Below are 72,089 nucleotides of genomic sequence, written 5' to 3'. Positions count from 1 at the left end.
AAAGAAGACGACGGCATCGTCTCTGACTCCCGTCTAACCCATTTGGTCATTTTCGACGACATGTTAGGAGAAGACGAAGAAGAAATTAAACTGTGGTTCACGCGCAAAGGGCATCACCGTAATGCCAGTGTCGTTTACATCACCCAAAATTTGTTTCAACAAAGTAAAGCCCATCGCACCATCAGTCTCAATGCGCATTACGTGGTCTTGTTTAAAAGCCCTCGAGATAAATCGCAAGTGCAAGTCTTAGCCAAACAGTTAGGGACACCTTGGCTGACTCAGGCGTACGACGATGCCACTCAAACTCCACACGCCTATTTACTCATCGATTTGAAACCTACGACCCCCGATGATTTGCGATTTCGTACCCACTTGTTTCACCACTGGTGCCAAGACGGAGGGCCTGTCCTGTACACGTCTCCGTCATCGACTTAATTTCACTCCACAAAAAAGTCTATAAAAACCTCAGACCTTTTTCGTCTGTCTCACACACATTTTGAACATGACGTCCCTTCAGTCGCATCTTCCCGTCAAATTGATTCGTGCCTTGTATGGCATCAGTCGAGAAAAAATCCACAAATACGAGCTCGTGTCTTAGAAGCTAGTCTCAAAGAAGTCTTACGATGGTTCACGGTGACGGCACGTCAATTACTCCAAGGAATCATTCAGATTCCTCATCAAACCAAACGCTTTTCTGATCGAAACAAAGTCGCTTTGACCCAACTGGCCGATCCCTGCATCGACACTCAAACCAAAAAACAAATCATTTTGAAACCTGGAGGGAGCGGTACTCTAGGAGGGGTCATCATTCGCTCTCTCTTAAGATGGGATCCTAATGCCCCCAAACTTCTCCCCAAGAAAAAAGTAAAACGAAGCTTCAAGAAGAAGAAAAAGACCAGGTCCCCAAGGAGAACTTCTCCAGTGGCGGCACCCTACTCTTACTAGACACCACCCCGGAAAAAGAAAAGAAGCGCACAGAAAAAGAAACAGAGAAAATGTCCCCAAGAAAAGCCCACAGAAGAAAACTAGTCGCAAGAGAGGCACTTCGGCCAAGACGCAACCTTACACTCGCAAACCACGACCTGCCACTGCGGTGACCGCGTCTCCGGCAGCCTCACGTTCATCCACTTCTCCGTTGATGACACCAAGAACTTCCCCAGTGGCAGGACCCTCCAATTTAGTGGCAGTGGCTGCTGCTCACAAAGTACCTGCTCCCAAAATCAAAGTTCAAGAAAGATCGGGCATGTTACAAAGTTTACTGGATTTGTCCAAGCAAGAACTGGCTCGATTTAGTCCGTTGCGTACCCCTGCACGACGTGTCATGCCTGTCCTGAAGTTGATACGACGTAAAGACAATCAGTGGCGACGCGTTCCAGTATAAAAAAAGGTGTGTGACCAAGTAGGGTATCAGTGTTTTTGGTGCTCCTGAAGATGTCACCCTCCAGAAAACATCCCTCTTCTAAACAACCCCAAGCAAAGAAAAGGAAAGGACTGCCTCCTCGTTTAGTCAAATATGGGGACATGTCATCTGTCCTGTCCAAAGCTTCTCCACCCCTACGAAAAACTCATTCAATCGGCCTCCAAAGAGGTCATCGATACCGTGTGCGAATGTTGTTTGAACGTCTTGAAAGGCACGATCCCTTTGTCTAAACACCAGAAACAATTCTTAGGCAAACATCGTCACGTTCTTCTCCAAATGGTTCAAAAGAAAATTCCCATTCGTCAAAAGAAGAAGATGTTGGTCCAACGTGGAGGCATTTTACCCCTCTTGTTAGGCCCCTTACTGAAAGGAGTCTTGGGAACCATGTTGAGAGGACTGGTGGGAGCAAGATAAAAAGGCCCTCGGAAGTCCCAAGATCTCAGAATCGACCCTTGACAACCCCATGGAAGGACGAAAACTAGCTTTAGTGCCTTACAAACGATGGATGGAATAGCATCGTTGGCAAGAACAACACACCCCGCATTTACCTCCCAATCCCCATTTGAGCGAGATGTCCCAGTTACAACACGAATTGCAGTCCTTTATGGATCGCCAAGATTTGTCCGAAACAGAAAAATCGCAAAAGTACGGCCAACTCTTGCAACGACTGCAACTCTTTCACCAGAAAGCTTTAGACGAAACAACTCTACCCACTCTGAAAGATTTTAAGACCTTGATGAAAAGTCCAGCACCATCACTGCCACCACCACCACCACCACCACCACCACTACTACTGCCAGTGCCCAAGACAGAAAAAAGAGAAGAAGAAGAGGAAGGGTTTCAAACTCCACCAGAAAAAGTACGCAAGTTAACAACACCACCTACCTCCAGAATTGAATGTATTAAAAAGATGATGACCACCACTTCTTCATCAGAAGAGAAAAAGAAGGTGAAGACAGAAGTGAAACAAGAAAAAATATCCCCTGTTCAGACATTCTCCTCCTCCTCGACACCTATTGCCGGTCGCACACGCAAAGCATTGCAATCCCAAAAAATACCCCAACAGAAAAAGAGTAGCATCTTCCAAGAGTGGATGCCTTATTAACATAAAAAACAAACACAAAAAGATGGAAAAAGTCTTAGCCAGCATTTACTACGATCCCTCCCATCCTGCAGGTTACGCAGGAGTTCAAAAATTGTATCGTGCTGCCAAAACGCGACTGAAAAGTCTCCGTTTTCCTCAAGTGCAACGATGGTTACAAGAACAAGCTACTTACACTTTACACAAACCCATTCGACGCAAGTTTGCCAGAAGTCTCACCCGAGTGGAAGGCATCGATCATCAATGGCAAGCCGATTTAGCCGATGTCTCTCATTTGGCCAGCTACAATCGTGGCTACAAATATTTGTTTTGTGTCATCGACGTCTTTTCCAAATTTGCCTGGGTCGTGCCCTTGACTTCCAAATCGAGCAGCGAGTTAGTGCGAGCCCTGCAACGGGTGTGGAAACAAAGCGGTCGTCACCCTCTTCGATGGCAAACGGACAAAGGTACCGAATTTCTGTCCCAAGCTTTCCAAAAAGAATTAAAGAAACGTGACATTCATTTTTTTACCACCGAGAATCCTGAAACCAAAGCCAGCATCGTGGAACGTTTTCAACGCACTTTGAAAGAACGCATGTGGAAATATTTTACGCATCACCACACTCTGAAGTACATCGACATCTTACCGCACCTGGTGCAAGCGTACAACCAATCTTACCATCGAAGCATCGGACGTGCCCCGCAAGAAGTGACTCCCGACAACGAAGTGCTGGTGTTTGAGCGCCTGTTTGGTACGTCCCCGACGAGGGCTGTCCCCAAGAAAAGTGGAGAGTTGACCGTAGGAGATTGGGTGCGCATTGGCAAAACCAAACGCACTTTCGACAAAGGTTACTTACCTAACTGGACGACCGAATTGTTTCGTGTCACTGGACGAGTGCATGGCCGTCATCCTGCCGTCTATAAATTGGAAGACATGAACGGAGAAGTGCTCAAAGGAACGTTTTATTTGCCCGAGTTACAACGTGTCACCAAAAAAGAAGACGACGTGTACGACATCGAAAGCATTCTCGAACGCAGAACCCGTAAAGTGGGCAAACGACGTGTCAAACAAGTCAAAGTACGTTGGAAAGGATATCCACCCAGTTTTGATTCTTGGATCGACGCTTCGCAAGTCATCGACTATAAAAAGAAGTGACCATCATGCCCTTTCACACAGACGCAACTACGTCGACCACTCCTTCACCCAGTTCTTCTGTGCAAGATTTACAAAAACAACCTTTGTGGGTGTGGTGTGGAGAACGTGTGCCTAAAACGCAGATCGTCTTTTTCTGCCAAATCTTCGTGGTGTATTGTGTCATCGGGGCAGCCATTGCCAATCTGAGTTTGCAACAAGGAGACAAACAATTGTGGACCATTTTATTGATCAGTTGCATCGGTTACCTGCTTCCCAATCCCTCCCTGAAATTCACTTCGAACGGGAACCACGGAAACCTTGTGTCCAGTGCCAGTGCCAGTCACCACTCCAACAACAACCACAACCAGAACCCCATTTTGAGCAGAGACACGCCTCTGACTTTCAGTAACCCCTCGGACAGCCACAGAACTCTGGAATTATGAGTCACCAAAACCAATTTTACTTAATCTTACCCAGTGACAGTTCCATGGAGGTGTTTCCCCACAACACGTTGAGCTGTTACACGGCCAAATTACCTCAGGCCATCCCATTAGATCACGAAGCCCATTGGGAAGTGGCTTTGGTAGAAATGATTTATCCAACACAAATCAAAAACATCACTGAAACTCAAAACACTTTTGACGTCTAAATTCTGGACCCAATAGTGCAGCAAACCATGACGACCACTTCTCAACATAAATCACTTCCCAAGACCCCAATACCCCGCAGCAGCAGTGACACTTCTCCTGCTTTTTACGTTTATCACTTTAAAATTAACTCAGGCCATTATTTTAGTGGTCAACGTATGGTGGAGGCCATCGCTGACAAATTCTATGCAACATTTGACAAAGTTCTGACCGGACTAAAAAAACGTGTCACCGTTGAGTACCACAAACTGTCTCATCGTCTACTCATCAAATTTGAAAGTGAGGAAAAAAGTATACGTATTAAATTTTGCCCTGAATTGTATGACATTTTGGGTGGAGACCTCAATTTGGTCACGGATAAGCACTCCAAAAAGATTGAGAAAGCACAGATTGACAACAACGGGCATTTTGCGAGGTATTTTCGTTTCCCGGTAGAACTGAACCAGGGACTGAATTTGATGTTTGTGTACTCCGATGTGGTGGAGTACAACGTGGTGGGACACACCTCCGTGCCGTTACTGCGTGTCATTCCTTTCAAAGTAAATTCTGCCACGGCCACTGACGAGGAAGGTGGAAACACGTACCACGTCCACCGCGAATTTGTACATCCTCATTATTTGCCTGTCAGCAAGTCGTATTTGGACACGGTCAACATTGCTATAAAAGGAGATTTGGGAGAAAATATTTCATTCACCAAAGGAAAAGTCACGGTGAAACTCCATTTTCGAAAACGGTTCTCTCACGACTCGTAAGTCATGTATCCAGTGTACAGAGGGATTGCTCGACAGCGAGGACACGGTTTATGAGATATGTTGAAATCGGCCTTTCGTTCGGTGGCTCCGGTGTTGAAACCGATGGTGACACGCGGATTGCACGCCTTGAAAGATGCGGCACTGACACAAGGCAAAGAATTTCTCCAAAATGTCATCATCGAGAAACAAAACCCCAAAGAAGCCTTCATGAGGGCAGGCAAAAATGTCTTGCTACAAACGGGTAAAGACCTTTTGGACCGACGAGACACACCTATAAATGCCCTGCACGCTACTGAGTCAAGCATTCAGCAAGGACAAGGCAGAAAGAGACGACGAAGAAAACACCCTTTCACCAGACTTCACACGTCTAAAGCTAGAAAGGCAAAGAAAAGAAGAACCGTTCGAGACTTAGACGTTTTCGATTATTGAGAAACAGCAACAAAAAAAAAATGATGCACCGAGAGTCTTGCGCCTGTTCCAAGTCGGAACTGGATCTGTTTGCCATGCCCCCCACCATGATGACCATGCAAGAATCCCAATGGGTGGAATTTCACCCCGTCTCCTCTTTGACAGATTCCGCTCCCCTCGAATTTGAAATCAAGGGACAGCCCGAAGATTACATCGATCTGAATAGCAGTTACTTGTACCTGAAAGTCAAAGTTCTAGATAAGGATGATGGTGGAGTAGAAGACACTGAGAATATAGCTCCCGTCAACAATTTCATGCATTCCTTGTTCAGCTCACTGGACTTGTACTTGCATAACAAACTGGTCAGCAGCAGCATGGATACTTACCCTTACCGTGCCTACCTGGAAAATCTCTTGACGTACGGAATAGATGCCAAGAATACTCATCTCAGTGCTTGTGTGCTATGAGAACCTGACGAAGCGGGCAAGTTTGACACAATAAATAAAGACAATGACGGCTTTGAGGAAAGACGAAACAAAATCAAAGATGGACACAGTTTACAACTGATGGATCGTTTGCATTTGGACATGTGGTTGCAAGAGAAATATTTGCTGAACGGGGTAAATGTTCGCTTGAGACTGAATCGCAGCAGTGCCGCTTTCCATTTGTTGGCTGATACTGCTGCTAGCAAACCTAAAAGCAAAATCGAGGAGGTCAAACTATACGTACGACGCGTGGAAGTGTTACCCAAAGTGGGAAACGACATTAGTCAGACATTGAGCAGAACGACCGCCAAATATCCCATCCGACGCGTGGAAGTGAAAACCTTCACCATTCCCACTGGACATCATTCCATGATCGAAGATCATCTGTTTCAAGGACAGTTACCCAAATGTTTAATCCTTGGTATGGTCAAGAATTCAGCCTTCAACGGAGACTTCACTAAAAATCCTTTTAAGTTTAAACACTTCAACGTTAAGAAAATCGAAGTCAGTCGCGATGGCAAGACCTTATGTACCCGACCTTTCGAACCTAACTTTGATCCCACAAAGATGAATTACTTGAGATCGTACTTGTCCCTGTACGAAGCCACTGGACAGTTAGGGACCAACACCAGTCACGGTATTACGTACGAAGATTACGCAGGAGGCTATGCTATGTAGGCTTTCGATTTCATTCCAGACCAAGGCAGTGACGAGGGACATTTCCACCTTATAAAATCCGGCCAGATTCGTGTGGAACTTTAGTTTGCAGAAGACGTGAAAGAGACAGTGAACGTCATCCTGTATGCAGAATTCGATAATACGATAGAAATCAACAGTTTGAGAGAAGTCATTCTAGACTATTAGAAGCTATGGAAGACTGTTATCCCTCTTTACCTAGTTGAGAAACTTTAGACATGGAATGTGAGGAGACCGGGGAAGAAGAATCTCAAGGCAAAGATGAAGAAGTTATCATGATGAAGTCAAGATGGCCAGAACAAGAAGCCCATTTAGTCTCCTGTTTTGTCAAACACTTGGTCGAAAAAATGACGGAATTGATCAAGAAAGATTGCTATCGATGTCAAAACGATCATCCCAGTCAAATTCAACACGATAAATGCCTGATGCTGAGTCAAGAAGAAAAATTGGACGAGTATCTGGACGAAGCTTGGAGTCTCATCTCGGACGAAGTCGTGTTGCACCAGTGGTATAAAGACTTGCGTGAACATTCTTGTCCACCATTAACCACTCAAGAGATCGATCGTATCGAAGCTCTCCTGAATCAAAGTGAGGAGACGAAACGAAGAAACGGTTATTTGTCAGACATTTTCAAGCAAAAAGTCAGGATCGAATTGATGACTTATCATTACCTGTGAAGAAGTAAAAAAAACCACACAAAACATGGATACCTGGGAACTTTATTACCTTTTGAACCACAGTTCGTATATGGCTTCTTGGAATCCTGTCGTCTGTGCTAAAGATGAACTCCCTCATCGCAAACCTCAAGACCATCTAGCTTATGTGATCAACACGGACGACAGTCATCTCCCAGGAACCCACTGGGTAGCCGTTTACTATCCTCAAGAAGGATGTGTGGAATATTTCGATTCGTACGGATTGCCCCCTTTGGAAGACGATATCATTGACTTTATGAGAAGAAATGATCAGATCACCCGATTCAATAATGTGAAATTACAAGGCACATATTCCTTGGTGTGTGGACAATATTGCGTGTATTTTCTGCATCATCGCAGCCTGGGCTATTCCTTAGAACATTTAGTGACTCATTTTGATCCTCGTTCTTCTTCTAGAAACGATGTGAAAGTAGATCGATGATTTTGTGACCAGTATGCTTATCTTTTGTCTCAAGCTAGGAAACGTAGTGTCCATCAATGGACTAATGATTTCCAACAGTGGAAATCACAATTTCATTCACAACGTTGTCAGCCCTGTTTAAAGTAGAGTGTGAATTGAAAAAAAAATGTTTGTCATTTAAAAAAATGTTTGATGTTATATTGTTGGATTATTGTTAAAAATGTTAGAGTTGTTGTTGGTTAGTGTTAAGTGATTTTGAATAAAAAATGTTGTGTTTTGAAACAAAAAAAAATGCCTTTGTGGTTTATTTGGCTATAGGAACCTTGATTCATGCTCTTTGACTTCTTACTATCCCTCTCATGACACTCATTGAACGTTCCGGCTCGAAAACCGTGGAGGGATGTTTTCCTTCACGTCCGCGCTTTGACTTTAAAGCCGGGGGTAGCCTCCAGTCTAACCATCCATTGTCGACTCATCCTCCTACGAAGATGTGCTCCAAACTAGCTAAGCTAAACGAAGCCTACGTGAATTTGTATAGGGTCAGACACAGTCTGATACCGAAGCCAGAAGAGATAGAGAATGTGAGAATGTTAAAAGTCACTGAAGACCTGATAGAAGAGCTCTTCAGAGAAGAAGTGAACAGGGAGAAAGAAGAATGGACAGAGAAGTACAGACTTCAGAGACAGCAGCAACAGCAACAACAACAACAGCAGCAGCAGCAGCAGCAGCAGCAACCTGAACCTGACAAAGGCTTTGTCGATTGTCGTATCGACACCAAAGAGTTCTTCTTCTCTTTCCGAAGAAGCAGACCTATCGTCAGAAAGTCTATCCTCAGAGGACGTCGCATTCTTAGAAACTAAAAGATTGCCATAGCAAACAAAAAAAACCAGCCCTTTTCAGGGCTACCCAATACTCTAGAAAAGAAATAATAATCGATTTGCCAATGTGTGTGTAGGTAGAGTAGTGTGAATATAAACACTGACTCTTTTGTGATGTGAGTGTATGTGTTTGTGTATAGGATTGTGTGTTTGTAAGTGCTCAAGTACGTTGGTGTGGATAGTAGATTAAGGTCATGTTTTTGGCTGTTTGAGGTGTGGGGAGAGTAGATTTGGGGTTTGATTGGATTGTTTTGCGTATGTGAATAGTATATTATTTGTTTAATAAATTTTTTTAGAATAGTGATGGGCAGTATACAAAAGTGAGTGAGTGTTTCTTTTAGGTCCGCGCGTTGTTTGGTCATGATCTAGGTAAGATCAATTTTGTTTTAAGGGATGTTTTCCATCACGTCCGCGCTTTCAGTATAAATTGAAACTCGCTGGGCAGTCTAGCTACCCTGTTCATTCGTTAACAAGACAATGAATACCAGAATAAGCAAACTTCTTGAACTCCAGATACATCTGGAATATGTCAGGGGCCTGTTAAATGAACTGGCCGCGGAGGCCATAGTAGAAGAGGAAAGAATAAAGAAGGAAGAGGAGGAGAGAAGACAGAGGGAAGAGGAGGAAAAGAAAATAGGAGAGAGGATGGCTTACAAGATACCAGAGACAGAGGACTGGGGTGCTGAAGCCAATCATCCTCCCTCTGCGCTTTCAAGAAAAAAAGTAAAATGAGACTGGGGAAGATAATGTGTGTGTGGTGCCAGTCCTGGAAAGAGCTATCATTAACCAGGTGTCACTGGAGTTCAAAAACAAACAGCCCTTTTCAGGGCTATCCAATACTCTAGAAAAGAAATAACAATCGATTTGCCAATGTGTGTAGGTAGAGTAATGTGAATATAAACACTGACTCTTTTTCCTAGTGTGAGTGTATAAGTTAATGTATATGATTGTGTGTTAATAAGAGCTAGCATAGGTTAGTGTGAATAGTAGATTAGGGTTTCATTTTAATGCTTTGCGTGTGTGGATAGTAGATTAGGGGTTTGAATAGGATTTGAATTTGATGCTTGGTTTGTGTGAATGGTAGATTTTGGTTAGTTTATTGCTGCTTCACGTATGTGGATAGTAGATCATATGAAATGAGAAAAGTAGGGGATGTTTTCCTTCACGTCCGCGCGTTGTTTGGTCATGATCTAGGTAATATCAATTTTATGTCTTGGGGGATGTTTTCCTTCACGTCCGCGCTTTCACTATAAGAACCCACAGTATTCGTCGTTCAAACCATTCTACAAAGAATAAAAAAGAAGATGGCTTCGAACCAGCTTGATAAAATGAAAACATTGCAAGACGTCCTGGACAATTTGGGTATGATGGAGCAAATGTTAGTGAGGTTAAAAGAGGATCACTATTCTTATAGCCCCCATCGAGTGAAGATGGAGATTAACAACTTAAGAAAAGTAAAGGAAATAATAAGTGCTGTGATGAAAGAAATAAAGGAGGAGAAGGAGGATGAAGAGGAAAGGATAAGGATAAGAGCATGGAATGAAAAAATTGAAAAAGAAGAAGAAAATGAGAAGAGGAAGAAAGAAGAGGAGGAGAAGAAGAAAGAAGAGAAAAAAAGGAAGAAAAGAAAGAAAAGAAGAGAAAGAGTGTAGGACAGAAAATAAGAAGTTGGTGGAGAAATAGAAGAAATTAGAAGAAACCCAAAGGCCCTTTTCAGGGCCACTCATAGGTCTCGAAAAGAGATTGACTTTCCATTGCCTACACCATTTTTTTTTTATTTTTATTTATTTATTTTTTTTTTTAAAAATCCCATGTTAAATTTCCCTTGACGCTATACAGTCCCACCCTGTTTAAATTCCTTTGACGCTATACAGACCCAAAATCTATTCCCATGTTCAATTTCCCTTGAGGCTATACAGTCCCACCCATGTTAATTTCCCCTTGAGTCTATACAGTCCCAAAATCTATTCCCATGTTAATTTCCCATGAGGCTATATAGTCCCAGGGGTTTCCGTAATGTTAAATTTCCCATTGAGGCTATATGGTCACGGGGGGGGGGGTCTGTAATGCTAATTCCCATTGAGGCTATATCGTCCCATTTTACTACTGGCGTTATTGTTGTCGCTGTTTACGCCACCAACGGGTATATTGTATTTTTTTAAAGAAATTAAAAACAAAATATTAATTTATCTATCAGTTTACGCTAGCCGATTTTGCTACGCAAAATCTTTCACGCTAGTGTTAGATTTTTTTTACTACCTAATGTTTAGCTATGTTACGATCGGGTAAAATTAATCAAGCTATGGGGTGCATAGAAGGCTTGACAATCTCAGCTATCTAAATATCAAGCGCCTATTGTAACACATCTACTTATTACAATATTACATTTATTTTAACTAATTTCAATTTATAGTTGTGCATCAATTGTGATTTCTACCATGGCTCACGTACAAAAAAAATCTAAAATTAGATATATTTAATAACTATGCAACATAACAAAATTTACTATGTTGTTTATTAATTTCCCATGTTTGCCCTGTTTCTGCTGCATTTTATTTTACTGGTGGTTTGCTTAGTTTGTAGCACTTTGTAAACATATTTTGGGGTTTAATTCTGGTCAGTTTGGAGAGGTGACTAAGTTGGTCCCCCCCCCCCCTTTGCATGTATTTTTGCAATCAAATCTGTTTAAATCAAACTTGAAAGTGACCGTTTAATATTTTTTAAAAGGTCACACGGGTCATGTAGGTATTCAACACCGACTATTTCAAAAACGGGATTCATTGTTTAGAATTTGATTCCACATACCTTCATGTGGCAAATATTCACTTCATTTAGGTTTGTATACATCCATATTCCTTTGGAAGGTCAATATTTAGACGCCCCGAGAGATGCATACAACAAAATCAATGCTAAAGCACGTAGACATTTTTGTAGGAAATGAACCTCAAGGTGTTGTCCAATATAATCCGGATTGAATGTCACTTGTTTTTATGTCACATTGAAAGCTATGCATATTGATAAACAAATTCGTACTACCCTCGAAAGTGACGATTCCAATCCACGCGCTCTTATTTTGACAAACGTTTTCTACATGATCACCATTGTAAAAGTCCACTTTGATCGATACTTGTCGTCTGCCGTCTCTTGAAGACAGTTAAGGTGCAGAGCATTCAATAATCAGAAACCAATAAATTTTAAAAGAACAATTTATATTTAATTTAAAATGAGTAAATGTGCTTATAGCATCCGTGAATGTACTGGTAGCAATATCGCTGTCATTTCCGCTAAGTCGTAAATAACCATTCAATTTGCTGTAGGAATACATCATATTAACTTGATTTTGTTTGGTAATTCGTATTATGCGGAGAGCATCTCAAATGGTGGCGCTCTACCGTTTCGTATTTTGCATTAGAATTTCAAAGAAAACGATTTTCCCCATGCTTTCCTCACTGGTTATACTGGCTATTTAAAAAAGACATTTTATATCTTATGTATAGTTCAAAGAACCTTTTATTTCCTTTATTTTGGTGTATGACTGACTGGTGTAACATGGTTATAGATTATACAGCTTGGCCTTACTCTAGATGTGCATCTTTCAAAAACCTGCTAGCTCTACTTCGTCATTTTCACTTCCTGAACTTTAGAGGTAAATTGTATGAAAAAGAGCCGATAACTTTTTTGGTACATTTTATATATTTGGTAATTCATTAATTGCACTTTCAGAAGCTGGTATTGTCTAGTCTGGCAAAATTCATTTTCCCTATTTTAATAGCCGCTACGGATAATGTACTTTAGACTAATTCAGGCGTATTGTTTTTTAGTACAAGGGAGCAGTCATTTTAGTTACCAGTGTGCTTAGATCATGTACAATTTCCAAAAGTATAATATCCAAAGAACTGTCAGCCACAGTAAATTAAAGTAGCATAGAGGTATGCCAACATTCTTTCCACTGTGCATGTTTTAAATGCAAACAATTTCATCTTACATACGTCACTCTCTCAAAAGTACACAATAACTGGTGAGCGCCAGAAAGGGCTGAAAGAACTCCAGTTATAAGTTTATATTATTCTGTCCTCACATTGTGAATTTGGAATCAGGTCACAATTAGTACTTCCAGTTCAGTACCCATTGTAGTTCTAGTCTATTTTTAGACCATTAGCAGCAGAGGGGGAGAATCATACAAGTTATTTTTGTGAAAAAAACATTCTATCAATAATATTCACAAAAATAACTCTTATTTTGGAAAACAAACCCTTATTTTTAGTAAATATGACAATAAAGGTGTCTATTTACTAAAAATAAGGGTTTATCACATAAATCTCATCTTATTATTATTTATTGCTACGTTGGTTCCGCGCTAAAACCGCTAGGTATCCCCCCCCTGCTGCTCTCATGGGGGATATTTTTTAACTGAATAGTGTATCAAGTCCGATACGGTATCGTGTTCGAGGGTCATGTAAATTTATTGTTACAAATCCGTGTGGTTTTGCCTGAGCACGACTGAAGAAATTTTTTAATTTATTCATATCCATGTCTCCGCTACACCAAGTCTGATGAATATTTCGTAACGTGTGTACGTCAACTCCGTTGAACACTGCAAGAACGTTACAATTATCTCTGATCACTTTTGGAATTTGTGTATATCGTTGTGTTACATAAATTACATCTGTGTTTTTATGTCTGCCTCGGGAAAATATCCTGGCAAGATTTGTTTGTTTATCCAACATCACATCATCGTACACTACTAGATTATTAATTGATCCATCGGTGTCATCAATGCCTGGTGCATCATTGATATCAGTTATGAATTCAACTGTCTTCACCGGTTTCAGTGATCGCTTTTGCACTTTCGTTAAAATCTTTTATTACATCATATCATCGCTGATCGTCCACAGATGGAGCTATCAAATATAGTTTATCCCACTTCATCCACTTCATTATCAAATTTAACAGCAACTGTGTTTTACCTGATCCGGATGGTCCTATGATAATCATACGAATAGAATTTGGTAACACACTATTATGCTTGACTGGTTCTTTTTTCTTCGTCGCAGAAAAGTCAGTAATTTCCATTTGTATACAACTAAATAATATTATGGATTTATATTGTGTGAAGTGTAAGGCACGAACTTCCAAGGACGGTTTAACAACCATTACAACAAAGAATAACAGACAAGCACTTACTGGCAAGTGTGCGCGATGTGGCACAAAAAAATTTCGATTTCAAAAAAAAAGCTTGAAAATGAAGCTTTCCACAAAGTCAGCGGAGGTGACATCGCAACCCAACTTGGAAAACTCCCTGGAACTCCTTGGGCAAAGTATCCCGGAGAAAAACACCTTCCCGCATACAACTACTGCGGTCCTGGGACTAGATTAGATATCAGACTTGACAGCGACAATCAGCCCAAACCCGGCGAGTATCCGATAAACGCTATTGATAGTGCTTGTCACGCTCATGATGTGGCTTATCAAGTAAAGGATCTACAGCATCGACATATCGCAGACGTGAAATTAATTCATGCATTAAACGCCATAAAAAATAAATCCTTCAAAGAATCTCTCGCTAACTGGTTAATAAAATCTGCAATGAAATCTAAACTAGTATTAGGCGCTAGTAATTAAATAGCATGGAGGCGATTTATTATTCCCCAGTCGGATATTGGAGAGGTAACGCAACAATTAATAAACTTGCCGAGGCTGCGTCGGTGACAAAAGAGGTTGCGAAAAATTGGTTATCAAAACAGGCAATATGGCAAATTTATTTACCACCGCCTAAACAAATCAACTTTGCACATTTTGATGTCAGTGTGCCCAACGAAGTTCATCAGGCTGACATACTATTTCTTCCTCACGATGTTGTTCGTCAGAAAACATTCAAATACGCGTTAACAGTAGTTGATGTTGCAAGTAGATAAAAGGAAGCAACGCCGTTAACAACAAAGACATCATCTGAAGTTGCTTCTGCGTTTAAACGAATTTATCAGCGAGGACCTCTGCGATGGCCACGACTATTACAAGTTGATCCTGGTATCATCGCTGATGAAGCAACATAACGTTACCATACGACGAGGACATACTGAAATTCATCGTGATCAGGCAATCGTTGAGAGATTTAATCGAACACTCGCCGAAAGATTATTTGGATATCAATACGCGAAAGAATTTATTCAAGATGCGAGATCGCGCGAATGGGTTGCAAGATTACCAAGCGTAATAACTGCGCTAAATAATGAAATTACCCGAGCCACCAACATGAAACCTGCCATCGCGATCACAAAAAAATATATACCAATACAACGAAATAATGTTTCAACACAGCCAGTGTTGGGTAATGTCACTGTAAGATATTTATATGAACCTGGCGAGCTAGAAGGAGGAAAAAAAAGAGCTACCGACCCTGTCTGGAGTGTTACAACACACAGGATATCTAGCATAATCAGATCAACTGGAAGAAACGCAAGCGTTTCCAGACCAGCAATTTACAGATTAGATTCGACTGCTCCTCAACGTGGATTTACACGCGAGCAACTTCAGGTGATTCCTGATGATACACAATTACCACCCAGATCACTAAAGTGATCCACGTTTAAATAGCTGCAGCAGCACCTCTGAGTCTATTACACTCAAGACAGGTCAGCATGATATTTTCACGTGTGTGACCAAGTTTGCTATTTTTTCTATCTATGGTAAATTGTCTTGAGTCATTTTTCGGATATCGCCATAACATTACACAATTGCAAATCACGCAATGATTACTTTGTTGTTGTCGCAGCGTAATAATAAATTCAACATCCAAACCCTGATCAAATTCCCGATTATTTTTTTTTGTCGCTGTGTTTGCAATCGGTTAATTTTTTTTCTTATCGTGTCATTCGTCGTTGACTTATCAACGGCATCAGTCGTCGACGTATCTAATACAATTCTTTGCAGTTGAGACATTCTTCTTACTTTGGACACAGCTAAGTAAACTAAATTTGACCACTCGATGCGATCATCAACAATCCAGACTTTTGTGTCTTCGATGGTTAATCCCTGCGATGAATGAATTGTCATAGCATATCCTAACAACCAAGGGGATTTATTTGTTTCCAATGCTGGTTCGACAACATCAACATCAACTAACACAATATCATTCAACACTAAATTTTGTTTCTCTGATTTTCCTGGAATATCAACATCGATATTTTACAATCGTGTATCAGCTGGTCTGTAACATAACGGTACCGGCAATGTTGGAAATTTTTCTCGATGTAGTTGAAATAATCGTTGCTGAAGTGTGTCTCTGACTATTTTTCTACTTGCCACTATGAGATCACTTGGGTTCCATTTTTCCCAGAAGTCTCTCATGGATGTCCTCGAGATTACCTTACGCATGATTATGCATTGAATTTTATTTGACTGCAACCTAATCAACGATTTGAACATCTTTAACTTTTCATCAAGCGCTCTAACATCGTCATGTATTTCTTCGTAATAATCAACAAAAGTTTTTAACCATTCATGTGGAGATTCACCTGTAAGCGGTGGTGGTTGTCCGTGATCATCACACATAATCACTGCGGTATTCTTCGTCAACAGCCATTCAAGAAATCGTTTTAATGTATCCAACGGTACAGTGTCTACTTCATCCCACAGGATATTTGTGGGAATATACTTTGTGCCCATTCGTTCAGGAGTCCATGTACCTCCGCTGTATTTGAAAAAACTGTGATATGTACAAGAATTAACCCCGCGTTATTTCATCTCCCTGGCAAGTCTGTGCGTGGGCGTTAACACTATCATGTCAGAATTTCGAAATAACTCAATTACTCGAGTTGTCTTACCACAACCACCTGGTCCGTTCAGATAAACAGTTCTGTGTCTGGCAACAGGATCATACACAGATGGTAACAACTTGTTAGAAGATATTTTAGTCATTGTTGATTTACGATAATTATCTTCAATGGTGACATCAGCTGATTCACAATATCCGTGTAATGTTTCATTTTTTACTCTCCAGCGTCCCCATGATGAAGATTCGTTACGACGCTATTTACCAGCGGTAAGTATTTGCTATCTATGTAAAATGAATCTGTTGCAACTCTCATTGCGGTATCCGGAAATCTATTTATCATCGACAACAAATTTATAGAAACATAAGACAGCATTGAAGATCTCAAATGTGTGTATTGAGATGATTCTCCATCAAGGTAACTAACAACCGTGCCTAATTGTTTTCCGTTCGACATCAACGCATCTTCGCGGTGACAAAATACATCTCTTGCGGCGGCGTCAGCTATTATAAAATTCAATTCGGCTTCATCGAAAATTAATCTACAATGATGTATTTTGTGATCATATGCTCCTCCTTGAGTAAATTTCCCTATTAATTTTCGTCCGAGATCCTTCGCAAACTTTCATTGTTTTTAAGGTTAATCTTAAATATTTCAGGAGCTCCTTTGATAATAACATCTATGGGGGTTTCTGGACGTTCTCGAGCCCATCTTTCGATAACTTCTTCTTCAGTAACAGGAATTGGTGTTGGTAACCAAACTTCAGTTTGACGACTGTAACATATAATTGCTTCGCTGACCGTCAACGATATCAATATTCCGCTGTCAAGCATGTATCGCAATAACAGTATTGGTGCCCATTGCTTCTCAACGAAATGTCTACCGAACCATACATAATTGATAGGGTGCAAATTCTCAGCAAATCGAAATGATGTCACACAAGCAAATCCAGTCAAGTCAAAATCAGGTAAAGATCCGTTTACAGCTACTCGTGTCATCAAGTTGGTTGGATGACCAAACCGCGCAAAATATTCACTGCATGATCCATACCCGAGAAAGCTTCCCGGGTAACACGCAATCATATCCACGGATATCATATCGCGGTGATCATACTGAGTATTCCACAATCCGCCATGTCCATATTCTATGCAGCTCAGCTGAATATCCTCGAGAAAATTACTTCGAGTTGGTTTCCATGAATTTCGTTCCCTGGCTATGTGAGCAGCAACACTTGGAACAGTAAAACAACGCGTCAACAACTGATTAATATTTGAAAACTCATCAGATGAAACTGAATATTTTTCTGCGAGTGCTTTCATTTCTCCATGTAACGACTCAGTCCGGTATATTTCTCCGTTGGGTCTCACAAACTGATCATACACGGAATCTTCATTACTTTTAACAACCATACCGACACAGGATCGGTTTTACTCGTTTCATTGATACAATCAAATATGTTTCCGTGATAATATCTTACAACACGGTCTCGCGGAAATATCCTAACTGATTCAGTCCAAGCATGACTGTTATGATCAATAATTGTTATTGGTGATCCATAACAGTTGTATTTTGATTTGTATAATTCTTCTCCGGTCAACGATTTTACCGTTATAGGAAATCTCAATAAACGTTCTAGTTCAGCAACATCCTTTATTGATGCTCCACTATCTCTGACTCGATTAGCCCATGATGTTATCCGAGATTGTCTTAGCGGAGTTAGACCATTGCCTCGCATTGCGTTCTTGAAATGTTCTGTTACTCGTTCAGCTACACAATTCAACGTCGACGCAGTCATTCGCATCGGGCAAGTTTATCAATTTTTGTTTTTTTTACAGGATATATTCCGTAAACGACCGCAGTTACAGGATAAGCTCTGGCATAATATGGAATATCAATTCCAACGAGCATTTCTGGTCTACAATTACGACTTAACAAAACTGTTTTTCCGTTGGCAAGGACAGGATCACGTTTATCACTGATAATCCATGTATCTTCGCCGGTTTCATCGACGACACCGACGATATATTTTATCAGAATAAAATATTTTTTATCATCAAGATATTTAACAATGTTTCCCGCGCGTATATCGGTCATTGTACCATCAATGATATTTTCCCCGAAAAGATCTTCAAAGATATCTCCGGAACGCTCACCAATACTTTTATACGTCGAGAACACGTGACTTGCACCATCATCACGAAATTCTTGTTTCGCACGTCTGATGATGCTATTCAGCATTGTTAAATTCTTTCGTCGTGCAACAGCGGTTAATCTATCAAAATCAAATCTTCTCCCGGTTGGTCTTATCGATGACAATCTGTCAAATTCTTCCATATATATCATAAGGACAAATATGTTTAATTAAAAAAAAACAAATTAATATATGCCTGAAAACTATTGCAAGTGGAGAATCGCGGGGACTAAACAATGTTGCCAGCGAAGATGCATCAATGAATATTGCGCATCGCATAATCAAAATTTCAAACGAGGATCCAACGGTGGAGTTACTTGTGTGATATGCGGTATTGCAATCCGTGGAAAAACAAAAATATGTTCAGATTGTGGCGGTAAGAGATTTCGTGAGCTTGCCAGGCATTATCGACGTAAGCATGGTACTACGCTGACCGAACAGGAATATCTCACACGAACCAATAGACAACCCGCTGAGACATCCCCCGTTGATTTTTGTTTAAGTGATAATGAATTAGAAACAAAAAACATATAAGTATATGAACGACGAAACCATTGCTGTGTTGTCTGCTGAACTTGATTTACTTAAAAAATTTACCACATCAAGTGAAATTTTTAATTCAACGTGGTTGATTAACGAATACGGCAAAGTCAGTGATGCTCGTGCACAAGGTTATCGAACTCATAAAAATGAATACCGGATAATGAAACTTCTCAATGAAGAACTAAGAACTAAAATTGTTTATCAACACCGAGACAACATTGCGCTGTTCGTTCCAATAGCTCGTACAATAAAGAAAATTCTTGATGAAGTCGGCAAAATATTTGAGCAAGAAAAACTATCAAAGACTCTTTCTGATCAGCTCGATAAAATGCTTCTCGATGATTAACTTGGGTAACAATTATTACCTGAATTAATTTCCGGAAATAATTTTCCGGAAATAATTTTCCAACAATAATTACTCGATAACAATTATTCGACGAAAAAGTCAGTGTTTTTCATCGAGTAATTTTCATCGCAATATTATTTTTCAGCGACGTAAAAAAAATTATCGGTAACTTTTTTCGGAATTTTTTTCGCATATACATAATGAGGATCACTCTTACGCCGACGCAGATCGAACAAATTCAACTTCAACGAAATGTTACTCCGATTGCTGATCTTGCAAAGCAATTTCACATCGGATACAACAGAATATATACGATATGGAAACAAGCCGATCCTGATTCTATCAGACCAAAAATATCAACGAAACCTAATCAGGCCGAGATAACATCGTTGACACGTCAGCGAGATTCCGCCGAAGAAAAATGTCGTCGTCAAGAGGAAAAAATACAACAGCTGAACGACGCCTATAACAAACTCGTCATCGATGACGTGCAGTCCCGCGAAACAATAACTAAATTAACTGAACAAATAGCATCCATGGATGCAAAATGTTTCGAATTAGGAGTAACTATGCACCTCGAAAAAACGATTCAACAGCTAAAAAAAGACAGAAAAGCAACTGAAGAGCAATTTACGCGTGAACAACAATACAACGCCGACCTTACGTTGAAACTCGGCGCGTTGAAATCTGACAATGAAGCAATGCAGGTTGATCTCGCAGCGAAAAAAAAGAAAAAGAAAAAAACACAGTCTGATCTCGCAACGAAAAGAAAGAAAAGCAAGTCAGGCAACAAAATAAAGTTTGACACTTCCCAATCAGATGAATTCGCCGAGCAAATACAGATAATCAACGCCGAGTTTGACGCACAACTTTCAAAACTTCGTCTTCCCAGACAGCGAGCTGTCAAAAACGTATCATGATTTGCATAATTCTATCAAGGTATTCAAGTGCGTCAACGGCATAACGCGGCTGAGGAACTTCGAAGTCCTCGTAACATTCATAATATTCTTGATAATCTGCATCGCCGCGATAATTTTTATCACAACGATACATAATTCTGAAGAAAAATGAATTTTTAACGTCGCTGTACTCGCACAGGCAACCGGGTTCATCCACGAAAAGTTCGCCAGATTTTGGATCTAAATTACTCAACGTTGACGTTGGCGAATCAGAATCAGAATCTGTTTCGTCATTCGACCTGAACTTGTCAAACACTGATTTGTATTCCGGGTTAATCAACGATATAGAGTCATCACAACAACCGCACGGTGATCCATCAAGGTAAGAAAATCTCATCGATATAGTTATTCATTTTGTTTAATTGTTAGATCAGGAAATTTTCCTGATATACGATTTCATCTAACTGCGCGTCAGTCAAACATTTATCCGCGTAGTTGAGAACTTCATTCCGCGACAACGTCAAGAAATGATATCCTTGTCGGCGGAGATACCAAAGATCTGCATCACTCAACAACATTTTATGGTTGCCGCCGGTGGTTATACGCACAATCACAGATTGGTTATTTTCATCGTACACCGAGGGAGGTTTTGGAAGATTATAACTCGATTCAAGACGAACGCGATATGATCGGCGAATTGCATCGACGAGCTCTTGTTGATCTTCAACGTGTACTAGTTGCTCTGTATGCATTATATATTCATGGCTTATGTTTAATTGTTATTTGGGTTTATTGTGATATTCGGGGATTTTTCCACCCGCGAGAACGTCATTCAACTGTGATCGCGTCAAACATGAGTGTGCATAGTTTAAAATTTCATCATCGCTGAAGAACACTGTCACGTAATCGTGATCGCGCAATCGTGCTACATCGTCAGGATGTAACAGCATGGGATCGTTGCCGTCGCGGAAACAACGTATCTTGGTTTGTCCTAGCCGATGTCGATGTGGTGGTGCATTAAATGCCGCCCTGATTGCATCGGCAAATTCCTTTCGGTCATAAACATGCACACGCACATGCTGGTAATTACGATTTTCAGTCATTATATAATTATTTTTTTTTAATCTCTCGTTGGAAATCCTTAGGATTTCACCAGCAGGTTTATACTAACAGTCTCGCCACGTAGATCTAGTAAATTTCCTGACTGGTTAGTGAGTTTAAAATTTATTCTTGTCAGCGTCGGGTTATGACACCGCAGAAATACTGGATTGATTGGCTCTTGCACAATCAAAAACCCAGGTGGTTCTTTAGGAGTAAATGAATACAATATAAACCCTTGCTGGGCTTGATTTGATATTGTCGTGTCTATGTTGTAACTGCCATCGATTACGTCACACACAAGATTGACCGCGACGACATCAGTGATATTTACTACGCCTGGAGAAATATGCCGGCCACCGTTCGCTGTGGAATTATCGTGTCTGAGGATAGTTGGCTGTGGTAGTGTTTTTTTTTTTTCCATTGTGCAAGTATATCTTCGAAAGATTCATCGATGAGATCAGAGAGAGATTTTTTTAACTCAGGTCCGTTATATCCAGGAAATTTAAAATTAGGCAGAGTTGCCTCTGTTATTTTGTATGCGACAAGAAACTTTTGTTTACCGTCGCCGTTGGAATTAATTGCTGCCTGAACCATTACCCGATTAAGTTCTTCTACTTGAATTATAATACGATTAATTATTTTTATTTGTTCGATAATCTCATTCTGCGTTATCAGCGGGTATTCCTGAAAACTATGTCGTAGTTGCGTTAGACGCCGTTGATATTCTTGATTATAAATTTTAAAATATCCAATGACATCCTTTAGGGATATCATTGCTGTGAGGGATTTTCCTTGGTATACAGCCGTCCATGTTACATCATCGGCAGTGATAAAATCAATTTGTTTAGTTGTATCGGGTCCATTTGTGAAACTGCTCATGAGAATTACATGAGATTCAATCGATGGCGTCCAATGAACATATGCAAATCGTAAGATTTGGTGGTAAAATCGGATTTTTTTGGTTCACCAGGTAACGGTACCTCTTGTGGCGGACTTTCTGGCCATCCTAATACTGTTCTGATTGAACTGTTATAAATGTTTACGTGGTAACCCGGTGTTGAGATTTCGATGATCGTTGACAACGTTGGCTCGTGTGCGATTATATTGATCTTTGCTTCTTTTCCGGTGATACGCTTCATTTGACGCTGTATTTCTTTGTTGATTTCTTCTATCTGATAAGACCCTGTTGGTAACACAATGACATCCTAATCTGGAGTACCGTCGGGTTTATTTTGATACGAAAATACAAATGAATTATTCGGCGATTGTCCGTGAAATGATGTCGACCTGATGTTGGGCCAACTGTGATATACTCGTAATTGTGCCAACGCTATTTCGGTAACTGGAATTGCAGTTGGAAAATTAATATTAAACTCTGGTTGCGTCGAAGATATTGTTATCATTGTGGTTTTTACCGGAGTGGTGTTCGTGGCTATTTGTTGAAGTATCTCCGTCATTATTTATCTTCATCGTTTTCAAATTAAAATTCTTTGTGCGCTCGTAATCGTTGTTTGCTGCTGCGATCAGCGTGAATTCGGAATCGGATATAACTGTATCGTCAAGGCTGGATGATATCAACGAGGATAATTTCGAGTAGGTGCTTGTGGCCGCGTTGTTTAACTTTTCATATTCGTGTAATTTTGTTAGCGCGCACGAGGATATTTTTTTTGCAATTATATTAGCAACTCCTGCAATCGTCGTTGATGCTGAAATTGTGATTGTAATCGCGATTGCAGTTGTCACTGGTGTCCGCGCTGATAATAACACACCCGTGGATGCAACTACCGCGGACACCGAATACACTATTGTGTCTAGCACAGTTACACGCCGTTTGTATTTTTTTATCTTTGTTACGCATTTGTCAATAGTGTATTTTTAACTCTGACTGCCATTCGCGTACCTGATCATATCTATATTGCTGAGCATCTAATGTTGTCGTTGATGCTGATTTCATTTTATTATTTTACGCGGTAACCAACTGAGGTGTTTCTGCGACGAATTCCAAGCACCACCAGTAAGATGTTGCGGTTAATTTCTTGTCTGCGGCTTCAAGTATAAATATTTCTTCGGTTCCGGTGTTTGGTATTACAGTTACAACCCCGGAATACTTATCGGTGGAATGTCTCCAGGGATATGTTGTGAAAATTTCAAAATTTAGCGGCGGAAAACACAGACAGTCTATACACGCCAGTGGCTGTTGCTGTATATTTGATAGTATTATTTTGTCGGGACCATGTTGCGAATCCCGATGATACCGTGTAGACTATGTTGGTGATATGCCCGGGAGTAACTCCAGTGGGGACTTTAATCAGACAGGTTTTATTAACGATCTCAGGAATTCCAGCTGCGATGTTTTGCTGTGTTTGTTTGATCGTGTTAATGTTATTTTCTATTATCTGAATTTGATCTGAAAAACTTTTATCTGTTCTGACTACACCTAACCGGGTATTAATCTTGTTGATATCGTTGGCGTTATTATTAAGATTTGGTATGATTTCAGAAAGTTTCATATCGACGACTGGAGGAGCCCCAAAGAACTTATCCACGGCCTCATCAGCTTTTGCGAAGTTTCTTCGAAGTCTTGTAAACGCGCCCACGTGAACATCATACTCTGCCCGCAACGTGGTTAGTTTACCGCAACGGTGTCTACATATTGTTTGTTTGCGGCATCTTCCGGGGATGTTGGATCTCTTAAAACGGTTATTTTGTTACCGTTGATGCTGAGTTCACCTGTCATTGTATCACCGGTCTTCGCTACACGTCCTTCTGCGACTTTTCGTGCATCATCTCGAAGCGCCGCGATTGATATCAACGAATCTCTGATTCTGCCGCTGTCAGTGAATACAACGATGTTGTCCGTGGTAGCTCCAATAACCCTGCGAATTATGTCATTCCACCTAATGTTACTGGTTTTTAGTTTGCCGTGCCTGTCCTGAAAAATAACAACCTCATCTGGGTCTATCCCGGTTAACGTTAAAAGATTATCAATTTCATCTTTGGTCGCATACTTTGATAAATCGATATCTTCTTTTTTTCCTTGGCTCTGCTTGATCTTCCGTAAATATCTACCATTATTAGTTATGGGGTTGTTTAAATTTGGAAATCACATCTGTGGTGTATTCATGCACGACTTTGTGAGGAGGAATTTTTGGGTGTTTTGTTATCGCGTCAAGAACGTTTAAAACCTCCTGACCACAAATGGGTGGATCAATCAGTGTTTGTGTTGGTAACGTTGACTGCCATAGGAGTCTTCGTCGCTGTGAAGTATTATTTGCGTACCTGAGAAACTCAACTGGTGGTGCTAGCCCGTTCGAATCAAAATCTACATTTCCACGTGGATCGATCGCGTAAGCAACCCAGTGAGTTCCAGGACCTTCCTTGTTGTCGAGATTAATAATTCCGGTTTCTGTGCTATTCGGTCGTGCTGGTAATTCATCTCGCATAAATACACCTCTGAAATTCTTTATACGCAATTGTTTAACAGCATCAAGCAAATCAAAATTGCTCGCTGGAAGCGTTTTTAAAACCGTTTTGGATACCATGACGCCGGAGTTCCTGGGAGTCTGAGAACGCGGCCTGTTTTTTTATAACCTAATCCTAATTTTTTCGATTCTAAGAGACGCGGAGTGATGGATGCTATCGCAGGTGCTAGCGTTCTTAACAAATTGCCCGATGTTGGGTTACGTTTACCAGTTACTGCACGGATTCCTCCCACCAGTCCCGCAAGCGGCCCCAATATATTTCCTCCCTGTTTGTTATATCCTTGTCCGACTGCTTTCTTAAGTGCCATTCCTGCTGCGGTTCCAACTGCTCCTAACGCTGCTGCCTTTGCTGCTGCGGCTGCTGCTGGTGCTAGTGTTGCGGCAAGTATTGGAATAAGTGGAAATATTCCACCGGACTTAACCATGTCACGGACAGCTGTGGCAGTAAAATCAAGTCTGATTCCTTTTCCTGATGCTCTTGCTTTGTTAATTTGATTAAGCTGTGTTTGAGTAACCGATAATTTATTTTGACCACCACTAAGTTGTCCGTGTTTAAGTGTTATTGACCTTCCTGACGCTGATGCTTGCTTTGATTTTAATTTGCTGATCTGACCAGGGAACAGAGCGACATTAGCGTGATGATATGACATTTTATTTATCAGTGATTGATCTAATTGACATGTTTTTGAAAACTACATATTTTCTACTGGGACATCGATGACTCTCATTCGGCCGCCAACACCTTCCAAAAGCATTGCTTTATCGGAAAGTATAACCGCGATAGCTCTGAAACCACCAGGGATTACAGGTGGACCAACAACTGCAGCTGCTATAGGACCGTCTACATGAGCTTTAAAATGTATATCAACAACAGATTGTTTAACCAGATCAAGATGTTCCAACGAAAAGTAATTTATGGGATACAACGTTGTAAAATCTCTTTGTGATATTTGCAGACCAGTATTCACGTTAAGGTCGCGTCCCATAAATGACATCAAACGATGATACGCACGTGCAACACGATTACTGGTGTAATCTATTAATATATCCTCGGATGGTTCTTGATGTCCATTTATTCTCAGCGAGACTTCACGGACATGAAGATTGTCAAATACCATCGGATTTCCTCTCTGACGGTTTAATCTATTATTATTCTGAAATGCGATAAAGATGTGTCGTGGTACTGTTACTCCATGTTGCGATGAAATATACCATGTGAACGGTCCAGTATTATCACCCTGACAAGTGTCTGTGGTTGTCGTTTTCCAGGATATTAGTGTTTTACCACCTGTGTCCATAAAAGAAAGTAGTCGTTGTTCTTCAGAGACTGACGGAGACATCACTGGCATCCACAGCGATAATTTAGTTAACGTCACTCTACCAACGTCAGCAACATCAGCATTTCGCCAGATAGGATCATTATCATCACCTTTTCGTACAAGTACAACTGTGTGTTTGGAGCCGAATATAACCTTACGGACATCTCTGCAAAATCCAAATATATGAGACAGCTGAATCACACATAAGAACTGACCAGCATCATTTACCATGGCTTTACGCGCTGCAAATCCTAGATAATGATTCGGGTTGAAAAATATAAATTTTCAACATCAGCATCAGCGTTTCCAGCATTGTTCCGTGGTCGTCTAACAATATAAGGACTTTGATCAGCAGTGTCAATGGCATCCTTTGCAAACATCATTGACGGTCCAGCTGATCTAGTATAATCATCCGAATATCTTGCTAAACCGATAATTGTTGTAGCAACGTCGATGTTATCATGAATTTTTTCAATTTCTTTTCCATCTATCATGTATATGGCACTTTTAAATAACGCCATGATGCCGTTGTTAACAAAACCAACTTTATCAGCTGCGTTATAAAGGGTGTCATCATTTTTTGTAAGTACACCTTCTACTTCTATGAAAGCCTCAGCGGGTAAGAAATATCTACATGTATCCTGGACCTGCAGTTCAATTCGCCCACGTTGATTAGGAGTACAAGCATCATAAGAATAATATTGAAAATCACGTACAGAATCATCTTTAAGTACTGGCCTGGACATATCAAACGCGTCATTGGATTTGCGTACAAATATTTTATTATGAATGCAACGGTCTAAATAAAAAATGTTATCGTCGTCGGAAACCACTACCGGCTATCAAATTAGTGGTTAAATTATCCTGCAACGCTTTGGAGGTAATTCCCGTTGTTGCGAGCTCAGTTAATTTCTGATTTACAGCCTTATTTACTACGCTACTAACATTTGCCATCATAGCTTCGGTGGATGGTAGTTTTACTGGCGGTTGAACCACACGTGGTTTTCTTCGTATCAGTTGTGCTATTCTATCTTTGATTGATTGAAATGCTTTCCCGGCAAGATTACCAACAACGCCAATAGCTTTATCCTTGACAACATCAACAGCTTTCATTGCGAATTGGTTTGCTAACGGTCCAGCTTTTGGAGCAATCCTTGTAACTAAATCTCTGACAACATCACCGACTCCATCTCCGTAAACAACCTCGTATACTGGTAATCGTGAGTTTACTACTCTGATCATGCTTGGTCTGCGAAAATAATCGTGTAGTATCATTTTATTTAATTGTTGTTTCTCTAACTAAAATTATTAGTCGCTGTGATAACCGTCTGCGAGTTCGTTAATGAGTTAACGGTAAACGCTGATATCCATTATACCACGCTGAAATAGTCACTGAGAACCTCTAGCCGTGATACATCATCGATGATATTATTAGGACAGGCAATAAAAGCAGATCCGGTTTTGTCGGGTCCTTCAGGAGATATCATCCCTAGATCTTCGATGATATCCTCGCTTGGTTTTTCCGGAACCTCTTCTATTTCTAAAGCAGAGAAAGCTGGAACTAGTTTCTCTTTTTTAGGTCTTCCACGTTTCCGTTTAGGTTCCTGTTGTTGCAATGGAGGAGGAAGTCTATATTCTTCATCCTGCAACATAAATTGTTCAGGCTCTGATTGTTTTGTTTTTTTTTTGTTTTGTAACTCGCTTTCGTTCTTGTAACCGCTGTTGTTGTTCTTTTTTCTTTTCATCTTTCAAATATTTATCATACGTAAAAATACCCGTTTTTAAAATATTATGATCCATATCACCTTTGGATATCTTAGGAATATCTCGTCTTATTTTATACACGTAATCAGCCCAATCATCTCGAGACATACCTTTATCAGCTCCTGGTTTTAAAAATTCATGTCTGCGATGAAAATTATCAACAATCCAAACGGGAAGTCGTTTAAAATCTTCTTCGGTATCTAATGGAATAGTAATAATAACTTGTATGATTCTCCCCCTCTGCTGCTCCATTTTTTCCTCTCTCATTTTGGTGGTGATAGAAGAGTTCTATTTATGCATTTTTTGTCGGGATTTAAAGATAATTGTTTATTATTGAGAATATGAACTCAGGATGTGGATTTTCGTGTGTATTTCGGCGAAAGTGCACAGTGAGTAATAATGCCTTGGTGATGATCCGGGAGTGAAGTCTGTGTTCTGTATACATGCTGCTCTGTTGACAGTCCAGCAGGTCAATCTTTGTGAAGAACTTCACTGCATAGTCATCTTTGAAGATATTTTAGATTAACATCTTATTTGTGTTGATTGTCACACAGTGGAAAGAGCAGTATTGAGAAACAAATGTAGTAGTAAAATTAATTTTGTTCTCTGTCCAATCATCGGAAAGTTGTTCCGAATAATGTTTTCCAGGCGGCGAATTATATCGTAATCCGAGAGGTTCCGTTTGTTTCTTGCCTGATGTGACAAAAGCGGAAGTAATCCGATTGAACGCTAAATATAGTAAAATTTGGGTTTTCCTGTCCTGTCAGTAACGTTGCCTGATCTGACAAAAGCAGAAGTAATCCGATTGAACGCTAAATATAGTAAAATTTGGGTTTTCCTGTCCTGTCAGTAACGTAACTGAAAATTTACAATAAAGAAATTCAACTCTTTGATGACGAAATTAAAATAGCTCCAAAATTCAGCTAGATGTAAAGATATGTGTCCAAGAAGTAAGATTCAGTTTCATTAGTATATTTGCAGTAATTGTTTCATAGTTTCCACCTTTTATGGACGTATCCAAGTTCCTAGTTCCGCGTCACCCCATTTCAAAATAAACTCCACAGGCACTTTTTCAAGGGTTAACTAATGATAATACCCCGAATTAATTAGGGAGGTTATTAGTTTCCCCATGAATCAAGTGCCTATGATAAAAAAATTCCCAAAGTTCGATGCAAACTTCAAACCCCTTTCTGGTATTGAGCTAGTCCTACATGTAAGACCTCGACGCTGATATTTATGTTTTGGGCGTCTAGAGGAATTAAATGGTCCCATTATGATGTCTGATATGTCTGCCATATTGACCATATAAAAATCTTAGCACTATTCTTACTTAAGAGAAAGTCATGCTAATGTGGGGTTTTCACCAGAAGACATATTGTCTTGTTGGTTCTAAATGAAAATGGTGTTGATCTGTTGTCCAATATGGCCACCACAGTGACCATCTAGAATAGCTAGTAATAATAACAAAATCTTGAATGTGTGACTTTCATTAATTGTGATTCATCATCTTGATTGTTGGAGCAAATTTTGTGTACATTGTATTGTTTTGTGATTTTTGTGTGTTATGTCATGTGTGAAGTTCCTGTTTTTTTTTTTTGTTTGTTTATGGACTTATGTCTGAAATAAATGTATTATTATTATCATTATTATTATTATTATTGTTTTCATAAAATAATCAATCAATAATTTTGGCATAAATTTCATCAGTAAGCATCTAGCCAATCCAGATATCATGGTCAACTGCTGTAGCTTGCATGTGGCTGTTAGATATATGTCTCTCAGGTAGGCTAGGCTGCTTGTTGTGTGTTCATGAAAATTCTTGAGAAGCTTAGGGAAAACTATACATTTTGTGCCTTTCTGTTAATTCTTTTGTGTCATCCATCATTCAATGACCTATAAAAAGTCAATCCTTAATTACAGTTTTGGACGATATTTGTTTACATGAACCTAATAATGAATTTAATTTATCAAGATATATATGCATTATTATAAGTACGTATAACCATATATACAAATTATTTTTTCAGGATTCTGTGACAATATACTTTGTAAGCCATAACAACAATGGAAGTCATGGAAATGGAACAGTTCATTTGTTCTGTATTTTCCTTGCCAAAGAAATGCTACCCACGATTCAACAGCTTCCAGAAACAGTTCCTTAGCATCAGCTCAAGGTTTCAAGTGACACTGGAGAAGTTTCATAAACTGACAAAGACTAAAGGTTATTGTCATTTGAGGATCAATACCAATATTTGATGTATGCATTTATTGAGAAAAAAAAGCAGGCAATTATTGTGCAGATACTTTTTTGTGAATTTGATTTGTTTTAGCTAGTTTTTAAGACATATCACAGTAGACTTATATTCTTAATCTTCTGTTCAATTAGCTATCAGACTGATACAGTATAAGGTGCATTGCATGAGGTTACTTAAAACAGCCAGTTTGCTATGAGGACGGAACTGGTAACCCAGTGCTATGGATCAGCTCTTCTGCTTATTTAAACCTACTACTATTTATTTTAGCTCAAATGGCTATAAATCTAAATAAGCTTATATTATTAGCCAGTGTCCAATGTACATAATCTTTCAGCATTAAAAAGAGGGTTAAACTTTTTTTAAATCAATGGTTGACCCTGGGTAACCATCGTTGAAAAATCAGTTTGCCCAAAAGATTTGTCTGGTTCACCAGTAAATTACAGTTGTTGCCCAAAAAGGGCAGTAATCAGTATTATTCACCAACTTTTGTTACGATTATACTTATGTGTGAAATCTAGAAAATTATTGGACAGGTGCAAAAATTTTCATATTTTCTTTGTTCATATAGTTTCAGCTCAAACTTATACCCTTGTATTTTCTCATGTGATAATATGAGATTTCCCATCGATCCATAATGTATGAATGTGTATGGCTACCTAGAGCAACAACAATTAAATTGAAACTGCGTTACTCTTTGGAAATGGAAATCATATTTTGCTAAATCTTGATGTTATTCAAATCTCTTTCAAGGTATTTCCCTGTGTTACCTTGACAACAGTGATAAACTTTTGGTGCACTGTTGAATCAGACTTGCTTTGTAGTCAGACAGTTTACAAATGTCACAAATTTAATTTAAAGAAACATATTAGGTCTTATTATATGCTCATTTTTTTCCACGTTAACTTTGCATTGTCAGAATCGTTCAGTATTACCCAATACTGAACTCGCGCGACAATACACATATAGCATTCACATGCATAAAGGAACTACTTTCTATTGTAAACAAACAATGGACGCAGATGCCAGCACTTTTGATTTGTACAAATCATGTACACTCGCCTGAGAGGCTCTTTATGTTGTGGTTGTTTCAATTTGTTTCTGAATGAACTAAAACAGAAGTTTCATGGACTGCCACTTACCAGCTGCTTTGGCACATTCCACTTTGATACAGTGTTACAGACTTGGGCTAGCTACGTTATATAAGATATGCAAGATAAGGTCCTTACATTAACATACAAGTGACAAGTCATATACACTTCTTTAGCTGGTGATAAGAATGGCAAAATAAAATTTACTTACAGTTTTACATCCTGAATTTTCTCAAAATGTATTTTCTTAATTCTGCAAATCCGATTTACATGAGCCGTGTCATAGGTTTTCAGTCTGGATTACACATTTCGAAATTGTGCTGTAATTTCGATGATAAGTGCAATTGCATCCTCCTTACTGCACTCAAAATGAAATAAGCATTAAATTCCATAACGTCTCTTTGATAATCACAAACTTTCGTCAAATCGAAACAAACTACCAAAATATATTCACTCCAGATCAAATGGAAAAGTTGTTGCAATGCGCATTCATTCACAATATGACTGCAAATTTCAGTTTTTACTAGACCCTCCATTTTCTTTCGAAAGTTATGTCGAGCACGCAACTAAGTTCAGATTTATCTGGGCGGAGTTATGTGCGCATTAGTAATGATGTTATTGTGTAATGAAAAATCTGCGCTTGTTTATTTAGTTTGGAATATGGTATTCATTCATTTGCGTTGTTTCTTATAGTGTATATTGTTTATATAATTGAACCTTAGGTTGAATAAAAAAAGGAGCATATAATAAAAAGATTACTGCATTTGTATGAGAAAATATGAATTCGTTTTGTCAGATGGATATACTGCACATCCAAGGTCGTGCAGTATTCCATCCCAAAACTTGTTCATATTTTCCCATACAAATGCAGTAACCTATAATCCTAATCCAACTGCTGTCTTAAGTCTCTGATATTTTTATGATCATATCCAGAAAGTGAGGCAAATTGATAAATAAGATGGTATGGGCATGTGCTGAATAGTGAGCTTAATCCTGTAGGCTTCAGTTCTGGAGTTAGTTTGGTATATAATAACAAGAAAATTTTCTTTTTCAGGCTAAATACTACACATATTTCGTAGAATAAAACACTTCTGTTTAACTCAAGGCTTTGCCACTCATTACAGTATCAACTGTTTTATTCCATATGATGAAAGAAATGGGTATTAATATGGCAAAAGAAAGTATCATCAATGACTATGGCTAGACAGTCTTGCAAAAAGCATTGTCCCATTGGATACCCAGATTACAAAATCAGATTGCCAGTAAAATCATTTAGTAGTCTCCATTAGATATTCCCTAATATGATTCCATTTTTAAATATTTAATCAACAGTAAATAAATGTCCAATCAAATTGTTAACTTCATACTGAAATAAATGATACCAAAAATGTATAATTTATTCAGTACCAGAGTTTTGCTATTTATTGCTTCCTGGTTTCTATGTGTGCTCTTGGAGCACAAAGGAACTGTGACATTGATGTACAAGAACCATTTTCTCTGAAGAAGAGAAACTTTTAAAATACCATTCAGACAAATGCTTGATCATTATAGAACAAATTTCCTATAGTTTTAAGCCAAGAAGAAGCAATGGCCAATAATTCCATACAAGTGACATCAGTATACCATCAAATATTGTTGGCACCATCAGATATTGTTGTCATTACTAGAAATATAGAATCCCTTTCAAAAACACAAAAAAACATTAACCCTAAAACCAAAGTCATGGTAAAACTTTTGAGCATCTGTAGATGCAATAATCTAACCATGAAGTGCATCACATACCATAAATACTTGTGTGTTCTTTTATTTAGCAAAGTTAAGAGATTGATTTTCTAGAGGGTAACAACTTCTTCAATCTGCCACTCACACATTTCTAAATAATAATAATAATAATGAAGACTTTGTATAGCACATAATCTTTCGAAGCTCTAAGCGCTTTACAACATTAGACAACACCTATAAGATGAAAAAACATATGATAATATTATTACAAAAACAAACACCATGAAATAAAAAAATAAAAAAATAAAAAAAAACATGCTAAGAATATTTCAGGTAGGAAACATTATTAGGTCTTTAAGTTTGTTCTTGCAGTTGAAGTAAGTGAGTTTTGAGAGCCCTCTTGAATGTGATCACTGTGTCTTTGTGTCTGAGTTCAGTGGGCAATTCATTCCACGTTGCTGGGCCCTGGTATGCAAAAGAACGCTGTCCATATGACTTTGTTTTCATAGTGGGAGTAATGAGTATACGATTATCAGAAGAGGAGCGTAAGTATGTTGCTGGTGTGTACACATGGGTGAGGTCAGATAGGTATGTTGGACTAGAGTCTGACAGTGAAACATATCACAGAGAACAAATTTTGTGTTTGATTCTGGATCGAATGGATAGCCAGTTTAGGGTACAGAGCAGCGGGGAGGTGTGCTCTGATCGTGGTACTCTAAGTACGATCCGAGCAGCTTTGTTTTGAACTTTTTGAAGTTTCTGAGTAGATATTGAGATGAACCAGACAGAATTGAATTACAATAGTCCAGTCTTGAAAGTACTAATGAATACTCAAGTGTTTTAGTGGCATCAACTGAAAGATATTTGCGATTTGAGCTGATGCGTCTCAGATCAAGATATGCAGCCTTGCATGACATGTTGGTGCATTGTGAGAGTACCGTCCAGAGTAACACCTAGGTTTCATACTGATTGTGTGAATTTAATGTTGGTGCTGCTAATATTTATTGTTTGAGGTAAAGGATGTGAAATAGAGTATTTGTGTTGTGATCAGAATGGCCTCAGTTTTATCATCATTCATCTGCAGCTTGTTACAAGTCATCGATGATTTCACATCAGAAATGCACTTCTCTACACCTTGGATGGTAGCAACAACTTCAGTTGGGTGGCTAGATTTGTATATTTGGGTGTCATCAACGTACAGTTGATGAGACACTGGATGATGATCTATGATCTATGAAACTTGAGAGTGACTGAGTGTATAGCATGAAGAGAAAAGGTCCAAGAACAGACACCTGTGGAACACCACAACATAGATCGACTGGGCTGGAGTGCATTCCATTTGCAGATACAATTTGTGTTCTGTTGACCAAATAGGACTTTAACCACATTAAGGATGTATCATGAGTGCCAAATACATGCTGGAGACGGTGAAGTAATATATCATGGTCTACTGTGTCATATGCTGCAGATAAATCAAGGAGGGTGAGGACTGTAATCTTTCCGCTATCCAACGCAGAGAATGTCATTAACTACTTTTAGAAGAGTAGTTTATGTAGTGTGGCAAGGGCAATATGCAAATTGTACATTGCTAAAAAGACTGTTTGAATTTAGATGAGATACAAGCTGGGATAGAACAACCTTTTCTAAGATTTTTTATATGAATGGGAGATTAGAAACTGGGCGGTAGTTCTTTAAATTGTTATGGTCTAGTGTTGGTATCGTCAGCAGAGGCTTTACAATGGTGGGAATTCCCCGGATGAGAGAGAGGTATTAATAACATCAGTTAGTGAAGGCGATACTGGATCTAAGCACTCAAGCAGCAGTGATGTTGGAATTGGATCAAGTTCACATGACTTTGGTACACTCTTCATCAGGATTGTACCTACGAAATCCATAGAGACAGTTTCAAATGCTGCTAAATTTTGCCGCTCAGATTCTGTATCCCAACTGTATGGTGACGAGGAGTCAATTGAAATTGTGGTGTCAAGCTTATCTCTAATGCTTTGTACTTTGTCATGGAAGAAATTTGCAAACATGTCCGGAAGGTTGACTGGAGAGAAGGTAGTTGGAAGTGGTGTTGATTTGTTCCTTGATATTAGCTTGTTAGTAATCTCGAAGAGCTCTTTGCAGCTGGAACTTTCCATCATCTTAGTAGTGTAGTGGGCTGATTTCACTGCATGGACTATATTTGTGACATTCTTCTTAGCGACTTCATAGATTTGCTTATGAATAGTGAGTCTGGTGGAAACCCAGAGCCTCTTAGCTTTACAGCGGCCTCTTTTAGCTTCTAGCATGCATGGAGTCTTGCCTTGTTTGGGATTTCATTGCATAGCAATGAAAACTGAAGCAATCTGGTTAACTGAGGCTGATAAATTATATAACATATTGTGTTCAAGTAATACTAATTATGTCAGTTAATACTTCAAAAATGATTGTTAAAGAAATAACATAATGGTCACTTTTTCTTGCATTATTCTTTATAATCCTACCAACTTTTCATTGAATTCCCTCATGATGTTTTAAAGTATATTATTCACACACATAAACACAGGAGAGATTACGTAACACTGAGACTATCATGTTTACAGTAAAAATCAGTAACATGTGAATTTTTAGAGCAAGGGACATTACTGTATTTGCAATAGAAAAGAAAATTGAAAAAGTCGAAGATGAATCCAAGCATGATAAGAAATGATACAGTGGTGTAATTTTCTGTGTTTGAAATAGAATGAATTTCCTGATTTTGTCTGCTGTATTAAAATCAGGAAAGGCAATAATATTCTTATCTAATATTAGTATCCTTCCAATGCATTACCACATTTGCCTTTTCTCTGACAGATAAATGTGTGAGATATGAGTGATGTGGCTGTATTGTATTCCAAAGTTGTTTGTGTGTAAATGCACGTAAATATTTTGGTTTGGTTTGGTGTATAACAGCACGGCATTGCTTGTAGGTTGTTTACTGCTGAGACAGATGTAGTAAAATGCCTTACTCTATGACACTTTAGTTATCCTAATAGAAGCCCCCCATGTATTGAATGCCCTTTTCTTTTTTCCACAAAATAAAAAAGGAATTTCTACCTTATCAAGGCTTATAAATTGTATATATCCGTTATAGTATATTCAAATAATTAAAACAGTACATGAGTAATCCAATGACTGTTAGAAAAATCAAAACAATTTATGAAAGTTTTTAGTCAAACAGTGTGTAAGGTATTAAACAAATACACCCTTTTGGAAACTGCAATACACCTGGGGCATCAATTAGACTAACTACAGTAATTGCTTTTCTGGTAGGATTATTACTGATTTACATGTTTTACCACCTCATCTCCTTTTATGGTGACTTTCTTTTGGTGTTTAGTCTATTTATATAGGAAATGATTGTGAGGTAAAATTAGGATTTGGTTCCTGTTAATGTCTCTCATTACAAGTGCTTTTTTGTTATGATATCCCCACAGAGACAGAAGATCTCCAGCAGATAAGAAAAATTACCAAGAGCCTGGCAGATGCCAAGGAAGTGCAGGTTGCCATCTTTGGAAAATTTCATGATGAAATATCATCCCGTAACTTGGTTACTGCCAAAGATAGCAAATATCTTACATCAGACTGTGTCCCATCAAGACTTCGAAGAAGTGAGTGGACGACTAAGACTGTGCTATGCAGTGATGATGAGGGGATGCCAGTTGCTCATATCTACCTAGTGTATGTGCACAAAAATGACAAATTACAGGTAAAAGAAATTCAGAAAATACCATCATTTATGCAATATAATTTCATGCTGGGGGTTAGAGATTGTCAGATAAGAAAAAAATATTTGTAAAGGTTTACTATGCTATATAGACATAAACAATGAAAATTCAGCATTCACTTGGAGAAAAAAGAACAATATAATACAGAAAGCATGATTTTTGGATAATAGTTTTACCTCATTTGAAAACTTCTTCGACTTTTTCTGTTAAACTGTAAGTTTGAAAACAAAAAACATGATAGTGATTGAACCATTTATTCCTGATGGGGTACATACTTTTTTTTATTATACATTTTGTATTTGCACCAAATCATACATTTTAAAAACCATGATCAGTGTTCCTTCTATGGAAAGAACATAATCATTTTCCCAATCCACAAATTGGACAACCATGAGAAATACCATCTTTAACAAAACCTGGAAACTTTTTACCCAGGAAAAGAATAAATACTCAATACAAAGTTTTTACATTTTTGCATATGACCACTCTGGTTGCCTAGTGGTTAGAATGTCCACCTCAGTTGCTGGAGGTCACAGGTTTGAACCCTTCCTGAGTCATACCAAAGGCATATAAAATGGTACTAACAGCTGCCTCGCTAGGCACTCATCATAAAGTGGTTAGTGTTAAGGCTGGTGTCAGGATAATATGACTAGGTGGGATATCATGCTACATTTTCTGATGTCCCCATGCGAGAAATCACTATAAACTGCCACACTGCAGACATTGTAGCAGTATGACTGATAAATTGTTAAAGCTACATTAAATATTCAAATCACACATGCACACATATTTACCCATATAAATTAATTATTAAATAGTAAGATGAAATATTTTAGTGCAATTGTCCAGGCAATATTAATCTCAAACACAGAATTTAAATGCAGTCTCCTCACTGTACCAGAGTTCTGTGTGTTTGTACATATATATTTAGGAAAAGTTTACAAATTGAGTACTTAGACAAACAAACTTAAAAGATGCAAGACTTGCAAAAAATAACAGCAAACAATCCTCATGTATCAAAATTTCTCATTGTTGCAAGTTTTGCACATGCTCAACAGTATGCCTTTTATAAACAGTATGCTTCTGGTGTAAGCGTTATGCCTTTTCTCACCAATTTACATCTTATGCCTGCTGTATATGGATTACACTTTTCCTGTACAATAAAAATAAAAATAAAAATGAAGCAATAAAAGTTGGGTTTGTAATTTATATTATCATCTCTAATTCCACTCTTCATAAAAATTTGACAACAGTTTTTAGTAACCAGTATATATAGACTGGCATTGTTTATCAGTAATCAGTACAGATGTCATTTTGTAACAGTTGCAAGTAATTGGTATATATTGATTGGCATTGCATAACAGTTTTAGTATCTATTTATTATATGCTTATTTTTGTCTCCATTAATTTTACATGGTCAGAATTGTGAAGTATTTTACGATACTGAATACCTTGATATTGTGCGCTTGTACACAATATGAGTGCCAACAAATAATGTAGTGTATTAGGATCTACTTTGTAAACAAACCATGAACTCTCATTTAGTAGAGACCTCTTCAGTGGCCTAGTGGTTAGAGCATCCCTGGTTGAGTCATACCAAAGACTTACAAAATGGTACTAACAGCTTGCTCGCTTGGCACTCAGCATTAAGAGGTTAGTGTTCTAAGGGCTGGTTGGCCTGGTGTCAGGATAATGTGACTGGGTGGGACATCATGCTACATGTCTGTGGCATGATGCCCCAGTGCTAGACATCACTATAAACTGTCACACTGCAGACATCATAGCGATATGACTGAAAAATTGTTAAAGCTACGTTAGAAATCCAAAACACACACACACTCATATAATAGACACTTTAGGTTTTGGTTGATTAGATTTGTTTGTGAATGAACTAAACAAGCTGTTGTGTCCATTTAAAATTATAGATGATAAAGTAATGATGTGGATGAGTTTACTGAGTCAGAAATGAAACTTTCAAAAAAAGCATATGAATGAACATAATATTCACAATGTCAGCAACAAATGTGACGAATGCAGTAATCGAAAATACCGTTCTGATCATTGAAACAGTTGTTAGGAGAAATGTTTGTATCTTTTTGCAAAATAGAATGGTTCAGAGTTTTCATGGGTCTGTAAAACTTTAGCATAGAAAAGCATATTGAGGCCAAGGGCTATTGCATATCTATCAGAAATGCACCATTTCTCAATTCTGTCAAAATACTAGTGTCGAGAAGAAAAAAAGCAACTGAAGGTTTGTCCGGAAACTAAGAGCCTCAGAACCAATAAGCCAAGACAATGAAAAACTATTGTTTCCACTGGCTGAATGGATTGTCGCAAAATTTTGAAATGTCATAACAAACTCTCATTCTTTCCAGATATTAGATTTTAGGGTCAGAATTTCTTTTGTCCTGAACTTTTTTTTTTCCCTACTGTTATGGTGCTCTAGTGGTTAGAGCATCCGCCTTAGATGCAAGAGATTGCGAGTTCAATCCTCAGCCGAGTCATATCAAGATTTATAAAAATGATTCTCACAGCTGCCTCTCTTAGCACTCAGCATTAAGAAGTTAGTATTAGAACTGGTGACTGGGTGGGAGATGATGCTACATGTCTGCAGCATGATGCCCCAGTGCTAGACATCAATATATACTGCCATACTGCAGACATAGCAATATGACTGAAAAAAATTTAAAGCTAAAAATCCAAATCAAACACATGCTTTTTTCTGTTGAATGCGCTATGCAGTTTGTTTCTCGAAATGAATTACCATACCTTTACCTGTCCTATTTCCTTTTGGGTACAGTAATAAATCAGGGTCACTATCCAGAAGAATGGTTTAAGAAAGAGTCCAGTTTACCAGTGTTTCATCTCATAAAATAAAGGTTCTCATCTTGTAAATTTTGTGATATTTTGGGATCTGATCCCTCTCGTGGGTCATCTTTGAGCAGAACCAAAAACAGCTTCCATCTTGCCTCTCATCTGCATAGAGGCAAGTATAGTACCAAGTTTATACAAGTCTGCCAAAAAATGATAAAGGAAAGAGCTATTAAGGCTGGGTGAAAAGAATCTTAAATACATGTATCAAAAGATTGGGAAAATGTAGACATGTTGAACAGAAGCATAAAGAATCAGTCAGATTCCCTTAATATTGAGTTTGCTGTAGGTATTTGAAGATGGAAGAATATGGCCAAATTTCTCCCAGAACTTTGACTCCATTATATAGAAAGCTAAAGAAATCAAGTTCAAAACCCTCATATCAAGGAAATACACAGTATAACAAAGTCAATGAAATTAATCTATAGAAGTGAGGGAATTGAGCGAGATATATATAGAAAATTCTATAATTCTATTTTTGTTCTAATAAAAGTTCAGACTATTGGTACTTTGAGCATGATTTTTCAGAAGGTTTTAGATAGAGCTTGACAAGGACCAGAAACTAAAGGTCCTAAAAGTAGGGACCCTCACTTGCAAGAAGTCTGCTTAATGTCTTATTTTCTTTTATGTAGGATTTGGCCCAGGACATTCAGAAAGAGATATCATCACTTTGCCTTCCATCCTTCAAAAACTTGCTGCTTCTGTTTGGACTAGATCCTTCTCTTGATAGAGAAGATTCTTCAGTGAAAAGTTTTGAGAATTCCCTCAAAAATTTATTCCATAAGACCACTAAAGGGAATATTCTTGGAGAAGGAGAAGAACTAGGTAAAGAGCATCATGTATATTTCAAATCATCATCATATGAAGATTTGATATCATCAGAAGGGGAACTGCCTAAAATAATCCAGACCCATCTAGAATGGAAGGTGGTACAACCATTGCTGGACATGAGAGAACTTATTATATCCAATACCCGAACATACAGGAAGAATTCTGAGGAAACCTTTCAGGGTCCAGTTGCAGTAGAAGAGTCCCTGAAAAAGAGGTTCTTGGAGACTTTCTTAAAGAATCGAAGATACATTGTAGATTCACTTTTTGGTAAATTCTTCTTTCAGGAAGGAATAATGGATTGTGAAAAGATGGCAGAGGTACTCTTAGAAAATCTGGCACAGGTTCTGCAATGCCTGATGGTTGAAGTTCTGGCAAAAATATATGGAATTAAAGAGTATCATCTTCATGAAATGCTTGAAGGGATGGTATTTAAAGAAGGATGCAGTAACATTATAGGGCATTGCATAAAGGAAAATGCCTTTCAGTCACTTCCACCAGACTTTTTCGGTTATGAATGTAACAATTTGCAAAAGGAGAGCAACCAACTTTTTAACATATTTTCCAAAATCCATGTACCAATTTTGGATGAACTGAAGAAAACTGCAGATACAGACTTGAAGGAAATTGCAGAGATAGCTCATAAAGAGTTAGAGGAAAGGTTTAAACCAACATGGATCAATTTGGCCATACAGCAGAAACAGAAGTATGAAATTGAAAGCATCCTTGAACAAACAGAGGTTTCAAACAGCAAATCCTATCAGCTGCCTCTATCTACAGGACTGAAGGATGATCTACTGAGGTAAATAATATCAACTTTTGTATTCAATGACATTTTTAGCTTTATTTTTGGAAAGGAAAGTATTTTAGTGCAAAATAATTAAAAAACAACATGCCTTCGTGAAGATTTAGTTTGCAGCACAATGGATTTCTTGAGTTTGAATGACAGCTTAGTTGCTAACTTATATATAATGACTCGAGGTGATAACTTGTCAAAGTCTTTTAAGCTAACAATTCACACAGTCACTCAAATATGTATATTTGGTATTTACAGGAATGTAATTTTAGTATAGGCATACTTAGAAGGGTCATGCAAACATGAAGATTATCTTCTTGATTTGAATATTAGAGAGAGGTTTCCTCGTAAATAGGTCAGCTCATTTGCCATACATCTTTCCCACATTGTCAAAAAAAAAATGAAACTCTATTTTTGCAAGTATTTATCCAAAATGTTTTGTCCAATGTTCAAGGCTTTCTGAGATGAAATTAACATGGCGTCCTGATTTGGAAAAATGCTTTAATTATTTTCAGATAACTTTAGATGATTACTTAACATTTTTTAAGTCTTGTAAACTTTGACAGGCTTCAGAACTTAAAATCAGTGCAGTATTCTAAAATCTATTATAGTCACTGCAATTTTTCATGTGCAATTAATGTGTTTTTGTTTTTATCAGGATTAAGGGTGTTGAAGGACTGGCCATGATTTGTGGGGAGCTTCAGGTCCATATTGCAGACTTTTCCAATGTACAACAGGAAAAAGAAGTACTAAAGCAGATTGATGATGATATTGTAAAACACAAATATTGGCAAAGCTATAAGATTGGTGTCATCACAAAGAAACCTCAACAATACTGTTCTGTTGGAGCAACCCTTTATTGTCCAGCACTTGATAGACATGGTACACTTGGCGGTTTTGTGGTTGATATGAATGAAAATCTATATTTCCTTACATGTGCTCATATTGTTCCCAATAATGTTGATGTCCATGTTGAGATTAAACAAGAAGAAGATTGTTCTTTAACTATAGGAAGATCTGTGAAACTGCAGGTTGGAAGAGAAAATCACATGATGGTGGACAGTGTTGATATCATGGCTGTACGGGTTCATGCAGAACAAAACTCCATGTGCATTCCGTTTTTCAAAACAGCTGATGGAAACTTTGGTCCAAGTGTTATGGTTCAACCTTTTGATTCTTCGTTGAAAGAATACCATAACATTTACAAGTGGGGAGCATACACAAATCTAACACATGGGATTTTGCATACAGGAAATTATAACAAAGAACTTTTTTCAGATTGTGGGTTAAACGATTCCAAATACATTTATGTTTTGATTGAGCAAGTTCCAGTTGATGATGATAATAATGAGACTTTTGCCATGCCAGGTGACAGTGGGGCCATAGTTTGTGCTGAAGGTGAAGATGAAATACAGACTATAGCTATGATCCAAGGTGGAGATATGGTCATTAGGACTGGTTTGATAAATGTGAAATACACCCTTGGATTTTATCTGTGGTGTGGTCTTGATAAGTTGCTCAAGAGGTCAGATTTAGACCTAACTACAGTGCCATTCTCTAAAGAGAAGCTTGTACAAGTTCTACAAATCTCTCAAGAGAAGCTCAGGCAAGTTCTGTAGAGATGATTAAATATTAATGCCTTAAATATTACTTCAGGTTGTTTTATTGGAAAAATATAACAATTTCAATGACACAAAAACAAGTTTTAGAAAACTTCAAAATCATAATCTTCTGGAGTGTACATGTTGCGTGTATAATCCATTTGTGCCTGAAACAGTATATTAAATAAATTCGGAAATTATTTTATTGTTCGGAATTTGAAATTTTTCAATTCCCAAAAACCAATTATATTGATAGTATTGGGTAAAATGCTGTAAGGTTATACATGTCTAATATGGTTTCTAAGCTTATGTTTTTATAGGGTAATATACGATATGCCTATACTGTTATAAAATGATAATATATAACCTTATTTTGTTATAGGGTGAGACACTATGCTTATTCTTGTATAAGATTAGACTTTCTAACCTTATTCTAGTATAAAGTAAGATATTCTTTGCTTATTCTGGTATAAAATAAGACACCATGCTATTATACTTACGTAACATTATAATATCTAACCTTATTCTGGTATAAGGTAAGGTACGATATTCTTTGCTTATTCTGTTATAAAATAAGTCACCATGTTATTATACTTATATAACATTATACTATCTAACCTTATACTGGTATAAGGTAAGACACTATGCTTATTCTGATATACATTAAGAGATCACAATATTATGCTTGTATAATACTATAATATCTAACCTTATTCTGGTATAGGGTAAGACATGCTATTCTTATTCTTGTATAAGATTAGACTTTCTAACCTTATTCTGATATAAGGTAAGACACCCTAGTCTTGCATAAGATGAAACTTTCTAACCTTATTCTGGTATAAGGAAAGACACCCTAGTCTTGTATATGATTATACTTTCTAACATTATTCTGGTATAAGGTAAGACACCCCAGTCTTATATATGATTATACTTTCTAACCTTATTCTGGTATAAGGTAAGACACACTAGTCTTGTATAAGATGAGACTTTCTAACCTTATTATAAGGTAAGACAACCTAGTCTTGTATACGATTATACTTTCTAACCTTATTCTAGTATCAGGTAAGAAATTTTTTAAAATTAGAATTTCTATCCTTATGGTTGTATAGGTAACCAAGTCTTCTATTAACTTAAAAATTGACATTCTAACTTTTCTGTTGAGACTTTTTAACTGTATTGTTTGATATAGGTTAATATGCTTAATTATTATACTTGTTTAAGATTATACATTATATCATTATATTATTTTTCAAATATATAACAAACACAATTTTTACAATTTTATGTATTTATTAATGTGTAACAAATTTCAAACCAGTAACATGTGACTCTTTACATCCAATTAAATGTGGCGAATGCTGTCAATTTATAAAGACTTGGATTGATTGTACTTTGAAATATGTATAATGAAAAATAAAAGGCACAATTACACACACACACACACATTCTTTATTTCCAAAAGGACAAATCACTTTTTGAACATTTAAATATGTAAAAAGGCTAACTGGATTAAATTTATTGAATCATTAGGCCTAGTCCAGCGGGTAAAAATCCCACAAGGGTAATAGAAAAAGCAAGTACTCTTATTAAACACATTTATACCAACCTACCAGACAATGTGGCTTGTGTTGATATACCAAATGTTGGTCTTAGTGGCCACTATCCCACTGTTTTGACAAGGAAGGTTAAATACAAGAGAAATAAGAAAAATCTACACAAAACTATCACTTACAGATCGTTCAAAAATTTTTAATGAAGTAAAATTTCTCAATGACTTACATGGATTATGGGGAGCCCCGAGTGGCCGAGTGGTCTAAAGCGCTCTTCGTTACGGATCACTGCCATCTCACCTCTGCCTGCGTCGGTTCAAGTCTAAGATTCAGCCAATGTGGGTATGTGAGAAAGCTTGCCAGTAGCTTCTCGTGGGTCGGTGGTTCTTTCCGGGGTTTTCCCGGGTTCTTCCTCCACCATTAATACTGGCCGCCATACATAGCCTATCGTGTGCTGAAAAATGGCGTTAAACCCCACAACAACAACAACAACATGGATTATGATCCAAAATTTGATTGACATATAGAATAAAATCCGAGTTTGAGGATGTACTTATTTACGAATGTAGTCTCTAAGCATGCACCACTTAAAGTACATATAGTAAAAAATGAACTCCAACCTAGTTTGATTACTACTGAAATCAAAGATGCTATGACAACTAAAGACCTAATCAAGGTTATTGGAAATCATGCATACCGGTACTATACATTAAGGAGACAAAAAATTACAACTATGATTAAGAAAGCTATATAAAAAAAATATTATCAATCATTTAATTTAATTATTTCAATCTCATCTCTCCCCAAAATATGGACAACTGCAGAAGTAATTTCATTTCACAAATGTGGTTATAAGGATGATGGCCAATCTCAATGCTCCCAAAATTGTCAACATTGATTGAAAAATATGTCCAGGACTCAATCATGTCATATTTAACCAAACACTTGCTGTTACATCCTAATCAATCAGGTTTTAGACAGAAACATTCATGAGAGACTGTCTTGATCTCCCTAACTAATAAATGTCTTCAAGCACTTGACCAATGTACAATAATAGGATCTGTATTAGCAGATATCAAGAAAGCTTTTGACATTCTGTAGTTGTTAAGAGACCTGGGAGGCTATGAATTGTATATGTCTATAGTCTATGTACATGGAGCTGTGTTTTCTTTATTAGTTCATTTCACACAACATTTATAATTCTATATCTGTATAACTTATTTGTCAGGTCTTTGTCATTAAATGTAGCCAAGAGTATATAATTTGTTTCACATGAAGTATTTACAATTAGTTACGTGGTTATAGCTACATGTAAATATGCTGACCTTAAAATATATTGCGCTATGCATGCATATAGGATAAAATTGACCATGGAATGAACTAGCATAATACCGAAAAGCTTGACATATATGCATGTGTGTTTTTGTCTTTCTCGAAATGTTTTTGTATTGTATGTTATCAAAGATGGATTGAACATATGTTTCTATGTTTTTGTTATATATTTCTTGTTGTTTTTGTTTGATTTTAGAACAACTAAGTCAGGCACAGCATAAGATACCATGGGTTTCTTTTTTTAAAAGTAGTTCTGAGCAGGTGGACACCTTGACTGAGATGACTGGTCTGAGATGATTATACAAAAACAGCTAGATTTCTCAGTCACATGGATGAGAAATATAGATAAACAGCATATTCCATATATGTTTATGCATAATGTGTAATGAAGTTTAAAATAGCATAATGATTATGACACAAGTGTAATGGTTGGCATATATACTTATACATAAAAATTTAACACTTTCTTGACCTAATATTTTAAAATTTAATGAATGATCAAAAATTGAAGATTTACATGTTCTTATTCCATCTAATTTATATTAGTAAGTATCATATTCTTCTACTTTCTCTTTAATTCTTTTTGGTAAATGCCCTGATGGTGTGAGATTGAATCCCCAACACCATATCTGGGCTGGTGACACATCTTCTGTCCATACTATTCTTTTTCCCCTCTCCCCAGTAGCTCTGATTGTACAAGGTGACCAGCTGCCACTCATAGATCCCTTGTACCACTTTATTTTTAGTTGACTTTCCAAAATCTCAATAACCTGGCCTAACTGAGGCCATTCACCCGCATATTTTGTTTGGTCCAGAAGCAACATGTCATCCAGCTGAATCAGCTTGATACACAATTTAAACGTGCTTTGTTTCCCAATGAGAACCTGAAAATTGGTATATCGTAAAATCTTAATTTCACACTTGAGAAAATTATTGTACATAATTGGAATCGAAAACAAAATTGATATACTGCTACATTAATTATATCTGCAAATTAGTTGTTGAAATGAGTAAATTTAGTTATTTTTCTGCACACTTTATGATTCATATATGCATCAAACATTTAACAACATTAATAAAACAAAAGACAACCTTTGTTTCGTTTACGATCAAAATACGCTTACATAGACTTTCAATAAAAAGATCTGTTTTATTAAATTAAACGTAATTTGCCTAATAATAATGTTATTATACTTATAGCATTGTCCTTTTGTGTGAACATACTTAGACTTTTCTTAGTTTTATGACTGACAACATTACCTCCTAAAAGTTAATTGTATTAGTAGAAACCGTTATAATACTTACAGGAGGAATACATGCATCTTCATCTACAAATTCAAAAACACTGGTAGGCAACTCTTCCTCTATGTTTTGGATTTCTCCTGCGAGGAAAATAATTTATGCATAAAAATATCTGGAATTGATGATATTATGTAATATTATGTTTTGGTCAGCGCAGTTGTCACATGAGTTATCAATATCAGCAACATTTTCAAATAACATTGAAACTGGACAAATCCATGTCTTGAAATATTGTAAATTGTATGCCTTTATGTGATAACTTTTAAGTTCAAAGCATAAATGACATTTATTAAATGTGTTTTTATTATTAGGTATGCCAAGTTGTTATATTTCATCAAGTTTGACTTTATACCTCCGTGTGTTTATATAATTGCTTTATATACTGCATAATGTTTTGTCTGTTATGCAACAACTGCAAGTTTTCATTATGAATTTTAACCTTATAAACTGGTTATATCATGAAAAATATTGTGTAATTTTTAGTGGAAATCAAATTAAAATGTAACATGCTTTAAAATGCTACAACATACATACATATATATTTATCAACAAGATAACCAATTTGAAATAAAGTGCACCATCAATTTTTGTAATTAACATATTATATTCATAAGTACAAAATTATTAATTTCACTCAAAAGAAATAATAATATGGAATGCAGAAACACTGAGTGATACGAATTCTCTGATATATATCTATCCTATCACAAGTTAAAAATACCATGGTGGCCTAGTGGCTCATACTACAGATCACTGCCATCTCACCTCTGTCAGCGTGGGTTAGAGTCTCAGATTCAGCATCAATGGTTCTTTCCGGGATTTTTCCCCGGGTTCGTCCATTCACCATTTAAACAGGCCAACATATAACCTATCTTGTGCTGAAAAATGGCATCAAACCCTACAACAACTACTAATACAAATACCATGATCATCCATTAAATATACAACTTACCATTGACAGAAGTTGATCGTTTTAAAATTTCTAATGGCTACTCAGCATCAACATAATCCAAGTCTGCAAATAATTGATATGCAAATATAAAATTTTGCTTATTTCATATAGAATATTTTCATTTTAAAGGTCTATTACATACGCACTTGTTATGACATTTGTTAGAATAATTTATTTTAGTTTCCTTCTTAATCATTCATATTTCTTGTTACTTTGGTTGCTTAATTACTTTAAAATAATAAACAAACTGTTGAAATCTTCATATAATAATATTTGATACTGATTGCTTAGTCATATTATATTATTATAATTTACTACAAAATCATTAAAAAGCTTAAATTTTGTATTTCATGTAATTTCCTACACTGAGATGACCTAAAGTGAGTGATTAATGTATCAATAAAAACAATGCAACTTATTACCTTTGTCAAAATCCCTAAAAAAATTGATCCACCAGGTTTTGTCATCATCACTGTTGAAAAATTGAAATCTATTACAAATATCAGCTTCCAATTTTTCAACATCAATATCATCAAAATTTGGAGACAGAAGGCTTGGGATACCGACTGGGTTACACTTTATAATTACCCATCACACTTAATCCATGACTGAAAATGAAAATTTATTCTCGGTCTGTATGGTATTATTAAAGTACATAAATTGTATAATGTTATATTTTGTTTGTAATTATTATTACTATAGATATTATAATTTATGACAGGTTTAAAATATATTAACTATATGTAAATACAAGTAACTTCTGTTATTATTATAAAAACAAATTACACCAAAAACAGCATCATACTAATAAAAATCTCATCATCAACAATTCTGAGCAAAAACGAGCAATGATAAAACATAAAACGTTTAATTATTTAGTTAATACAATTATATCTACATATTTTCATACCATGCAATTATTTTATATATACTAATTAGAATTATTTTCTTTTCTGGTTTATAAATGTCCCAATAAATTTTATATTAATTCTGCTACGAATTTCATCATAATAAACACATCTGTACACTAATTAGTTTACAATAAGTTTGTTCTCATTTGGCAAATTCACATCATAATACTTTAATGAAGCTAATCTCTTTGTGTACTTTATGTAGTTTATGAAGTGTGTCTTTATAATCTTTATGGTAAAAAACATATATTTCTTAAAATTATTAACCTTATCAGTAGACCATTTCTTCCAGTACATCTCAGCTCTTCCAGCCTCTCCAAGCACAACCTTGAAGACATGCGGCTTAGATTGACCTTTAAAGGGTTCAATATACTCATTCATCCATTCGGTGACATTAAAAACTCTTGATGTCTTTATGCTAGTTGGAGTTGGATGATAGCATTTTTCAAATGAGGCCATTGGGTTATCAGGTGTCAATGCTGCATGTTTTGACAGCCAAATTGATAAGCTGAAAAGTTAAAATTTTTTTTAGTAAAATCAGTTTATTCCATCTTAATTTGTAATTAACATCATAATTATCAAAGAGTCAAATGATGAAAAAGATGACAAAAATGAAAATTCCAATGAGGCACATTTACAACAATGTAAAAAAAATATGATATGTGATGTTTGTGTGTGTGTTTATGCATACAGTATCTTTGTTAAATGTTATGTTAAAAAGGTTGAAAGATAACCACCAGTAATAACTCAAATATTCCACTAATTTCATTGACATGATCATAAAATTATCAACTAACCGAGAAAAAACTTGATCTATATCTTCATGGGTGTGCCCAACCATTAGAAATGATACCTTCACCTTCTGAAAAATCCTATTTTCAACAAGCAGTGACAGAAATGCCAACATGTACCTGAAATGAAAGCAAAGTTATAATTGTACAAAGGTAAATTTTTGATATGCCAGATGTGCAATGGTTTTGTCATAACACAGCTAATAAACAATTTAGCAGGTTTACTGAAACATATATCTATATATATATCATTTATATATATATATATATATATATATATATATATATATATATATATATATATATATATGTATATCATAGGATTAAATGATCATGGTTGGCTATTTATCGATGTGTAAATTTTACCTATTCACTCACAAAGTAAATAAAGTCTGAAGGACTTTATGTAAACTTTATTAGTGATTAGGTAAAATTTACACATCGATAAATACCCAACCATGATCATTTAATCCGTAAAATTCCAGTTTACTTCTTTTCTAACATCCAATCAGCTGATTTAATCAATGAAACATTCACTTTTAGTACATTGAAGTTTTCTTTCATTAGCCTCTTAACTGTGATAGAATACATAGCCATATCTTCGCTAGGCAAGATTCATCGATCGACTCTTTACACTGTATGCCTTCTTCAGCAAAAAGGGCGAGTGTTGGAATGCAGGAAGGTCTGTGCAATTACATTGTTCTAACTTCTACTGCTCTATTTTAAGCTGTGGCTTGTCATTTTTTATCAGAAATCACAGGAGTGGGTGGGTGGGAGATTGTTGTTATTATTGTGCAAGGCAATGATATAGATAAAACTTCACATCAAATGATCGGGTAACAGGGAACCAAAAGTAGTCAGCAGAATTTATTGAGGTGTAAAAAATTAACCAGATAAGTATCACATGACTGTTTACATCCAATCAAACTGCAGAGAACACAGTCAATTTATAAAAATTGGAATTATATATATAATTAATTTTTTGTTAATATCACATACAGAAACCAATAATACTTGCTTTTTCAATGCATTATATAAACTTGCTTTATAAATACACATTAAAAAACATAAATTATTGTATGTGGTAAGATATATATAACAACACCTTTCCAATAATCATTCTTGTTTTATATTAATCTGCATTGATTATATTATTATTAATAACATTTGGGTGTTGTGCGTGAATAATGAAATATGAAGGAGCATAAATTGTCAAATTAAACCTCACCTGTTTTTGTTTTCTCTGAAACAATTGTCCATTTGAAGATGCAGAACTTTGGGCAAACTGTCTTTCAACATCAAAAATACCTCCATTAAAATTGTTATTGTCAGATTACTGGAATGGCTCCACTGGAACATATCAAAGAAGCCATATGTTCCGATTCCATGTACAATGACACCAATTAGATGCATTTTAAGCTTCCACATGGAACTAGTGTATTTGCTGGCATACACGAAATGCGGAACATATGTCTTACTTTGATCCATTTCATCAATGATAACTGACAGGTATTTTGATGGGTATGATCTGGCCTTTGTCTGGTATTTAAAATATTTTTGTCTTCAGCACTGCAAATAAAAATATATAATAAATTGATAAGTAAACATAGTGTCAATTTATGAGGACTGTTATTTACATGCCTATAAATGTATTAAATAAATTAAGGACTGGTATTATAATTACCTCATTACAATCAAGCAGGACACTAAAACATGTTATTACTATGCTCAATTAAGATTTTATATTATTTAATGATGCAAACAAAATAACATAATGAATAATTGAAATTTTAATTATAAGAGTTTAACATTGTTTTATTCTGAGTTTATCGTGGTATAAAATGTTGGTTGCCGACTCACACAGCTTTGGGCATTATTTGCTGTGCGAGTCAGCAACCAACATTTTATACCACAATAAACTCAGAATAAAACAATTTTAAACTCTTAAAGGAAGGAGTAATAAAGTTTTGATATTCCACCAAGTATGAAGCAAAAATATGATGTGAGCCAACCATTTCTCTGCAATTCAATGCTATTTGTTGGATTTTCCAGCTTCATGTCAGCTGTTCAAGTCCCCATGTTATATAGGGGGTGCTCACCAATTAATATGTACTTTAGAGAGAGTGACGTATTTAAGGTGAAGTAGTTTGTGTTTAAAACATGCACAGTGGAGAGAATGTTGGCATACCTATATGCTACAGTAATGTAATGTGGATGATATTTCTTTGGATATTGTACTTTTGGAAATTTTATATGATTTAAGCACATTGCTAACTAAAATGACTGCTCCCTTGTGTTAGAAAATCAGCCTGAATTAGTCTAAAGTACGCTATACATAGCAACTATTAAAATAGGGAAAATGAATTTTGCCAGACTAGACAATACCAGCTTCTGAAAGTGCAATGAATGAATTACCAAATATGTGCAATTTACCTTTGAAGTTCAGGAAGTGAAAATGACCAAGGAGAGCAGTAATCACTAGAAAACATATGATCTAATCTGCATGCACTTACCATTCCGTATATCTTCCTCAAAATTATCCATATTTTGGTATGGTGAGTGAAATGTTTGCAAATTAAACTGCAAAATATAATAATGATATTTTTTTCATGGCACTCGTTGGCCATCCATGGAACAAGAACACATTGCTCAGGGGCCACTGACGACTGAGTGGTCCAAGTATTTGCCTTTACAGATTAGTGCTATCTCAGCTTTGTCTGAGTAGTTTTGAGTTTCAGGCTTGACCAATGTGTATGTGAGAAAGCTTGTCAGTAGCTTACTGTAGATCATTGGTTCTTAAGAGGGTTTTCCCTGGTTAATTCCTCATGACTTATACTGGCCTCTGTCTCATAATAGCCTATTTTTCACTGAGAAATGCCGTTTACCCCAAAGGCGACAAAAGCAACTGGTTGAAATAAATTCTAATCACGTTTTTTAAAATGTATTTAGACACATCACTTCTTTTCTTATTAATGCTAATGGAACAAATAATTAAACTCATGAAAATTTCCTTTACATATTTCATCTGAAAAGAATTTATCAGCATTTTGCCAAAATCAAGAATTCATTTGTACATAGTTTCCAGTTACCTAATTTTGAGCAGCCATGTTGAAAATCTTATGGCTACTCCAAAATGGAAAGTCTTTCTCATTTGTAATAAATATTTTACCAGTAAAGTGAATGATTTTCTCACCAATGTTAGTTGTACATGTTTATATTGTGGACTGTTATGCATAATATATGTTTAGATTAATAGTCCTTCATTAACATCGAATAAGTAATGTTGTTGGGGCTCCAGGTGGCCAAGTCGTCTGAAGTGCTCACCTTTACTGATAGCTGCCATCTCACCTCTGTCTGCATGGCTTCGAGTCTCGGGCTCGGCCAACATGGATATCTGAGAAAGCTAACTGTAGCTTCCAGTGGGTCGATGGTTCTTACTCTGTTTTTCCCAGGTTCTTGTTCCACCGGTTTATTTTGGCTACCAGATATCTTGTGCTGAGAAATGGAGATAAACCCCAATACAACCAACCAATATTATTTATCAGGCAGAAGTAGACATAGCAATGAATGATTGTGTGATTAATCTGGACAGTAGTAGATATACTAATGAAATATGGTGTGATTTATCCTGACAGATATTCTGTTAAATAATAGAAAATACATATCAGTTGCATGATTTAAATGAAACCCAATACCACACAAGTGACATTTCAAGGTTAATTGTATCCATTTGACAATAAAGCTTGATACCTTCCTACAAGATAGAAACTTTAGAAGAACACAGTAATTAAGTCCATGACATGGAGATCAGAATGGAAGATGCAACTTGATTTCACAGCACAGTCCTTTGCCACAATTAAGGCAAACTATTTTTATTGTGATTCTAGTTTATGGAGATTTTATGATTGATTTATGCATAGTAAAAGTTTTGCCAGGTATTGCACTATAGCAGGTTTTATCTGCATAAACAATGTTAACCCTTTGGAATATTTTTCTGCATTCAGCCTGAGTGATAAATCTTGACTTGATGTTAATTATTGCATGTCATTACTTAATTACTCTATTTCATAATTTCAGATATTTAATAAATTTCTCATTTTTTTATATTGCATCAAATCTAATAATTCATGAGTATTGAAAATTGTCTGTCTGTGTATCTGGTACATTGTTGCAGTCACCCATGACTATTACACAATGGTAGTGCAGGGGACAAAGAAGAATGAATAGAGTTATTGGATATTAGGTAGAAATAGTAATTAGGAAAGGAAGAAGTTAGGAAAGTTTTGCTTGGTTAAATTTGTTTTCCTTCTTCCCAGACCTGTCTGGCTACCATGGTGGCAGAGAAGTAAGTGTACCTCAACTGGCCTAAAATCATTAGGTCATACTTGTAGCTGGCTTACAGCCTAGAAGCTAGTTTGGATAGCTCCAGCTTGACGGATAATAAGCCAGGAGCTTCTACAACTGTGTATGGTAAGGAATTCCAAGTGCCCATGGTACAGGGGAAGAAACTGAAATCATAACTGTTTGTACTAGGTAAATATGTGTTGGTATTCCTTGTTGTGGTGTACTCTAGTTCTGCTTGAGGCAAGACTAAGGTATTGGTCAACAGGAATGTTTGCAAGGCTGTTGGCAATCCTATGTAGCATAGTCAACTGTGCCTTGGTCTTCTTGATTCCAGTGAATCCCATTGTAGGTAGTCCAGCACTGTGATGATGATGCTGGTATTCCTATACCAATTCATGGTATATCTAGCAGCCATTTACTGTACCATCTCCAGCTTGTGTAAATGATTGTTGGTATGGGGTTCCAGATGATTGAGCAGTATCTTGTGGCCTGGTCTCAGGAGAGAGAAGTATGCCACACTCCTTATATGCTAATTACTGATATGAAGGTTGCATTGGATAAACTCTAGGGTACTGTTCTATTTGTTAACCGTCCTGTCAACATGGTGTTTCCACAAGTCTTTAGACAGCTCTACTCCTAGGTACTTTGTAACATCCTCTACATTAAGTATTTGCCCCTTGAGCGTATAGCTGGAGATGATTGGAGGCTTCTTCCTGTACACTCTAAGGATTCTACATTTCTCAGGATGAAAGGCCATACCCCATATTTTCTCCCACTCTGCCAGTTTAATCAGATCATCTTGAAGGATCTTGCAGATGCTCTCAGTGTTGATCTGTCGATGGACTATAGTCATCTGCAGACAACCTTGTGCTGGACTGAATGGCAGGTGGAAGGTCATAAATGAAGACCATGAAGAGAATGGGCCCCAGTGCACTGCCTTAAGGCACACCGCTGATGACTGAAACTGGTTCAGACATTGCTCCATCAACTATAACTCTCTACAACAAGTCTGTTAGGAAGTCTCTGATCCATGAGAGAGTGTTACCCCAAATTCCAAATTTGTTCAACTTTTAAAGAAGTCGTTCATGGGGGACATGATCAAAGACCTTACTGAAAATGAGGACAACAACGTGATACTGTTTTCCTCTGTCTAGGCCTTTGGACAGCTCATCCACCAGTGTTAGTAGCTGAGTCATGCAACTTCTCCTGGACAGAAAGACATGCAGACAGTCTGTAAGGATATTTGTGTCCAAGTGAATTCCATGAATTGATTTCACTTTCAATTTCCATGAGAATAAATGATGCATATAATTGTCAATTTAAAGTAATTGGAAAATACATGTTCAGTGCTTTTACATCACAGCTGCTTTGTGCGCACTTAGTAATTCAAAATCAGGCAAAGATGAAGTATTTGAGTTCTCTTGAAGTACCTTAAGTTGATATAACTGTGATATTTATAAGATATCTACATTTCATTGTCATAATGTTTTATTTTAGAATTATTGTATCCCAGATTAATGTGTTTTTGTTATGGATGTACAATCAAAAATGTCCTATGTTTTGATATTTTCCAAGTAAATTACCTTTTCAAACTTTTTTTCTTATGATCATTTTATTCAATGGTCTATTGTTTGTCTTTTTTCTCCTTTGTCAAGCTGTCCTATTTCCCTGTGTGGTAGTATATGCTGATTATCATATCTATGTGTCCATCCATCCTTCCATCAGCTATAGTCTTGTTAGTGCAAGTAGTCTGTCATAGTTTTGATGGATTGGAATGAAATTTGGAAAATATATTTTAGTCATCACATGGAGATGCTCATGACTATAAATCGCTTTTCTCTGACAATTTTGTTTAGTTATTTCCCTTTGTGTAAATAGTCCAGCAGTTTTTTTTTAATGGATTACCATCAAAGATTGTAAATATTATAGTCATCACCTGAAGATGTGTGTGTCAGGAAATCACTTTGCCCCTGCTGGGGACCGCTCCAGTGGCCTAGTGGTTAGAGTGTCCACCTCGGATGTGGGAGGTGTCAGGTTCAATCCCCAGCAAAGTCATACCAAAGACTTACAACAATGGTACTAACAGCTGCCTCGCTTGGCGCTCAGCATTAAGAGGTTAGTGTTAGGACTGGTTGGCCTGTTGTCAGGATAATGTGACTGGGTGGGACATAATGATACATGTCTGCTGCATGATGCCCAAGTGCAAGACATCACTATAAACTGCCACACTGCAGACATCATAGTCATATGACTAAAAAATTGTTAAAGCCAAGTTAAAAATCCAAATCACACATACACACATGCTCCTGCTGCGATAATTTTTATTTTTGTTGCTTAACACTGTGTAAGGTTATTTCATTAGTCCTACTGTTTATAGTTCACCCAGCCTAAGACCAACTGATTTAGTAATATTGTCCATTGGGCATCATCCATTCCCAATTGATATTTACAGCATCTTCCCATAAAATGGTCCAAAGGATATGCACACAATCAACAGAAAGCATCCTGGCATGACAGGCTTCCAAATTAGTTAAAATGATGTTTATCCAATTGATATAGCCACCATCAATAAAAACAAAACCTTTTAACAGAAATTAATTACTTGCTATTATTGCATTGCTATATATTTTCCTGGCATTATTATTTTGTCTACTGTCTGATTTTTCATGTATCGTTTTATTGATTTTAAGGACTATTTTCAAGCAGTACTTGTATTTCATCCTTCTAATACAAACATAGTCAGGGTAGATAATTCGTTTTGTTTTCTTGTTTTTCATTTTCATATGAAATACTTCAAGGTGTTGGTAAATATAGGAATATATTGGCAGCATGGGACACGCGTCAGCTGTTGAGCATGCATATCATGTGAATGCTGAGTTCCTTTCTCCATTTCTGACCAAGTGACCATAGATGGCATTGTGGTTTTATGGATAGGCAGACATGGCAGGCCCTGAATCTTCCATGCATCCACTAACCTCATTAATGAGGAAAGGGAAGGGGGCCTGCGACTCATTTGCTTCTGCTCCTGGAGAGAATAAAAAACTCCTTTCTCCAGGAAGAGGGGATTAACATGTTTGTTTCATTTCCCCCACTGCATCTCCTTCCCTCATGAGTAGAAACTGGTTGCTAAACCCATGATTAGAAAGTCCTCTTCCTGAGGAGGGAGATGAGATGAAATAGTGTTACCTCACCCCAAGGACAAGGACAGGATGATGAAGTGTCAATTTTGTGTATGCAGACAAGTTCATACAAGACCCAGTCACATCAGGTCTTTATCTGTTGAGATCTCTTTTATCTCACCCAGTGGGTCATTTGTTGGAAGAGGAATATATAAGGACTTTTTGCTCAGGAAGTAAATAAGGTTTGTCTTCTTCTTTAACCAGCTAAATGCTACAAACTGTATAATGAGAGATTAGGATCCTCTTCAGTTTTATGGGGCTATCTAGGACACAGTCCATGTCAGACCTGTTACTCCATCGCTCAACATTTATGAAGGAGTTGATTCAGAAATTGATGGGTCAAGCAGCAGATCAGATTTGAAAATGGAGAGGTCAGACATTTCTTTTATATTTCAGCCCCTAGTGTTACTCAATGGTTACTGCGTCTGTCTTCTTGGTCTTTCAAGTCCCCACTTTAACATGGGTGCATCCCAGGTGGAGATTTCAGCAGCTACCTGGGGCCGTCTCAGTAAGACTTTCGAAGCATTTGAACTGAAGGCACGGATACAAGTTACCATAGCCTCTCACACAGGCCTTTTTCAACTGTCACTTTCAGTATGTTGAAGGGGGAATCGATATCTCCTACTGTGGTGCAACAATTTTTACAGGCTGTTGCCATGACATCAAGACACGTGCTCTTGATATTTACGGTGCTCTCGCCAGAGCTCCTTCACCTCCCTGTGTGTGCTGCCTGCGAAACATCCAAAGGTATTTGTGGAACATAGGAAGAGATATTTTAAGCCTTCTTAATAAAAGGATGTTATTTGCAGGGCCAATCCTCACAGTAGCCTCGTGAGATTTGAGGGGTCAGCAACAACGGTCGATGGTCACCGTAAAGAACCTGACTAAACCAGCGAGGAATTGCCCGCATCCCGAAAAGTCCATGGAACTCATCAAACAATTTAAGCAGGGAAGCCATTAACGGAAAAATCAGTCTCAGTTTAAAACTTCCTTCCGCCAGTCATTCTAACGATAAGATGGTTGGAAGGGCCAAGAGAGGAAGACCACGGACTGCTGCCCCCTTCCTTAAGAAAAGAATTAACAATTTATTTGGAGTCATGTCCATGCCTTCCAAGCCTGGCTCTTCCCGTCACCCATAGTCGGACCGCTCGGTCAATGTGTGAGTCTACAATAAGGTAAGATCACCGGCTTCGATTTTGGAACTCTCCACTCCCTTCAAGGACCCAGCGTACCCAAATAGTATCTCTACGGGAAGAGGTGTACACTATTCTCGGGAAGGGCGCAGTAGATAGAGTTAATAATGTATTAAGTCCGAGATATATGTTTAGTTTCCGAGAGGGGTGAGTTGTGTCATCCCATCACCTATCTTTCCCCTTTGAACAATTCCTTCTGGGTCTCCCAGGACACCCCAAGACTCTCCAAAAACACATTAAGACTTTATAAAATACCTATTGTAAATTTCAACAACAACAACAACAACAAAAAAAAAAAACAAACAAAAAGTGTGAATATTAAGCGATTGTTTATGTAACAGGAAAAGTGGCGAGGTCAAAGAGTTGCCAATCTTATTTACAGTAAATCAATACTACGATCTCAGATACATATAAATTCTTAATAATATTTAACTTCCCAAAACTCAATATATATTTTATGATAGCCTTATTAATTACGGTGTATTTTCCATTTTGTGATTTTATGTTCTTTGATTTCTGTATACGTTTAATGTCCTTGAGGAAGTTTGCGAAAATCTGTCTCTTGCATTTCGGATTTGCACCTCCAGACGCTGTCATGTATGTGGTAAATGTGTTCTGTTTTAGTTAACTGTTTACTTCCCGCTGTCTTGAAGAGCGCTTCTATCATCCATGAAATGGAGCTGTTTCACGCTGAGAAGTTTATGTATTAGGTCTTGCGCGTGTTGTGGTTTCCAGTCAACGGAGAGTTTTAGAATGTTATTGATGGGCTCTGCATTGTCATTAGTCAAATTATGTAGTCTTGGTTTAAAGTTATTTGTAAAGTATGGTGCAAATGTCGGACGCCGTTCATTGCTGATTGTTTCCAGAAGTTCCGATCGGCTTTCAAAATCTATTGTAGTATTTGCGTCTCTAATGCCACCGGTACCAAACATTTCGGTCATTATTATATCACGTTCACCCTTTTCCACCCATATTTTTTTTGAAGGAAGTGCCTGATATTATCCTTCAAATGTTTAGTGCAAATATAGCGTGTAGCCGAGGGGAAAACAGGCTATATTGGCTTGGTTATAATTTTCTCATCATCACTTCCAAATTCCATCATTTCAGGCACTCTTACTTCCACGGACTGAACATCTCTATCTAGCTCTGTAGCATTATGTTCCAGAAAGCTTTTGTAAGTTCTGTAAGAAGCGTCTGTGTACAGAAGGACAAGACCAATACAAATCGTAGGTCCATTTGTACTGTTTCCGACAACTCTTTGATACTTTATACTATCATTTGACTCATCAATAACTCTTTGAAACGTTATACTATCGTTTTACTCGTCAAAAACTCTTGATGCAATTTGTTTTGTAACTATAATGCGAAGAAAGCAAGATTTACTAGAGAACTCAATAATCAATAAATATGCATTACTGTTTGATAGTGAGAACCCTTTTATCTTCTTGGTCCTTTTTTATCTTGCTCTCATGAGTCCTCCCAGCATTGTTCCAAATACTTTTTTCAGCAAGGGTCCTAATAATATGGGCAAAATTCGTCCGCGTTGTACCAACATCTTTATTTTTACGGTTGGGTATTTTCTTTCGGACCACTGGACGAAGAACGTGTTGATGCTTGGCTTAGCATTCTTTCTGATTTGGAGACAAAAGTATCGTGCCTTTCAAGACATTCAGGCAACATTCACACATGGTATCGACGACGTCTTTGGCGGCGGCTTGAATGAGTTGTTTTCGCATGGGTGAAGGAGCTTTGGACAGGACAGACAATATGTCCCAATGTTTGGCTAAACGAGGAGGAAATCCTTTCCCTTTTCTTTCCATTTTTAGACAAAGATTGTGTGCACTTCTTTTAGGGGACAACTTTGGGCGTTCAGGAGCTCAAAAATACTAATCCTCATCCTTTACCGCAGGTCTTTTTTATACTGTAATACGTCGCCAGTGATTGTCTTTATGTCATATCAACTTGATAACAGGCATCACACGTCGTGCAAGGGTGGGTTCACAACTGACTAAATCGGGACAGTTTTTGCTTGAATAAATCCAGTTAACTCTGTAACATGCCCGATATCTCATGGACTTTGATTTTGGGGGCTGGTACTTTCTGAGCAGCTGCTACTGCAGCTAAAGATGAGTAGGGTGTCACTGCTGGAGGAAAAGATTTTGGAAACGTGGGTTTCCATTGTTTCATCAAATGAGGAAGAACGGGTGTCACATTGGGGTTGGCAGTCATCACGAACAACGTAGAAGTGAAAGAACCTGAGCCTACTGGAGAAGCAGTCACCGTCGCTGCAGGTCGTGGTTTGCAAATGTAAGGTTGCGTCCTGGCCAAAGTGTCTCTCTTGCGGGTAGAAGCTGTTTTCTGTGGACTTTTCTTTTTTCTGTGAGCTTTGCTTTTCTGGGGCTGTGACCTGGTCTTCACAACGTTGCTCTTTTTCTTATTTTGGGTTCGTTTGGCTTCTTTGCGAGTGGATTTGTCTTGGGAAGAGCTTTGTGGGCATTATGATTCCATTTTAAGAGGTAGCGAATGCTGACACCTCCTAGAGAACCGTTGCATCCAGGTTTCAAAATGATTTGCTTTTTGGTTCAAGTGTCGATGCGTGGATCGGCCAGTTACGTCTAGGCTACTTTTTCTGTTGAAAATGCGTTTGGTTTGATAAGGAATGTGAATGATGCCTTGCAGTAATAGACATGCTGTCACCGTAAACCATCGTAAGACTTCTTTGAGACTGGTTTCTAAGACACGAGCACGTATTTGTGGATATTTTCGCGACTGATGGCGTACAAGGCACGACTCAATTTGACGGGAAGATGAGACTGAAGGAACGTCATGTTGACGCTGTGTGAGACGGACCCAAAGTGTCCGAGGTTTTTATGGATTTGTTGTTGTTCTTGTTGCTGTTGTTGTTCAGTCGACTACGGGGACGTGTACACGACAGGCCGTTCGTCTTGGCACCAGTGGTGAAACAGATGGGTACGAAATCGCAAAAAACTCGGGGATGGTGGGTTTTAAATCCAAGAGTAAATAGGCATGTGGGGTTTGAGTGCCATCAGCGTACGCATGAGTCAAACAAGACGTTCCTAACTGTTTGGCTAAGACTTGCACTTGCGATTTATCTCTTGGGGTTTTAAACAAGACCACGTAATGAACATTGAACTGATGGTGTGATATGCTTTACTTTGTTGAAACAAATTTTGGGTAATGCAAATGACACTGGCATTACGATGATGCTCTTTGCGCGTAAATCACAATTTAATTTCTTCATGTTCTCCTAACATGTCGTCAAAAATGACCAGATGGGTTTGACAGGAGTCAGACACGATAACGTCGTCTTCGCCAGGAATGCCTTCCACAAACACGATGGAATCGCCTTGATTTTCTCGCTAGGGACTTTACGCTGATTGCCACTCTTTGTAACACCAAATGAGCCTTGATGTGAACGATCGATCAAATAATGTTTAAGTTCGATCAAACGTTTGACAAATTCGGTTTTTCCTGAACCGCTAGGTCCGGCAATTAACATATTAAAGGGATGGCGAAGATACAAGACCTCCCAACTAGCACAATCTAAGTGTTCGTCGATGACTTTGAAAGTGGAGGAAAATGGAGTAGAGACAGTAGAGGTAGCAATAGTGCAGGGAATATCACTTTTGACACGAAGATAGACGAGACATGAGATTTTATACTTTTTACAGGACACGTTTATCTTTTTAATGGAACAAAACGAAAGACAAAAATACATAAAAGCCAAATGGTTAAGTATAGCGATAAAATAAACATCAAAACGATCAAAGTGGAACATAAACATGTCACTGAAGAACATAAGTCTCTGCATTTGGTACAGTCACACACGTCTCCTCCCCAAATGGTCTTTCGGGAATATCCATCACAGTCCTGTCCTGAAGGGAGTGGTTGTCCTCGGTGTCGGTTTCTTCTTCTGGCACTGTCACTAACACAGGTTTAAAAGTTACTTTTTTCACTGGATGTTTAAATTGAGGATCACAACCTTTGGGCATAATTTGCCACATCTTTTGTCCAAGTCTCGAAACCCCAACTTTTCCAGTCACGTACATCTGTCCAGTAAGGGTGTAAGTCACAAGCTACACAGACATCGTCGTAAACATCTTCAGTACCTAAAAGTTGATGAATCTTTTTCCCGTAGAGGTCAAGAAGCATCCAGATGAAAACGCAAGGCTTTTAGCAGAACGAGTTTCTCATGCTCACTTAAAGGGACCACTTTCACGTTCTATTTGGTGGCAAGTATTGTTCGTAAAGAGTCCACAAGGAATCGACTGGTAAACGAAATCCCAGAAAGCAAGTCGCTAAGATAAACACCCCACGCCGACCCCAATTCATGGGACACAGTTCTCGTAATAAGTGTTGGTAATCCTCCACCGTTTGAATACTATCATTGATTTCCTTCCAAGAAATCTGTTGTATCACCACTGATAAAGGTTGTGGCATGGTAATCCGTTTTAAACCGCTTTTTGTCAGAGGTAACAATGTACTTTTTGCACAAAACTGATCGTACTCCAGTAGCGAATCCAAATATTTTAGTCACTAGTTCACGCACCACACATTGCACAGAATTTTCCCCTACAGACAAAATTTGATAGCGCAAAAGAATTTGGTAATCCTCTAGCTCGCTCTCAGGAACTCGTTGTAGTATGGCCAACTTGTAACAAGTAGGGTGAGTAGCCACCAAAGCCTTCTCGCCCACGCCCAGTTTAACTATGTCTGACCACTGGAACACTTTTATCTAAATCAGTCCTCTTACAGCATTCAGGTACCAACAGTTTAAAAACATTGGTGACGTGACGGATGCATTTGTTCTTTGCATTTCAATAGTATTTTGACCTGCTCTCGGTAACTGCGTTCTCTCAACTCCACAGGCATAAAACAAATGTTCTCTTGTAAAGTATCCATGGTCATATCCGTCAGTATTTATACCCACGTTAGGGGTCACTTCTAACTGTCCTTATTTTATTTAACATCTTCTCCTAGAGCGAAAGTACTGGACATAGTGAGTAATTTCTGACCACTGGCATTCAGGGTAACGGTCAAGAATGTCAATAAAATCTTCTAATGTAAACGGTCTAAAGCGGAATAATCGGATGAACGCAGACTTAATCCAGAGAAATCTGACGAGTTTGTTGACATTTTTCACTCTCCTCTTGTGAATTTCTCGACGCAAACGTTCTACAGTCACCGATTGAGACGTTGCTCTGGCAAGTCCCTGAAAAACATCCTTGTTGATCTCCTCTTGCATTTCGTTTGGTAATCCTTGAGTATTGTTTTTTAAATGGGGTTTGAATACTTGTCTCGGTGTTGTCCAACGTTTGACTCCTAGCCAAGCTGGTTTCCTAAATGACATGGTATTCCACTTCAGTGACTAGGGTCCCACTAAAGGTAGGTTGTGACAATGCGGAGACCATCGAGCTTGTTCCAGGTAAGCCGAATCTTTCTGCTCCCACTCGCGAAGTGACACAACGCAACTGAAGCACTTGACTTTATCCCCTATGCCCAAGTAGAGAAACCCGGCTCTGGCTAATTCTTTTGGGGTAGGTCCTCCCAGATATTTAGACCATTTTCTTTGGAACATCTGGAATCGACTTTCAAAGTCGCAGTATTCAGGCAAACGCACAGGGAACGAATGTTCGTCTTACACAGGTTCATTGCGATGAGGTAACGGTGAAATCCGCCGGAGTTTGCTCAGTTTTGGATGACATCCGTAGGGTGGTAGCTGCATGGTTTCACGTGGAGGATGACATTGACAATGAAAACCAGTAAAGTGATAAGGTGTTCTGAAACGAGTAGCATCGCTTTCGCATCCGTCAGGCTTGACACGCACAGCATCACTTTCCATTGTCGGTTTAGTGGTAGTAGTAGTAGTCATAGCAAAATTCCCATGATGCGGTACTGAATCACTGCGGTCACATCGTACTGCATCGCTCTCATCGCAAGTCACAGCATCGCACTCCACTTGAGAATCACCGACTTTGAATGATGTCTGTTTAAAAGTTTTCATCTTTCTCGCTTGGTCTTGGTAATTAGAATGAACTCTCGGTCTTGGACGTTGTCCCTTTATATATGCTGACCAATATCGATGTGTCCACGGGCATAGTGAAGTGATTGGGAGGTCGCACTCTATTCTGGTATACGATTTGATACACTTTTTCCAAAGGCCAACTGATAACTTTGTGCGGTTCGTAAGTGGTCACTTTAAAGTTTCCATCCTGTCCAGACTACAAAGCTTCTTTCAGTACGCGAAAGTTCTCCGATCGACTGGTGCGATAATTGAAAGTAATCCTTTCACTTTACAATCGGTGGGCACTTCTCCTTGTTTGTCCCAGTATTCGTAGCCGTAATTTTTGGGAACAACGTCCACGTGTTTCATGTATTTGGGTTTGTCGTGGATCATCTGGAAGTAGCGGAAAGGTTCTGTCAAATACTTCGTCTCGGGTAAACACGGTCGTTGTGCCATTTTACCCGACAAGCAAATTGACATCACTTTGGCAAACGATCTCCTTCCGTCATTTTTCTCCACGTGGTCTAAAGCGATGCCTTCCTGCTCCCAGTATTTCTCTTTGAATTTATTTTGGCCTTCGGGAGTGTGGCGACAGGAAGAATAATCGCTGGCTTCTTGTTTCAGTTTCAAAAAGGCATCCACGTGGTCTGCAAAAGTGCCTTTCTGAGTGTGGTCACCCTTGTGGTATTTTATGTCTTGGGTTTTTCCCCGTTGTTTGGTCCGATTGAGGTCATCAACTTGCAACCTTGTTGCCATCTTCAGTACCGTGAGTCACCCCTCTCCAATTCCTTTTGATCCCAGACAGTCCCAATCCATTGTCTATACATTCCCTATGTTAAATTTCCATTGACCCGAAACGTTCCCAGGGTGTTTTAAAAAGTGATGACCCTAAACTTTCTCACGACTTTTTTTACTGCGATTTCCATAGACCCTATTTTATCCCACTATACTACTTATATTTTCTTTAATGAAACATTGGAAAGTTATTTTGGTAAAAACAAATGTATATGCGATAGCTCATATCTTTTTCTGATTTTAGCTAGAAACTTGCTATATTAAATAAATTTAAAACGACGAAAATCTACCTTTTATATTCTCTTACTATGACTGCGAAACGTTAATAACTTCTAAAATAAAACCAGGTATGTGTATTTCATCGTTTGTATTTCTTCTTTTAATCAGTCTGAAATTTGGGACGAATCAGCTCATAGTTTACGCCGAATATGTATGGTACCAATCAGCCATGATCCGAATCAGCCTGATACATAGAACGGCAAAAATGAGGTTGGGAGGCAAATTTTTAGTTGTGTTTGATACGAACAGTGACGGTACTAAAACAGAAAAATACCCTCTATAAATTGGATTCAGACTATGTATACGAGCTACGACATCTACATCACATAAGACATCTTTAGATAAAGAGACAAACGTCCTTTCCGTCAATGTTGACTAGCACCTTTTAAAACCCCTTTTAAATAATTCAGTTTCGACCAGCGTTCTTGCGATTCGTATCATGCGATGATATAATCGACATATCTGTCGAAAAGAAGGCAAGGCTAATTGATTTGTAAGAGGTGAGTTTGTTGAATATACGCCGGCATCTATGTATACATGCCTCGGGACGGCAAATAGCTTTAATTAAAGCTTTTTTCAAAGGATTTTGATTCCAGTAACGGCATCATCTTTGCTCAACATGTGTCATATTTTTGGCGGAGCGTTGATCTCTCTCTCTCTCTCTATAAATATATATATATATATATATATATATATATATATATATATATATATATATATATATATATATATATTAGGTAATATGCCATCTGGTTACATATCACCCAACCCAACCGACTAAAGAATGACTAATTTCTCATGTAAACAAGATTATAAAACCCTCTACTTGACCTAACTCACAATTAGCATTTTCTGGAAATAATACGACTCAGTGGAATTTTCCATTCTAGACTATTCTGGATTTTCATCAAGATAAAATCCGTTATAAAATTATAATACAAATTAAAATGTAAGCAAAACGGTCATTTTTTGTCTTTAACACGTGAATATTAGAGTATACAAATGAATATTTATCCAATATTAATGCTTGATTAATGGAAAGAACACGCATTATGTACTTATCATACATTAGTGTTTTTAACTGATGTGACATCATTAGATAAACTTTCAGTGGAACATATGAGATGATTTAAGTGTATCTGAATTAAAAGACATGGTGGTTTGTGAGTTATTGTTGATAATTAATTGTCTATGTGACTGTACCAATCATTAAAAGACCCATATATTCGGACAGTTTAGATAAATTACATCTGATATATCAAGCATGTCATTGATGTAAAATCAAGAGAATTACAGAGCGATTTTTTTTCCACCGGTAATTAAAATCACGGGAAAAATCAGTCCCGTGGAGTTTGTTACACTCTGGTCATATATTCTAAACGACTGTCAAAAATGATTTATTTATATTTATAGTTTATAACAAAATAAACGAGAGAAGTATGATGCATTGCCATTTAATGAGGAAATTGTGTAAAAAATATTATAAAATTAAAGAGATTTCATACATGAGAGTTAGTTTCCGTAGCAGTGCCGGATTAAACTCTGTGGAGGCCCATAGGCAGTCGAAATATTGGGGCCCCCCTCGCAAATTATCTCCTAATACGTTTTTAATTTTACCAACCAACAATTTTAATAAATCAATTTTATTGCACAAAACAAATATTAACAGTTATTAATGTTATTAAACAAATTAACATTTTATGTTATTAAACAAAAATTATTAAATAATTATTGTCGCGGGGCCCCTAAAAGGCGTGGGGCCCATAGGCGGGTGCCTATTCTGCCTGTTTGGTAATCCGGCACTGTTCCGTAGGTTATCGGAAATAGAGACATCAACCAGTACTATCAACGTTGATATTACCAATGTCCGTATGTGTGTTTGATTTTTTTGCTTCTTGGTACGTGTTTGAGAGCTTAGGTGCGAATATATGTAATATTAGGGTGTTCTTAGAGAGTCTTGGGGTGTCTTGGGGGTGTTTAGAAGAATGGTTCAAGATGGAGGCATCCACCTCAGTAAGAAATATCATTAAGCCGGTCTACTCAGTAGTATCATTAGATCTCCCAGTTGCACATCTTCACCTTCTCGTCGTTTCAACCCAAAGAAATTCCTGTGGTTATGCCTGGATAGGATTTCTTTCAGGTTTGAACTGGCTCACGTTTGTGGCATAGTTTCCGTTCCCAGAGTCTTCACCAACCTGATGGGCTAAATAGCTGATCATGTTAGGTCCTTTGGGGTTCTCATCCTCGTAAATCTCGAAACTTGGCCAATGTACGTCCTCAGACATCCTTCAGAGGTGCGCTTCCGAAAGATCTGTCTTGATCAGGAGAAGGCGACTCGAATAGGCCTACCATCGTACCAGAGACACTTTCATCTCTATGGAAAGTCATTGATAGACTTCTTTACAATAAAGCTGAACAAGCTTCCACTTTATTTCTCAACAGTGCCAGACCAGATGGCATGGGCGGTGGGTGTGCTTCCGAGAAGGGATTGGCCGTATGCCTGCACATTTCCAGCTTTGAAAATAATACATCGGATTCTTCAGAGTCAGTGTTACGGCTATATGGTCTCAAACAAGGTGACGGAAAAGAGCAAAACGAGCATGCTTTGTAAAATTAAACAAATAATTTCTTTCTCTAGAATACAAAATTAAATTAAAATTTTAAAGACAATTTTTAATACCTCATAAATGTTTTAAAATAATTTAGATTGCAGATGAGACCCAAATGTCTGGTATGATTATATGGTCTTAACTCATTAATCCCTGGCGCCGCGATTACGTGGCAGGAGGTAGCAGCCTACTACCGAGCTCTGTAGCGTCAAGATCATGTATGATACACTAAAGTGGGTGGTATTATAGAAAGGTAGACAGATGTAGCTCTACAATGACACCAAATAATCTGGACGTTTTAGTTGCACTACAATGAACAGAGGGAAAAACTTAATTTTTTGGACCCGTTTTTTTTTTCCACCCAAAATTCGCCCGTGGTCGGAATCCGATTTTGTTTCCGGATTTTAGATTTTTTGGCCTCAGATCTAAGGCAGACCGGTCTGAACTGCACACAGACAGGTGAACGGTTGCAAAAAGTACAATAAGGTGGGCATTTGGAATAAAGAGTGGTCTCGATACGAAAATGATGGGTCCGTTAAGAAAAATAAATCATCCAACTTAAACCCTTCTGCTCATGTGCAAGCAAAATAACCAATGGAAAACGATGTTTCTAATAAAACTAGGCATTAGGCTAATGGAAAATCTCTTGGAAGTCGATATATTAGGATGTGTTCAGAAAAAGCCCCCAAAATGTGTTTCCTACTCGCATTTAAGGCGAAGACGACAAAAACCTCCAGGGCTTAATGAGTTAAACTATGAAACAGAAAGATGCAAAAGCATGAAGTTTGGTAAAATCAACAAATAAATTTATTTCTTTAAGTTACAAAGTGAAACTTTTAGAACTTACAGTTGTGCGAATTAAATCCCAAATATATAACAAATCCATAGCATATAATATTCCAAATTAATTTTAATAATGCTGAATGTCCTTTTGTACAATAATTCTATAATCCACAGTGACTTTGAATGGGTAATCAATAATCCTACCGTTTTAGTCCAAAAAAAAAAATCAATGATCACTTTGTAATTCCAATGAATAATTTAAACAATTCCTCTTAAATTATGTCTAAACACAACAGTAAATGATCCACAGACAGAACTTAAAACAGGAATGAATACTTTTTTACCTAGTTTTTTTAAATATACAGTCAGTCACCTGATCTATGATGCAACAACATACCCTGGATGCTGGTCATTTCGAATGGAAAATTTTATCAAATATTGTCAAAAAGTTCCATTCCAGAACATTCGAAGGTCACAATCAAGACTACACCTTGAACTCAAATTCAAATAAACATCTTAAAAAACATGAAAGTAGTCAGGTAGAGAGATACTCTCAGATCAGTCATGGACAGAGGTCAAACAACAATACAAATTATATATACATAACATGTGACTACTGTTACAAACACATAAAAATTCCTGATGAATTCTCAAATACCCCTCAACAGAATTTAGTTAAGATGTGAAAGAGCATCAGTGTTGTGTACAATTTATAATGTTATGCCTTCAAATGTAACACAAATAAGAGCAAGTTTTAAACTGGCTCTCAACAGCTGGTTGAACATAACATAACAAGTTTTAAATGTTCTTGAGCATACTGAAGCAAAGACAACACAGTGTGAGCAGGGTATCAGTTAGGGATGTATGGGATGGGTGAAAGGTCAAATATAAAAAAGCAATGGCACTGTAACATGATATTAATAAATATTCGTGAGTCAAATTTTAAACATGTAGTTATAGCAGAAGGATACATAAAATACGAGGAGCTTTATGCTAAACCACCCAGGTCACAACCTGAAGGAGGGGAATTATGGGGTTTTTAAAACTTGTAATACCAAAGCATGAGGATTTGTTGTGACGTGCCATTGAAATAGCTTATGTTTGAATAAATTAGCGAAATAATTCAGCTTCATAATGCTTTTAAAGAGTTTGTAGTACAGAGGAAACCGTTTGGTTGAACCATTGACATACCACAAATGGATGGTAACTTTAGGTATTGTTATTGTGTTTAGTCTCTTTTGACTTCAGATTAAAAGCAATATGAAAAGAACTCGTGCAATTTTAGAGACATATGGTTGGTTATAATTCACACCCCTGAATGTTAGGCATGTACTGAAGAACTCACAGACTCTGAGAAAATTGTCAATTTGGACACTGAATACAAAACACTGAGTCTTCTGTATAGATTGTTTTCCAGATTAGATGAGTTTGTTTGCAATACATCAAAGTCCAATAAATACTGCGCCGAGAGTCCAGGGGCCACCATTATCCTTGGTCTGGGCTGCCGTATATTTTAGCCAGGGAGTCCTATAGATCACTGTTTTATACTATTGATAAGGCATTTTAATGACATGTAAGAAGGTGGTGAAAAGACTCTTTGAAGCTAAAAATTTCATATTGATATGTCTTCTAAATATGGCTGAATTTCAGCTTGGCTAGCTGGTTTATTTTCTCATAGCCTGCTTTTAGGTCTTAAATGAAAATGATGCCACATGGACATCCAGTAAGATCACAAATGTGGTCATCTTGAAAATTATATTATTGCTACTACTTCTGAATGGATGGTTATATCATGGATTTTCACTGAAATACTTCTTATGATGTCTAGTTGGTCCTAAAATGGGGATGATCTATTATTAATCACAGTGGCCATACTGAAAGTCTTGCTATCGATACTCCTCCTGACTTGATGGTCATGTTAATATGAGATTTTCACTGAAAGGCTTCTTATTTTATATAGTTGATCCTAAATGCAAATGTAGCTCTTTTGATATTTAATATTGCCACCACAGCGGCCATCTTGAAAGCCTTATAATCAATACAACTCCTGAACTGAAAGTCATTTTGCAATTTTGTTTTCACCAGAAGACTTTGCATGGTGTCCAAAATGAAAATGATGCTGAACTGATGTTCGCTATGGCCACAACAGTGGCTATCTTGGAAATGTTATTGCTTCTCCTCCTTAGTGGGTGGTCAAACCAAATTGGGATTATTATTTAAAGACTTTCTATGATATCTAGTTGTTTCTAAATACACATATGGTATCACGTTACCAATTGTTTTTCCATATACCTCAATGCTAATGTTTTGTGAAATAAATATACTTTCTGTCCTACTTGGGCATGCGTGTCACACACTGTCATATAGAACAATGCTAGATTGTCAATTTGACAATGACATAACCAGGTACTCCATTGCATTTAAGAGAGATAACTCTACTGGAACTAGACAGAGGTAAGAGTTATCTAGTCACAACAAGCACATTTTCAGCCATGTGTACCATATTTTTAAAAAATCATAAAAAATACAAAATATGATCTAGATAGAAATTAACACAAGCTCACATGTTTCCAAGAGGCTCAACTTTTTTAAAAGCCAAACAGAAAGTACAACTCTTACATAATGCACCAATCACAGCTAGTGTTGTTCTTTAATTCTGAATACAATGTTCCATACACCTTAAGCTCCGCCCACCTGGACTTGCGCAATTGGTACTGTTATACCTATAGCAAACCTTAATTTTTTCAATAATCTGTGAAATAGTTCGGGACTGTATAAGTAACAAATATACTTAGTCTCACTTGTGAAAAACAATTTGATGAGGTACTAACCTATGTCTTATATGAATGTGTATAGAAATGTCATTGAGCTGTTTGAACACTTGTTTTCATACTTTTGCTTCACCATCAAAATCATCTTTTGAAATAAAATGAATTCTTTCAACTATGAGTTGTATCTTATTCATATCAGCACTTATTGAACTTCACATAGGTGATATGGGATAAATCACATTATGTCATACATGTATTATGTAATAACTAGGTCAAAGGTCAATGTACCAAATAGTATGTACCTGTCCTACTTCAAAATGTACAA

At 37.5% G+C, this 72,089-nt stretch overlaps 2 protein-coding genes across 2 annotated transcripts; one reads left to right on the top strand and one right to left on the bottom strand.

Moving 5' to 3' along the window:
• Window positions 1-28,840: 28,840 nt before the first annotated feature.
• On the top strand, window positions 28,841-44,323 carry LOC149775517 (uncharacterized). Its single transcript, XM_089944293.1, has 5 exons — window positions 28,841-28,985; window positions 30,063-30,256; window positions 36,562-36,833; window positions 40,356-41,353; window positions 42,006-44,323. Exons 2-5 carry the CDS (start codon window positions 30,100-30,102, stop codon window positions 42,964-42,966), a joined length of 2,388 nt encoding a protein of 795 aa, XP_089800419.1. The 5' UTR covers window positions 28,841-28,985; window positions 30,063-30,099; the 3' UTR covers window positions 42,967-44,323.
• Window positions 44,324-44,466: 143 nt separating this feature from the next.
• On the bottom strand, window positions 44,467-51,340 carry LOC149775516 (uncharacterized). Its single transcript, XM_089943492.1, has 7 exons — window positions 51,015-51,340; window positions 49,793-49,906; window positions 49,263-49,503; window positions 48,490-48,675; window positions 48,085-48,121; window positions 47,136-47,212; window positions 44,467-46,714 (listed from the first exon to the last, which is right to left on the bottom strand). The coding sequence occupies exons 1-7, from the start codon at window positions 51,272-51,274 to the stop codon at window positions 46,373-46,375; spliced, it is 1,257 nt and encodes a 418-aa protein (XP_089799618.1). The 5' UTR covers window positions 51,275-51,340; the 3' UTR covers window positions 44,467-46,372.
• Window positions 51,341-72,089: the final 20,749 nt, after the last annotated feature.

This window comes from Sinohyriopsis cumingii, chromosome 19 (assembly GCF_028554795.1).
Source record: "Sinohyriopsis cumingii isolate HCF-2022 chromosome 19, ASM2855479v2, whole genome shotgun sequence".
NCBI classification, from domain to species: Eukaryota; Metazoa; Mollusca; class Bivalvia; order Unionida; family Unionidae; genus Sinohyriopsis; species Sinohyriopsis cumingii.
Note: the sequence above shows the minus strand (reverse complement) of the source record. Positions and strands in the feature narration are given on the sequence as shown.

Bases quoted from the DNA above. Each gene is read 5' to 3' on its own strand.
- LOC149775517 (XM_089944293.1), top strand. From the start codon at position 30,100: ATGGAAGTCATGGAAATGGAACAGTTCATTTGTTCTGTATTTTCCTTG. The intron at 36,834-40,355 runs GTAAAAGAAATT...TCTTTTATGTAG, and splicing joins ACAAAAATGACAAATTACAG to GATTTGGCCCAGGACATTCA. The intron at 41,354-42,005 runs GTAAATAATATC...TGTTTTTATCAG, and splicing joins CTGAAGGATGATCTACTGAG to GATTAAGGGTGTTGAAGGAC.
- LOC149775516 (XM_089943492.1), bottom strand. From the start codon at position 51,274: ATGGATCAAAGTAAGACATATGTTCCGCATTTCGTGTATGCCAGCAAA. The intron at 49,907-51,014 runs GTGAGGTTTAAT...CTTTCATTTCAG, and splicing joins TTCAGAGAAAACAAAAACAG to GTACATGTTGGCATTTCTGT. The intron at 46,715-47,135 runs GTAAGTATTATA...ACCAATTTTCAG, and splicing joins AAGATGCATGTATTCCTCCT to GTTCTCATTGGGAAACAAAG.